The sequence below is a fragment of the Brachyistius frenatus genome, unplaced genomic scaffold (assembly GCF_029030835.1).
Source record: "Brachyistius frenatus isolate BFR_SWC_R1_liver_20210118 unplaced genomic scaffold, ASM2903083v1 Contig_195, whole genome shotgun sequence".
NCBI classification, from domain to species: Eukaryota; Metazoa; Chordata; class Actinopteri; family Embiotocidae; genus Brachyistius; species Brachyistius frenatus.
In genome coordinates, this window is record NW_027210794.1 from 137864 (window position 1) to 209952 (window position 72089).

A 72089-nucleotide genomic window follows, 5' to 3' on the forward strand; every position below is an offset into this window, starting at 1 on the left:
CTTGAGATGGTTCTACTCCTTCATTGGAGTCCAGCTGTGTTTAATTAAACTGATTGGACTTGATTAGGAAAGACACACACCTGTCTATATAAGACCTTACAGCTCACAGTGCATGTCAGAGCAAATGAGAATCATGAGGTCGAAGGAACTGTCCAAGGAGCTCAGAGACAGAATTGTGGCAAGGCACAGATCTGGCCAAGGTTACAAAATAATTTCTGCAGCACTCAAGGTTCCTAAGAGCACAGTGGCCTCCATAATCCTTAAATGGAAGAAGTTTGGGACGACCAGAACTCTTCCTAGACCTGGCCGTCCAGCCAAACTGAGCAATCGTGGGAGAAGAGCCTTGGTGAGAGAGGTAAAGAAGAACCCAAAGATCACTGTGGCTGAGCTCCAGAGATGCAGTAGGGAGATGGGAGAAAGTTCCACAAAGTCAACTATCACTGCAGCCCTCCACCAGTCGGGGCTTTATGGCAGAGTGGCCCGACGGAAGCCTCTCCTCAGTGCAAGACATATGAAAGCCCGCATAGAGTTTGCCAAAAAACACATGAAGGACTCCCAGACTATGAGAAATAAGATTCTCTGGTCTGATGAGACCAAGATTGAACTTTTTGGCGTTAATTCTAAGCGGTATGTGTGGAGAAAACCAGGCACTGCTCATCACCTGCCCAATACAATCCCAACAGTGAAACATGGTGGTGGCAGCATCATGCTATGGGGGTGTTTTTCAGCTGCAAGGACAGGACGACTGGTTGCAATTGAAGGAAAGATTAATGCGGCCAAGTACAGAGATATCCTGGAAGAAAACCTCTTCCAGACTGCTCTGAACCTCAGACTGGGCCGAAGGTTCACCTTCCAACAAGACAATGACCCTAAGCACACAGCTAAAATAACAAAGGAGTGGCTTCGGAACAACTCTGTGACCATTCTTGACTGGCCCAGCCAGAGCCCTGACCTAAACCCAATTGAGCATCTCTGGAGAGACCTGAAAATGGCTGTCCACCAACGTTCACCATCCAACCTGACGGAACTGGAGAGGATCCCCAAATCCAGGTGTGAAAAGCTTGTTGCATCATTCCCAAGAAGACTCATGGCTGTACCAGCTCAAAAGGGTGCTTCTACTCAATACTGAGCAAAGGGTCTGAATACTTATGACCATGTGATATTTCAGTTTTTCTTTTTTAATAAATTTGCACAAATTTCTACATTTCTGTTTTTTTCTGTCAAGATGGGGTGCTGAGTGTACATTAATGAGAATTAAATGAACTTTTTGATTTTAGCAAATGGCTGCAATTAAACAAAGAGTGACACATTTAAAGGGGTCTGAATACTTTCCGTACCCACTGTATATTGAGCATCTGGTTTGACCCTTTGACCGTTTGACATATGACATTCAAACGTTTCTTATGCATGAAAATTCTATCTTAAATAATGAGGATGAATAGAAGTTTGTGCCAATATTTCTTAACAACATTTCAGGTGCAATTAACATTAGATAACTGAGATGATCAGATTTTGTGAGTCTGCCAATTTGTGAGATTTGATTGATTGCACTCGGACAGTAAAGATGACTGAACCTAATGATGTCAGAAAGGAAATGCAATAACAGAAAAAAAATACATTTTGCTGTTTCATTACAAACAGCAGAAAGTTCCTTCTTTCTGCTATGCACAGAAACAGTTAACGTGTCCCTGTTTCTCAACGACTGATTTCTCTCTCTTTTGTCCGAATCATTATGGTCTCAATTTCTAACGAATGTGCTCAATGTCATTTTTAAAATTATTGCTCTGTTAATATTAATTCAATTCAATTTTAATTATGTGGTACGCAAATTGCAGCGGGTCCAGAGAAGATTTCACCAGCGGCCTGAGGTGGGCCAAGACCAGCCTCTCCAGCACCTTCATCACATGAGATGTGAGGGCAACCGGTCGGTAATCGTTGAGGTCAGATGGAGTCGTCTTCTTAGGGACAGGAACCAGGCAGGACATCTTCCACAGCACCGGGACCTCCTCCTGCTTCAGGCTCAGGTTGAAGAGGTGTTGTAGGACCTCAGCCAGCTGGACGGCGCAGGTCTTCAGGACCACGGGGCTGATGCCGTCAGGTCCTGCAGCCTTGCGCTGGTGGAGTCTCTCCAGCTGTCTCCAGCCTGGCCAGTCATCACAGAGAGGGGGTGGGGGGGTCAAGGTGTCGATGGAGGAAGAGCCCTTTGAGATTGAGGGCTCTATGCAGCTCACCAGGGGGGCCGGAGGGGGGAGGCAGCAGAGGTGTTTGGGAGGTGTGGTGTGTGGAGGAGACAGATGAGGGTAGTGAACTAAACCTGTTGAAGAAACAGTTTAGCTCATTGGACCTCTCGAGGTTCCCCCTGATTGTTCCTCTCCAGGTTCCCCCTGGTTGTTCCTCTCCAGGTTCCCCCTGGTTGTTCCTCTCCAGGTTCCCCCTGATTGTTCCTCTCCAGGTTCCCCCTGGTTGTCTCTCTCTCCCCTTGAACCCAGTAATCTCCTTCATACCGGTCCACACCTCCCTCACGTTGTTCTGCTGGAGTTTGGCCTCCAGCTTCCTCCTGTAGGAGTCCTTGCACTCCCTAAGCTTCTCCTTCAGGTGGCGCTGCACTCTCCAGAGCTCCTCCCTGTCCCCAGACCTGAAGGCTGCTTTCTTCTTATTAAGAAGCACCTTCAGGTCACTGGTGATCCACAGCTTGTTGTTGGAGAAGCAGTGTCCAGTCCGTGATGGTACGGTGGAGTATTCACAGAATTTGATGTATTCTGTGATACAGTCTGTCCTGCTGTTGTTGTCCTCCCCATGTGGTCCACACAGCACGTCCCAGTCCGTGGACTCAAAGCAGTCCTGCAGGGCGTCTTTAGCCTCCTGTGTCCACCTCCTCACAGTCCTGGTGGTTACAGGCTGCCTCTGCACCAGAGGAACATACCTGGGAGTCAGCAGGACCAGGTTGTGGTCTGATCTACCAAGGGGGGGAAGGGCAGTAGTACTGTATGCATCCATGGCATTAGCATACAGTAGGTCCAGAGTTTTATTGTTCCGTGTGGGGCAGTTCACATACTGGTGCAAAGTTGGCAGTACTTTATCCAGACTGGTTAAAGTCTCCAGTAACTAACAAAAATGCACCGGGATGCTGAGTCTGAAGTTTAGCCACCGTGGAGTAGATGGTGTCCACTGCTGCCTCTACGTTAGCTGATGGAGGAACGTACACAGCAATAACGATGGCGGACGAGAACTCCCTCGGCAAATAATAAGGGCGCATCCCCACGGCTGGAAGTTCAATGTCCGGGCTACAGAAACGTTCCTTCACACACGTGGTCGGGATTGCACCACTTCTCGTTCACATAGACTTCAATCCCTCCACCTTTCTTCTTGCCGCTCCGAACAACGTCTCCGTCCCCCCGAACGGTCCTGAAGCCGGTACGGCCGCGCTGTGGTCCGGGAGATGTGAGTGCAGCCATGTCTCGGTGAAACACATGATGCTGCACTCCCGGTACTCTCTCTGTGTCTTTACCAGCGCCGAGCTCGTCCGTCTTGTTGTCCAACGACCTCACGTTCCCCATTAAGATCTCCGGTACCGATGGTTTATATTTCCTCCTCTTCGCCTTCAGTTTAGCTCCAGCTCTGCAACCCCGACGTCTTCTCCAAAGTTCATCGGGGATCTCAGGCCTCGCTCCGGGCAGCAGCAGTAGAGGTCTACTCAGCGCGATCAGCTGATCACGAGAGTAAACAATAACAATGGCCCCAACCAGAAACGTGGAAAAATTACGGTCCATTACGGTCCGTTAACTGAACACGAGAGAAAGAAAAAAAAAAAAAAAAAAAAACAACTCCGAAGAGGAGAAAGGCTTAAAAATACTAATAATACTAATAACAAGGGGAGGGGAGCTGCTGCAACAGGCTGCCGCTAGCGCGGCGCCATCTTAGTACAGAACCAGGATCAGAGGGGGGCGGAGCATCTGTTAACAGAACCAGGATCAGAGGTGGGCGGAGCATCTGTTAACAGAACCAGGATCAGCGGTGGGCGGCCATCTCCCTCGACCGGTTGGGGTGAGAGGAGAGCAGAGAAAGAAAAGGACAGCATAGAGATAGAGAGAAGAACTGTTGGTGGAGACGACAATCACAGAGCAGAGACATGCAGCTCCATGACGGGACATCTGAAAAAGAAAGAACAGAAACTACACGAGTGAAGGAACTGAATGGAGACAACAGATAATAATAAGAAACTATGGGAGAGAAGAAGATGGTGAGGTATGAGTCAGTTAAAGAGTAGGAGGAAAGAAAAGAAGCTCAGCATGTAACGAAGTCCTCCAGCAGCCTCGGCCTATAACAGCATAACTAAGGGTTGGTTCAGGTCTACCTGAGCCAGCCCTAACTATAGGCTTCATCAAGAAGGAACGTTTTGAGTCTAATCTTAAAGCTAGAGAGGGTTTCTGCCCCTCCAACACAAACTGGGAGCTGGTTCCACAGGGGAGGAGCCTGAAAACTGAAGCTCCGCCTCCCATTCTACTTCTGGAAACTCCAGGAACCACAAGTAGACCAGCGTACTGAGAGAAGTGCTCTGCTGGGATTATATGGTTCTATAAGATCTCTAAGATATGATGGAGCCTGGTCATGTAGAGCTTTGTAAGTCATCAAGAGAATTTTAAATGCTATTCTTGATTTCACAGGAAGCCAGTGAAGAGAAGCTATTCCAACCCCGTATCAAAAAAAGTTGGGACACTGTGAAAGATGTAAATAAAAAGAGAATCCAATGATTTGCAAATCACATAAACCAATATTTAATTGCAAATAGACCAAAGGCAACATATCAAATGTTAAAACGGAGATATTTTATTGTTTTATGAACAATATTTGTTCATTTTGAATTTGATGGCAGCAACCCATCTAAAAATGTTGGGATAGGATCAACAGAAGACTGGAAAAGTTGTGTAACGCTAAATGAAATCACCTGGTGGAATATCTCAACACTAATGAGGTTACCATGGCAACAGATCGGTAACATGATTGGGTATAAAAAGATGATTTCAGAGAGGCAGAGTCTCTCAGCAGTGAAGATGGGGAGAGGTTCACCACTCTGAAAGACTGTGTTGGAAAATAGTTCAACAATCTAAGAATAATGTTCCTCAACGTAAAACTACAAAGAATTAGTGGGTTTCATCGTCTACAGTTCATAATATCATTAAAAGATTCAGAGAATCTGGAGAAATGGCCTCAGGTTGGTTTGCATGTGTTCTCAGGTGCTCAGTCAGATCTTTGAGTCTGATCCACTTCTCACTTCACCCTCTTGTCCAAACACTTCTGGCTCCAAAAATACAACATGGCGACGGCCAGTCATGTTGGGCTGCTACGTCTGTCCAGGGGAGAAAAATAACAATGAGATCACTTTTGTAGAACATACAGCTCTGTAAAAAATGCAGAGCCCACTCCAAATGTTTGTTAAATCAGCATCTCTATGTGCACGGCAGCCGTTCCATTCCAGTCTGTTGAATTCCAATAGATTCTACTTAATGAAGTACTGATGAGGTGATCACCTGATTCTACTTAATGAGGTACTGATAAGGTGATCACCTGATTCTACTTGATGAGGTAATGATCAGGTGATCACCTGATTCTACTTAATGAAGTACTGATAAGGTGATCAGATTCTCTGATTTAAGGTGATCACCTGAAAGATCTGATTTAATGAAGAAAACGAGTGCTGTGGTCATCACTATCCTCTTACAATAGGACCAGCTGGATGGCAGGAACAGTGCTACTCGAACCTTCTAATGTAATTGGAATTTTAAAAAAAAGTGATTATTGATCAAAAGAGTTCAAAAGAAAAGTTTTGAGTGAGAAAAGAAAGATTAAACTCTGGTTTTACTGGCAGAAGGATACAGTGAGCTGGAATGATCTCCTGTATCAGGAATGATCTCCTGTATCTGTCCTTGTGACAGCAGCTGGAGGAGTCTTTTGGAGAACGTCCTCCTCTGTCCCTGCAGCAGGTGGTGGAGAGGGTGGACAGGATTATCCAAGATGGACAATAGTTTGTTCAGCGTCCTCCTCTCCACCACCTTTTCCAGGCTGTCCAGTTTGTAGCCGATGATGGAGCCGGCCTTCTTAACCAGTTTGTTATGTCTGTTGGTGTCACCGGCTCCAATGCTGCTCCCCCAGCAGACCCCAGTGAAGTACAGTTCACTGGCCACAACAGATGGTAGAACATCTCCAACATCTTGCTGCACACATTGAAGGATCAAAGTTTCCTCAAGAAAAAGAGTTGACTCATCCCCTTCTTGTAGACAGCATTGATGTTGGTCTTCCAGTTCAGTCTGTTGTCATGGAGACACCAGGTACTTGTACTCCTCAACCATGTCCACCTCCTCTCCCAGAACTCTCAGCGGTTGTGGAGCCGTTGTCTTCCTCCTGAAGTCGACCACCATCTCTCTGGTCTTGGCCACGTTCAGGAGGAGGTGATTTCTTCCCGCCCACTCCACAAAGTCCTCCACTACTGCCCTGTACTCCTCCTTCCGTCCATCCCTTATACACCGACCACTGACTCCTCCTCCCATCCATCCCTTATACACCGACCACTGACTCCTCCTCCCGTCCATCCCTTATACACCGACCACTGACTCCTCCTCCCGTCCATCCCTCGACCACTGACTCCTCCTCCCGTCCATCCCTTATACACCGACCACTGACTCCTCCTCCCGTCCATCCCTTATACACCGACCACTGACTCCTCCTCCCGTCCGTCCCTTATACACCGACCACTGACTCCTCCTCCCGTCCGTCCCTTATACACCGACCACTGACTCCTCCTCCCGTCCGTCCCTTATACACCATCCACTGACTCCTCCTCCCGTCCATCCCTTATACACCGACCACTGACTCCTCCTCCCGTCCGTCCCTTATACACCGACCACTGACTCCTCCTCCCGTCCATCCCTTATACACCGACCACTGACTCCTCCTCCCGTCCGTCCCTTATACACCGACCACTGACTCCTCCTCCCGTCCGTCCCTTATACACCGACCACTGACTCCTCCTCCCGTCCATCCCTTATACACCGACCACTGACTCCTCCTCCCGTCCGTCCCTGACTCCTCCTCCCACTGACTCCTCCTCCCACTCCTCCTCCCGTCCATCCCTTATACACCGACCACTGACTCCTCCTCCCGTCCGTCCCTTATACACCGACCACTGACTCCTCCTCCCGTCCGTCCCTTATATACCGACCACTGACTCCTCCTCCCGTCCGTCCCTTATACACCGACCACTGACTCCTCCTCCCGTCCATCCCTTATACACCGACCACTGACTCCTCCTCCCGTCCACCTCTTATACACCGTCCACTGCAGAGTCATCAGAGAACTTCTGCAGATGTCTTGACTCTGAGTTGTTCTGGAAGTCAGTGGTGTAGAAAGTGAACAGGAAGGAGACAGAACAGTTCCCTGAGGAGCTCCAGTATCACTGACCACCGTATCAGACAGCACACTGCCCAGACGGACAAACTGTGGTCTGCCTGTCAGGTAGTCAGTGATCCAGGAGACGGTGGACGTGTCAAACAAAGCCGAGCTGCTTGAATCTTTGCACTAGGAGTGACATAAAGTCTCCCAACATCAAAGTGAAAGAGGTGGAGAGACGCCAAGACGCATGAAGCTGGGATTGGAAATCAAGAATCAATTATTCCACCAAATATTGATTTCTGAACTCTTCCTCAGTTAAAACATTCATATTGTGTTGTTTAAAAATTAATATGAACTTGTTTTCTTTGCATTATTCCGGATCTGAAAACATCTTTTTTGTTATTTTGACCAGTTGTCATTTTCTGCAAATAAATGCTCTAAATGATAATATTTTAATTTGAAATTTGGGAGAAATGTTGCCAGTAGTTTATAGAATAAAACAAAAAAAAATTCATTTTACTCAAACATACCAATAAATAGTGAAATCAGAGAAACGGATCATTTTGAAGTGGTCTCTTACTTTTTTTCCACAGCTGTATAACACACTGTGAAAGGGTTACAGTACTGCATATTTCTCCTCAAGAAACCACGTAAAAAGATTCGTATTACGGGTGCGAACATAAAAATCAAAGTGGTGTCCTGAGGTGGAAGTTCAGAGTTGGCAGTTTTTGATTTTTTTCCCCACTCAAAAGGTGACATGTTTCTGAGAATCCCCATCATGGATTTATTGTGCCTTGTACCTCACATGTGATACTTGACAATCACTGCTCTGAAAACGTGTGATTACAAGACGGAAATATTTTGGAATTATTTGATGTCTAACTTAATTCTCTATGTTTTTATCGTTGTGGCATTTTTTGAAGCATTTTACAATTTTACCAGTTCCCCAGTCCCTTGACCTGTCTGATGCATATCTGCTGCTTTACAAGGAAATAAAAACACAGCAAAGCAATTATATTGATCAGTTTTAAAAGGGGATTATGTTGAAAAGTTATACGAGCCAATAAAAACAGTTTTGTCATCTTACATGTTAGCCTGTGAGCTGTAGCGATGCCAGAACAGCATCTGGAGACTAAATGAGGACATGCATTTTATTTATAAAATTTCACGTCAATAACATTTGAGAGTGTTGAACCACAGAAACCTTTTTACTTGTGGTTGTATGGGATATTCAGAGCCAGACTTTAACTCACAGCTTCAGTTGTCTTCACTGTGATTATAGTGTGCAACCCATTAATGTTTGTTCAGCCCCTCTGAGGGGCGGACCAATCAGCGCGCAGTGTCAGAAGTTAAGTGTTGGAGTTTCAGCCCAAACCGATTGGTTGAAGTTGCTCTGGTAGTTTCTAAATTAACCTCAGGTCTAATCCCAGTAGGATGCAACAACTGCAAGGATTCCTTATGACTAGACCCACATATGCACACAGTGAATTTTGATCTACTAAAACCGAGCTAGAATATTCAGATTCTGTGTTTTTGTTCAGCAAACTGCTTTTTCAGGTGTCATCACAGCCACGATGATACCAGGTATTTACATGCCATGTTGCTGGATGTGGTAATCCAAACCACAGGCTTTGTAGCTTTTGACAGGCAGATTTATGGAGGACAGAAATTGCCAAAGTCAAAAATGAAGTAATAAATAATAGACTCAATAATTAATTAAAAAAATACCAAAATAATTAAAAATACAACCCTGTTTCCAAGTACTTTGGGACACTGTGAAACGTAAATTAAAAACAGAATGCAATGATTTGAAAAGCCCATAAACCCATATTTAATTAAAAAGACGGCATGTCATTGTTTCATGAAAATTATGTGATGGCAGCAACATGTCTAAAAAAGAAGGGACACTAAATGAACTAATAATTTAGAACAACACTGTTTAACTAACATGCAGCTTTGACTGTGCTCCTCTCATTACTTTGATGCCACACAATCCCAACCAGCTGGACTTCAACAACAGTCACGTCTGAAGATAGTTGTTTGGTTGGCAGGCCGACTCAAGCAAATAACAGAGAACATCGCGTGGCGAGCAGAGCATCTGCAACCATTCAGGAAGTCAGAAACCATGTGTCAGGAAGGTAACTGGAACCAGGCACAAATAGAAGGACCAGCAACATGTTCCCATCAGATCTGGATAACGACTGTTGAAACAGGCCCTGTTAGAGGCTGATGGGGGAATTGGAGGAGGTTGAGCAGGCAGGTGATGGTGCCAGGGATCTGTGGAGGAGAATAACTCACTGGGAACAACGGAAAGGCAGATGAGGTGCGACAGGTTCTGGAAAATGTCAAAACACACACGTGAAGGGAGGAGTGTGAGGCAGAAGAGGGGGAAACATGAGATGATGCAGAAATACCAAAAATGGTGGTAACTAGCTTAAAAAATAATCAGATAATGTTCAACAAGAAATAAAATAAAAACGAGACAATTGAAGAAAAAAAATTCCACTCATGTGTGTCAAGCTTATTTACATGTATTTAATTGATCACGAAATACATTTTATTTTGTGAAAAAATATGAATTAAACATACTACAACCCTGTTTCCAAAAGACTTGGGATGCTGTGTAAATGTAAATAAAATCAGAATGCAAAGATTTTGTATTGTTTTATGAAAAATATATGTTCATTTTGAATTTGATGGCAGCAACATATCTCAAAAAAGTTTGGACAGGGTCAACAAAAGACTGTAAAAGTTGTGGAACACTAATAAAAAACACCTGGCGGAACATCTCAACACTAATGAGGTTACCATGGCAACAGATCAGTGACATGATTGGGTATAAAAAGATGATTTCAGAGAGGCAGAGTCTCTCAGCAGTGAAGATGGGGAGAGGTTCATCACTCTGTGAAAGACTGTGTTGGAAAATAGTTCAACAATCTAAGAATAATGTTCCTCAACGTAAAACTACAAATAATTAGTGGATTTCATCGTCTACGGTTCATAATATCATTAAAAGATTCAGAGAATCTGGAGAAATCTCTGAACACAAGGGACGAGGCTGGAAACCAATATTGGATGGTGGTGATTAAAACAATAAACGTTTAAAATTTCAACAGTTGATATGTTGTCTTTGATCTATTTTCAATTAAATATGGGTTTATGTGATTTGAAAGTCATTGCATTTTGTTTCTGTTTACATTTTACACAGCGCCCAAACTTTCTTGGAAACAGAGTTGTAATATTTTAATCTGTTTTCAAAGTCACATTTATAACACAAACAATGTATTTTAACTAATGAGACACACATCCTGTTGGAGTCTTGTCCATACGGAGAACATCATTCAAACATTGAAGTGAACCTCAAAGATGATGACAACAACTATGTGAGGATTCCTGTCTGATCCTGGTGTGTTTCCCTCTGTTTTGTCCCCGATCGCCTCTCCTCATGTGTGCGTACTCTATCCAGGCCAGGTGACAACTCCAAGAGGATGGATTTGCTGCCGTCACACATCGGAGCATGGCTTCTAGCTCCTGGTTAAGCCTCTCTGTCTACCCATTGGTTTGGGGGTGAAAGCCGGAGGAGAGGCTAGCGGTGGCACAGAGGGTGCGGCAGAACGCCTTCCAAACTTGGGAGGAGAACTGGGGACCCCGATCAGAAACAATGTCCACCGGGATGTCGTGGAGCCTAAAAACATGTTGGACCAATAAGTCAGTGGTCTCGCGGGCAGACGGGAGCTTGGGAAGGGGAATTAAGTGAGCTGCCTTGGAAAACCGGTCCACGATGGTTAGAATGATCGTATTGTTTTCGGAGGGAGGAAATCCGGAGACGAGGTCCAAGGCCATGTGCGACCAAGGCCGGTGGAGAACAGGCAGAGGTTGTAATAGTCCGACAGGGGGTCTGTGTGAGGCCTTGTTGTGCGCGCAGGTGGTACAGGCTAGGACGTAAGCGCAGATGTTGTTGTCCAGAGATGGCCACCAGAAGGAGCACCGGAGCCAGTTAATAGTACGCCTTATCCCTGGGTGGCCGGAGAGTCGGGAGTCATGGACCCATTGTAGGACATGGGAACGAACGGAAAGGGGAACGAACAGGCGCCCAGGAGGACCACCTGGGTCTGCTGAGCCTCCCGCACTGTAGACTCTATCTCCCAGGTGAGAACCCCTAGGACACAGGGGGTGGTACTATAGTGTCTGGAGCTGGGTCTGCCTCGTCTGAGGAGAACTGACGAGAGAGGGCGTCGGGTTTGGTATTTTTATTTCCTGGGCGGTAGGTGATTGTAAAGTTGAACCGGGCAAAAAACAGGGCCCAACGGGCTTGGCGGGAATTCAGTCACCGGGCAGAATTGCTATATTCGAGATTTCAGTGGTCGGTCCACACAATGAACGGGTGGACTGCCCCCTCCAATCAATGTCTCCATTCCTCCATGGCTAGCTTGACTGATAGTAATTCCCGGTTACCCACATCATAGTTTTGCTCGGCCGGAGAAAGGCGGTGGGAGAAAAAAAGCGCACGGGCGGAGCTTAGAGTCAGTAACTGAGCGTTGAGATAACACCGCTCCTACTCCGGTGTCGGAGGCGTCTACCTCGACCACAAACTGGCAGCTCTCGTCTGGCTGGACTAGGATGGGGGCTGACGCGAATAGTTCCTTGAGGGCGTTAAACGCCCGGTCGGCCTCGGGAGACCAGGAAAAGTCCATCTTAGAGGAGGTAAGTCGGGTCAGGGGAACCACCGTCTGGCTGTAGTTCCGAATGAACCGGCGGTAGAAGTTTGCGAATCCCAAGAACTGCTGGAGCTTCTTCCGGTTTGAGGGGACCGGCCAATCGGTGACCGCTTTGACCTTCACAGGGTCCTTGCGAATCTGACCCTCTTCGATTATGAAGCCCAGAAACTGTACGGAGGTGACATGGAATTCACATTTCTCGGCCTTGATGAAGAGTTGGTTCTCCTGACGGACATGCTGGCAAAGTTCCTGTAGGTTCGTGGCGGAGTATATTAAAATGTCGTCGAGGTAGACAAACACAAACCAGTTGAGAAAATCCCTGAACACGTCGTTCACCAAAGCCTGAAAAACGGCTGGTGCATTTGTAAGTCCGAATGCCATCACTAGGTACCCGAAATGTCCCAGGGGAGTGTTAAATGCGGTTTTCCACTTGTCCCCCTCTCGTATCCGAACCAAGTGGTATGCATTGCGGAGGTCTGGCTTGGTGAAAATCGTGGCACCATGTAGGGATTCAAAAACAGAGCTGAGCAGGGTTAGCGGGTACTTGTTCTGGGTGGTGATCTGGTTCAACCCTCAGTAGTCGATGCAAGGGCGGAGACTCTTGTCCTTCTTAGCCACGAAGAAGAACCCCACTCCAACCGGGGAGGATGACGGACGGATGATACCAACAGCGAGGTAGTCGGTGATATAAGTCTCCATTGCCTCGCGTTCTGGTCGGGAAAGGTTGTATAGTCGGCTGGAGGACAGGGTGGTGCCGGGGAATAGTTCAATGGCGCAATCGTAGGGTCTGTGGGGCGGCAGGGAAAGGGCTCGCTCCTTGCTGAATGCCTCGCTGAGATCTGCATACTCCAAGGGGACCGAGGTGAGATCAGGTCTGGTTGCTGGGGTGCCGAGAGGAGAGGTCTGCAGGGGAAGGGCGGACTTAAGGCACCTCGAGAGACACGTAGGACTCCAACCGATTATCCGGTTCCCTACCCAGTCTATCTGAGGGCTGTGGTCCCGGAGCCAAGGATGGCCCAGAACCAGGGGCGCTAGAGGAGTCGGGAACACATAAAACCAGATCTCGTGTTGGTGGTTGCATGAGATGAGTAGAGGAATGGGCTGAGTCCGGTGAGCGTTGGTAGCGAGTGGGCTGCCATCCAGACCACTGACTTATTGGTCCAACATGTTTTAGGCTCCACGGCAACCCGGTGGACATTGTTTCTGATCGGGGTCCCCAGTTCTCCTCCCAAGTTTGGAAGGCGTTCTGCCGCACCCTCTGCACTACCGCTAGCCTCTCCTCGGGCTTTCACCCCCAAACCAATGGGTAGACAGAGAGGCTTAACCAGGAGCTAGAAGCCATGCTCCGATGTGTGACGGCAGCAAATCCATCCTCTTGGAGTCGTCACCTGGCCTGAATAGAGTACGCGCACAACAGCCACACCTCCACGGCAACAGGTCTTTCACCTTTCAAGGCCTCCATTGGCTACAAGCCTCCCCTTCTGCCCAGCCAAGAGGCTGAAATTCCCATCCCGTCTGTCCAGAGCAACTATTGCCGGTGCAGGAGAGTATGGAGGGAGACTCGTGCCGCCCTACTTCGGTCTTCCGAACAGAACAAATGCCTGGCTGACCGCCGTCGCATCCCCGCTCCCACCTATCTCCCCAGCCAACAGGTCTGGCTTTCCACTAAGGACATACCACTACGCACAGAATCCAAGAAACTCTCCCCCAGATACATTGGCCTGTTTCCCATCATTTCCATTATCAATCCAGTTACTGTCAAACTCAAACTCCCACAGTCTATGAGAATCCACCCTGTTTTCAATGTGTCCCTTCTCAAACCCGTACACTCCAGTCTGCTGAACCCTCTGTCCGAACCCCCACCCACCCCCCTCCCCCCGACTCATCAAAGGCAGTCCGGTATACACAGTCAACCGCCTCCTGGATACCCGCTGACGAGGTAGGGGATACCAATAACTCGTTGATTGGGAGGGGTATGGTCCAGAAGAACGCTCCCGAATTATGGATCTGGAGCTACTATGCATGTACTATCACCTTCACCCCGACAAGCCTGGCGGACTCAGACTTTTGGTGTGTTTTCCTGTTTGTTCTCACTGCCTGGGAGAAATAAATACCTGGTTCCAAAGAGACTTTGCTGTGTGTCTGCATTTGGGTCCGTTTATCTACACACCCCATAACAAACTAAAGCTAACTGGAGGGAGGAGCTAAAGAACTAGGAGTCCAATCAATGACATGGAACGACCTGAAGGGGGCGCTCACACCAGGCATGATAAGAATTAAGACTAGTTTAAAAAAAACAGGTTGTGCAGTTTTGATTAAATAATCGTTTGTGTTTGTATTTACATGTTGGTTAGATTAATATTAGATCATGTTTTATAAAGGGTTCACATACTTTTGTTTCTTTCTATAGAAACAACTGAAACTGGAGTAAAATAACCAAAATCAGGAAGAATAGCAGATCCTTTTCACACCGTCATGTAGCCTACAAGAACCAAAATTCAAGCACACAAGTAAGAAGATGTAGAGCTGAATCTGTTAGTGTACGAAGGCCCGTCCTTTACCAAGCTGTAGACACAGCCAGTCATAACTTTTTGTTTGTGCTTTATGGATTCTTTCATCCCAAAAAGTGTTAAACTCCTCACTTCGAGTGAAAGGCCTCTCTGCAGTAAGACCAGCTAACACCTGAGCTGCAGACTCATGTCAAAAATAATCTGGCCAATTAGGACTTTTGTTAATCCTCAAAAGCAGCTGGCAATTCGATCTGCACCGCCGCACTGCATGCTGCCTCGAGCAAACAATATACCCTTACAAACCTCTCAGGGAAGTTCATTGATCAATTCTTACATTTCAAGACCATTTCAGAAAAACACCTTCACATCCAAACTCAAATTTTCCCTGCTAGTTTTCACCAGCTGGACCATCGTTACGTCTGATTTACAAAAAAACAGGAAAATAAATGTGATTAATAAATAATCTTGAGGGCATGTGAAGTGTTTTTTCATTTTTCTTCAGGTGAGACATTAAAGTTCAAACATCATTTTGTGCATTACTTACAAAATAAAATATGTTCTCTGACAGCGAAATCCCCAATAGGAGAGTTAACAGTTAAATGTCTATAATTATGCCAGATTACAACCTACTTTCTCTGGTCAACAGGAAGAGGAACTGCTCATGTATCAAATACAAGATGAGCAACCGGATTAACGACTCAAAAATAAACCAAACAACCGTTTGGGCAGCAGCAGGTTGGACTCAGCATCAGTGTGCAAACCTTTAATTGGCCCCCCGACGGTGAGGTCGAGCGTTCGGCTGAGCGGCTGACCCCCTAAAACTACAAATCCTTAATTACTTTTTTCACATTAACCAGGTGCTGCTGATATACCTGAATCAGTAAACTGTTAGTCTCAGTGCGATTGGATTAGATGGAAGATTCATTGGAGGCCTAATGATCTGTTTGGTGGTTGTTAAACTGTGTTGGCACAGAGCAGCAATCCAAACATGTTCACCCTTCAACTTCAGAGGAGTTTAGAGAGGAAAATGCAACTAAAAGGAAAGTTATTTCAATTCATGTAAAGTTTTGGAAAAAATAAAAAACAGCTTGCATGGTTGAAAAGTAAAACAATACGTCCCTGTGATCATACCTCCAAGACAGTAGCTGCACTCAGTGGTTAGACTCATCATAACAAGACGTGCTGCTCGTGGGTATTAAGGGCAAATCATTAAAACAGTTCATGTATTAGTTCACTACTGTTATCACCTGATTTATAGTCAAACTTTGTTGGTTTGGACGGTGACATTTGGGCCCTCTGTGGAACTGAATGCCACAAAGAATATGTCCTCCTGCTCATCGCTTCAGCGTTTCAAAGAGCCCAAGTTTTGAGTTTGACACCAAATCTGATGTGCACACTCTGGTAATGTCAGCGGAGAAACTGCCGACACACGACGAACACAGCTCACAAAACGTGTGAAACTGAAGTGCTGATGTTAAACAAGTGATGAATACTTGGAGCTTCTCCCTGCGCATGGTGGTGCTGCACACCTTCCACCTTCACAGAGTCCTGCATGAACATGTCATTGTCTGTTTTAATCTGGTAACACACCACGAATGTTGGAGTTAAATGGCATGCATCTTATTTATTAGGCTTTCCACCACCCAGGAGAACAAATCTTAAAAATGTAATTAAAAAAAGATTATTAAAGTCTATTCAGTAAATTTGATTTATCCTGAAAACATGTTATTTAGAAGCTACATCATAAAATAAGGTCAAATTTGAAATATAATCCATCTCCACTCAGTTTAAGAATGAATAGACCCAACAACCTTGAAACCAGATATGAATTCTCAAAACATTAATAAATCAAATCTTCTGCTTTTCAAAATGAGACCCAAAAAACATTCTCAGTCTTCAAATGCAGACTTTTATCATAATCATGATATCTTGCTTCAGTGGGATTCATGTTTTCTTTCTTTCTTTATCAACTGCAAGCACTACATAAACCACAACGTGAGCACATTTTGTTCTGGATGAAATTATTTATCTTACATATCAAAAAGGTTTTTTAATCCTGAAAAAAGATGTTCACTTTTTATTGAATGTCTCAGTGTTTTCATGCTCTAAATATTCTGTGAAACTGAATACAGACAATGTTTTCCAAAAATGTGTCTATAACGCTTTACAGCTTTGTTCACCTCTTGAGAGCATTAAAGATGTTTCAGCTCCTCAGGACTATTTCATTATTAGATTTGGACATCTGTCATTTATCTGACCAGAACCTAAAGTTTCCTCAAAACCATCATGTTAGTATACATCGCGTAACACTGCAGGTCATGGACGGCTGAAACCAAGAATCACACCAACATCAAAATATACAGAGTTACTGCAACACTGACCTGAGAGGGGGGGTGTTATTAATCAAAAATTTAGACACTGATAGGGATGACACCTTGCATTTCATTACAGTCACAGGCAGATGAAGTTGTGAAATGAGCAATGAAATGAGCATCGACGGAATCACTAATAAAAAAATGGAGCTCCAAAAGTTATTAAAGTAACTTGTGTTATTTTATTAACAAAATAAACGCCTGAGATGAAATTAATGGATTATGTTTTATTTTCTGTCCCTCACTTTCTTTTTCATAGTGTTATTAAAGCCCCAGTAATAGAATAAATTGTGTCACAGCAGCGTGTTAGTCTAAAACCCACGTCAGGTTTAAAACCAGACCTTTGATGTCGTCTTTCTGTGTCTCCACATATCAGCTGCCTCTCATCCAATGAAACACTAAATGGCCCAAATCATCATAAAAAAAAGCGAAGCATGAAACCAAGTAACTGCTCAAAAAGAGAATGAATACTAATGCTGCTGCTCTTTAGGCCTTTTTAGCTCATTGTGTTGTGAAAAGAAAAGGACATTATTGACTTTACCAACATATTTAACAGTACCTATGGATAAAGGTGGTGTAGAAAGGACACAGAAGATTTACATAGAAAAAGTATCGTACCTTCATTTCACAAAGTTGGAATCGGAGGTTTCAGATTAGGTGCTCAGATTGAAGGAGGGACAGGTGGGACTTGGTCTCTGGTGTGAAGCACAATTATGCAAAGATCGACAGAGCTTTCCAAGACCTTTACCAAAAAACAAAAGTTCTGGAAGCCTGCGAGTCTGGCAAAGGATTCAAAAACATCTACGAGTGGTGTAGACTTCAAACAGCTGGCAGTCGGTCCAGGACTGGCTGCCCCACAAATCTAAGAGCATACCGTTCGATGTCTGGAAGAACCCCAAAGTTTCATCACAGGGTCTTCAGATAATTCTTCTAACTGTTGGTGTCAAAGTGTCTGCTTCTACAATTAGGAAGAGATTGCACAAATTTGACTTGCCACAAAAAAAAGCCTTCGCTGTCCAAAAAGAACAAGAGAGCAACACTACAGTTTGCCGGTGAACATATCGGCAAAGATTTCTGGGATAATTCAGGCTGGACAGATGGAAGGTGGAAATGTTTGGCCTCAGAGTTCACATCTTCAGACCAGAAGAAGAACTTCATACTGACTGTGAAACATGGTGTTTGAGGTGTTTTGGGTTCAGAGCCTGGGCATCTTTCAGTCACTAATACGCCCATCAATTCATCATCAAATAAAAAAATGATAAGGTGATTTTAAACAGTCAATACATCAAGAAAACCCACAGAAAATGTCTGCAGGTTGATATTAGAGACTTGTGCACAACTATGCAAAACTGGCTTCCGCTGCCAGGCGTGCACTTACTTTTTCCACATAAGAATATTACATGTATTTATATTTTTGTTGAATAAATGATTGAAAAATCTACCCAACCTCCACCTTCATTCAGAGGATCACATTTACTTGTTCAAATATGTTGAAACTTATCTTGTTGATGACTGCAGCTTCCATGTGCTCCCTGGCAGCAGTGCATGATAATGTTTAAGTACAATTAAGGTCCTCCAGCCTTACGTGATGATAATATGTCTGCTCTGTGTGCTCTTCTACTTTTTTCCAGCCCTAGTGGCCAAAGATCCCTCGATCCAGTCTCCGGATTCTGACGATATTTCTCAGGAGACTCCCGGAGTAAGTACAGGAAATACCGCTTCTTGCAAGTTTGGATTACTTTCATTGATGAAAGTCCACAAAGTCGTAGTGTTTCACAGACAGATTTGCAAAATAAGACCATTATGTAATTATGGTTCTCAGACACCAGCGCTACGTGAGAGGGGGGGGTTCCCAATTCAAACAGTGGTCATTCAGTAAACAAGTCCGATTGGTAATCCGATTATCTCTCTGCAATCGAGCCACGCTCTAATGAAAGCTCTGTAATAACACCACACTGAAGCTCTTGAAGGCCGAGCTAGAAGTGTGCAGCTCGTAGGTTCGTCCTCCGGTCTGGTGAGAAGAAGCTCAGAGCTGAAAACCAGCAACCATCCAACTGGTTTGTTCTGAAGGCGATGAATGAACCTCTGACAGCAGTGAGTGTTACACATCCTGTAATTAGAGCTTCTCCTCACACACAAACACAGGAAGTCCAGATGTGTTTTGAAACAGCACGAGCATGTCAGGCATAAATATGATTATGTTTATTTAATGGTATGAAGCGTTGACATAAATACAAATACATTTTTAGATTGAATTGAAGAAAGGACAGCTGGATATAAAACTTTATTACCACATTCATCCCTAAATCCTCCCTAATACTACGAGTGCTTCGTAAAAACTCTGAATAATTATTGTATAATTATTCTTTAGCATAATTAAGTATATCTCTCTCTCTCTCTGTCCCTCTCTCTCTCTGTCTCTCTCTCTCTATTTCTCTCTCTCTCTCTCTCTCTCTCTCTCTCTCTCTCTCTCTCTCTCTTCCATCAACAAATATAATGTCTCCTTAAAATCATGTTCCTGACAAAGCATCCATAAAGTTTGTGGAGGAGTCGGCGTGGAGGAGTCTGCGTGGAGGAGTCGGCGTGGAGGAGTCTGCGTGGAGGAGTCTGCGTGGAGGAGTTTGTGTGGAGGAGTCGGCGTGGAGGAGTCTGCGTGGAGGAGTTTGCGTGGAGGAGTCTGTGTGGAGGAGTTTGTGTGGAGGAGTTGGCGTCCAAGTATCCATTTAAAGCAACTGGTGACAGCGAGCTCTCAGACAAACTTCATAAATGTCCCTTTTTCATTTTACTGTGTTCGATGGATGCAGCTGGAGACATAACAGATTGATAAATCCTGGAGTCAGGAAATGGAAAGTTGCTCTGGTCCTTTTAATTGTCAAAGTCCAAATAAGTTCAAATTTGTTAAAGTTCCTCAATGGTTTGATTTCAAAACAAGCCGATAACCAAGGAAGTTCTTTGAAAATATGAAACCACTGTATTCATGATTTTATAGTGTGTTTATAGTGTTAAAAGTTGTGGGAAAGAAGACTCAGACATCACTACTCTCACCACAAGTTACAAATATCCCATAATAATCACAGGGGACATCAACTGGAAAAACCAAAAAAAGGTGGTCGCTCTAGAATGAGTATTTCACAATCATAACAGAAAGTAAATCACATTTTAAAAGGGCACAAAACAGCTTTATATCATTACAGTGACTTACACAGGTTTCTTATTCAAGTCAGGACGTGTTTCATTCATATCATGACAGAAATCAGCACAGAGGCATCTGATCGATGACATTATTGATAAGAAACTACAGGACGAACATACTTTATGAAACCATCTATGGCGAAGACTCAGCTGTCCGTCTCATAAAAGAAACTGAGCGACTGCAGGACCGGAGGTTTGTACAACTTTTATTTCCTCTGTTTCTGGTTGTTGGTCACGAAACAACCTACCGAATATTTCCTTTGAAAATATTCACAAGCAAAGATCCTGTGACACACTGACTCATTCAGTTACTGAGTCACTCATTCACGATGGCACACACACACACACACACACACACACACACACACACACACACACACACACACACACACACACACACACACACACACACACACACACACACACACACGCGCGCATGCACACAAGGGGAAAGGGTTCAGTTACATATTTCAAAGTTGTTATTAATTATAATGTTCTTAATGATCACATTATAGCTGTGCACTTTCAGCTTATTAAGACTCAACTTTTCAACTCCATTTATTTAACATTTAACAATTCAAATGCAGAACTTTGTGCTAAAAACATGTGTTTTATGTTATTGTAATGACTGAAGGTTCTCTGTAGGGAAAGAGGAGCAAAGCAAGGACTTTGTTATGTGGAAGGAAGAGAGAAATAAAGGTTTAAGGAGCATAACAAGCATTAATAAACGTGAAAAAACTGCATGAATAAATGTCAAAGCAAACATATATCCATCAGTATATTTTTCATTCAGAAATGAACTCCTACATTTTCTGTACGATTGAAACCAGAGCTTCCAGCTTTAGCTGCAGATCTAAACCGCCACTCAGCGGGAAGTGAACCGAGTATTGAGCAACAGCTGAGCGGGCTCTGAACCTGTTTTCATGTGATGTGTTTCCACTGGCAGCAGTAGTGTCGGAGTGAACCTGTCCATACCGCAGCTCGTCAGAGGGCGGCTCTTCCGCTGCTTTTTACGCATCATTATAAAGGCTGGACTCCCTCCCTCCGCGCGCCGTCCCGCTCCTCGCCCGAGCCCTCTCCGTCTGGATCTACGCTGTGGATCGATGGGCTTCATGCCGCGCGCCGCCCGCCTACAGGTTGCACAGATCGAGAGGTCCACTTCACGTTTTCTGCCCTTCCTCTTCTTCTTCGTGGAGCTTTTATTCTCCTCTGCTTGGATACTGCGGATTTAGGCATTGGATATGTGCATACAGGATGATGACAACCCCTTTCCTCCCCGTAGAAGTAAAATAAAATAGGCTTTCGCACACACTGGATTTACTCCTGTCATTCCATATGAAGAAGTCAAAAGTAAGTGACTCTTTCTGTGCGTTGTGTATTGATTGTGTTACTTGAGGACATAAAGTGAGTTGTGGCGTGACGCGGGGCAGCTGGAGGCGGAGGAACCGGAAAACCGCTCAGATTCCGCACCATGTCCACTTCTTATCACTCTCTAATGTTGCCTCTCTGTCTTATTGTAAAGATAGTGTTTGGTAATCATTAACCGGTTATCTGCGCCGGCAGGATCAAAGCTGCCCGGCAGCTCAACATGTGGCTTCATGTGGTGGAAATGGGGCAAACCTGCTTTCCTCCTTCAAACCGCGCCGACCTGAACACCACCTGTGCACCGTTTGAGCAGATTGTTCCACATCCACATCCTCCTTCCTCCTCTGCAGGAGCAGCTCCTCCGAAACCTCCCCGATCAATAAGTTGAACGGCGTCAGTCGGTCCCTCCAGCGGGCTGCTCCTTGCGTAACTGGCACTTCTTTAGGCAACGCGGTTGCATTTGTTTTTACAAATGTGTTGCAGGGTGATACATTCCTGTTACAAGCTCCCCACATGTAGAATCAAGTTAATTACTTTACGCACACATTCACATGAATTGAGCTCCAATTAGAGTCAAATCACAAACAGCTGATCCGGTTCGAGTTTATTGATATATTATTCTCCTCTCCAAGCTGACACATCATCAGTGAATGAACGGGGTGATCAGGAACAGCGTCTGTCTGTGTTGGTCTGTTTCTGAGAGCTCTCCGACCCTCTCATCCTCCGGGCTCAGCCCCTCAGGCTCCTCACCGCTTGCAGGCTGCGTTCAGAGGCCTGCAGGGCCGTTTAGGCTCCATGTCTTTAAGCCCCGACACCTTATTCTGCGGCCTCTGACACCGATGACCGAAAAGAAAAAGTGTAAATGGAACACTAAAAGCTTATTTTAAGGTCTGCTTGACTATTTCTGGCAAATCAACGAACAAAATATAATTTTTCCTTTAAACTATAATTTTCATAACCGTGGTGCAGGCATGCATGAAGGGCTTGATTTATCAGAAGACATCCCTTCAAGGCAAACAACTGCTACTACATAGAAACAGAAAGAGGTTTTTTTTTTTTTTTTATGTCTGTTTAGTGAAAACATGTTTGTTCCCTGGAACCCCGAGTACATCTCAATTTAAAGAAGTCTGAACAGACAGCATATTTAATGCGCGTGTTGAAGTTGTCCTGCTTATTTCAGGCTTTTGACAGATTTCTGCCTCAATCTGCTCGACAATTTAAACCAATTTTAATGACTAAATCAGATTAAAAGGACATGAAACGTGGAAATGAAAAAAAAACAGGGTGTGCACGTGTGTCAGAGAGGGAATCAGGGAATAGAAGTCTTTGAAATTTCCTGGAGGAAAGGCGGGCATCTCTGCCACTTAATCACATTCAGAGCAGAGTTTCCTTTATGGCTTTTTAATGATGTTGTACAGTAAGTTGTGCTGTGAGCCTGGCTGCGACACCAGACAACTTTCACCTTCTATTTATGGACTGATGTTACCACAGATTTGAGGTGCTTTTTCTCTGTCACATCATCACAAGTAAAACAAAAAAATTACAAAAAAGTCCAAAGTCTTAGGTTCTTCCCTGAAATTTGTTGTAAAATTGAAAACATTTGTATTTTTCCTTAATGATGCACCGCTCCTCGTTTATCATTCTCATATTCCCAGAGAGCCTTAGAGAGAAAGAGAAGCTCTACTCATAAACTATTTGGCATTTGTGCTAAAGTTTTACCATTAAATGGCTTAGATTGCCTGTATTGGAGGGATTGTTCAGCACACTGTGGCAGCTAAGTCGAAGCATTATGAGGCGAGTTGTGTTGCACGCGGTGTGTGCGGGAGAACAGCGTGTCGACACCTTCACAGAACATTTGGCACCAGTAGGGAGCGCCAGTTTTCTGGTGGCCGTCACCGTTGCTTCGGGCTGTGGGAGGCTTACGGAGACGGCGTGGTTGCCCCCCGCGGCCCTCCAAACACAGAAAGGAACTTCGATTTATTTACTGTTAATGCAGCAGCAGTGATTGCCGATAAGTGAAGTGACATCCGAGACTCTTCTGCTCCCCGGAGTCAGATCTCGGTGAAGATCTGTGACTCGCTGGTTGTGTTCCACGTTTCCATCCGGGGGAGGCGACACACGGCAGGCAAAGGTTCCTGGCACCGGGATGATTTAGACGCAGAGCTGAGCTGCAACACGGCCTGTAAATCCACCGGCCGACTGCTCACATAATCCACCCGCAGTTTGTGTCTGCTTTATTGTTGCAGCACGCTGAGGACCTGCACGCAACATCAGAAGTGAGCCAGATCATCTGTTATTGATGTCAAGGAAGTATTCTTTTTATGTTGAAGATGTGAAAGCAGGAAAATAAATGACAGTGTGCTCTGCCTCACTTGATGTATTACGTCACATGTTCCATGGAAGCACACAGGAGGCGGGCGTCGTGACAAAGAGGGTGTTAATGTGTCAGAGTTACACTCTCCAATAATCACAGCTGAATTCATTAGTTAATAATGGGATTATATTAACAGCAGGGAAGGAAACGGGTGTCAGTTCCCCCACAACAGTGAGGATGATGATGATGATGATGACGATGATGCTGTTGAAGTGTAACGTAGGACATCAAAAACACATTAAAACTTGGTTCCGCCTCCCCTGATTAATAATCGGTGAATTTCAGCTCCCGGAGGTGATTTCTGACACATTACTGGAGCTGAGTGTGAAGTCCTGAAACTTCCTCTGGTTCCTGACGTTCTCCTGTTGTCAGCAGATCACATTACTGACGAATGATCCTTTGTCAGCGCTGTATATCAAATGGAGCCCATGAATCATGTTTTAATCACAGCTCACGGTTGGCTGCACATCTTTGTTTTACAAGGATCCATCACTGACGCATTATTGGATGCCAGCGTTCAGGCGATGTGGAAGGTTTAGGATGTCTTTCAATCCCACTTTGTACGTTACGAGGTGATAGTGAGTCCAGCTCTCAGAGTTTCAACAGTTCAGTCTGTTTTTATGAATTATGAGAGATCTTTAGGAGGAATAACAATTTATATTGAAAAAAAATGACAGTTTGAGTCATAAATCTTTTTGATAATTTCAGTGAGAGGGGAATTCTCGGAGTGATGTCTGGTGAGATCGGACGGGACACCCTGAGACCAGACGTCACATTAAACACAGGAACACAATTTAACAACAGTGACAGCTGGGAGCAAAAACCATCGTTTAACAGGAAGAAAACCTCGGACAGATGGTTTGGTGAGGGGAGACTGATGACTGAGGAGGTCTGAAAGGCAGAATCCATGATGCTTAAAGGACAGCGAGGAGGAACGAGTCGACTCAAAATCACGTGCAGGAAGATTTTTGGTCAAATATGACAAGATTATGAATGAATGATTTGACAGAAATATTTCCACCTGCAGGAGAATGGAGATGAAACATGAGAGGACAGGTCTTCCTCACTGAACTGACACATACGCTTCATTAGTCGTCTGTTTTTAAAACTGATAATTGTTTTTGTCGTGGACTCACCATATTTTAATCACTTGGTATATCAGACTGGAGTTTATGTTAATAGCTTGTTTTGACCTTTTTTTAGGAAGACCGGAGGAGCACAAAAATCAGTTTGTGATGTCATTAGCTGCATTAAAGACTCATTAAACTGTCAAAACTCAGTCAGTACGTCTGGCTTGTTTGACACATAAAATGACTACAGTTTGGTTGATAGTTAATGAAGATGGTTACATACAGATATTCTAACTCCTCTGAATCGTGTATCACCAAACATAACATACCGGTGTTAGCATCAACATCTGTTGACACACCAGTCGACAGGAAATGCTGCCGCCAAACGCTTTCTCCCCGTCAGTGGATGTCGATGTCGCTCGGCAAAAGCTTCAGCTCTCGTTGTGTTTATATTCTCGTCTTCGAGGGTCTTCGTCTTCTTATGTTGGATTTAGCTCGCTGGTTGACACGCTGCCTTCTTTTTCTGTTGAAGTTGATTTTTGAATGTTTTAAACTAAATTTCATGCACAATGAACCTATTTGTTGCAACATTACATGAAATAGATTTCTCTGCATTGCAATAAAAACCCATACACTTTATTCTAAGTTTAAGTTTTAAACTTAGAATAAAGTTTTATGGGTTTGAACAATTGTATTTTTTGGTTCCTGGAAACCAGCTGATTGTTATGTTGTTCTCATCGTTCTGATGGTTGACCCACCTGACCACAGGTCGTGTGGAGTTGAATCGGTTCATAGATGTTCAGGCTCACATGTTATTGGTGAAACTGAAATTAACTTGGTTTAGTTGTGGGATTTATCTTCAAGCCTTCTGGGAGGAATTGTAATACATAACTCGGAGTACATAACAACCAGTTTTCATGCAAGAACACTGTAAAAGTCCAGAATCATTCAAAATTGACATCTCGGTCAAATCCACTAAAGTTACACCAACTGAATTTTTATAGAAAATAATACAAATAGGTGTAAAAGAGTCAACGGTAACATCGTTGTGGAAAAGCAGACGTGCTTGACTTCTCTCAGCTCGTTTGCACCATCGAGGTCCAAACAGGATGAACTCATTACTCCTCAGAAAACGGAGCCACACACGATCAGAGGCACCAAAAGTGCACTTCTCCATAGCATTGGGCCCGCCTGACTGGGCTACGAAAGACACCATTTTTTGCAAATGTTTGAAAGAGTCACATGATGGAGAAACAGATGCAGAAACCACTTCAGTAGGCTGTCTCGTGATGCAGTATTGTTTCTTTTAATTAGAAAATATTTCATGATTTAATCCAAACTGTCGTCCGGTACGAAGAGTTGTAATTTGTCCTATAGCTCTGCAGCAGTGGTCTTAATGGTCTTTTTGCTCATCTGGAAAAGGACAGCCTTGTAAAGTAAGCAGAATCCAACAGCTTCAGTTAGAGGACATTCTTCTGTCAGAGCCAGGCCTCGTGTCTGAGTCTTTCATGTCTTATTTCTGCAGCAACAGTTGTTCGGTGTGCAGAGACGGGCCGTCGGTAGAACCTTCACCTGCCTTACAGGTTGTCTGTCTTTGGGTGTGATTTACTAGAATACTGCCAGCTGCAGTTGATTGTAGAAGCGCTGTCATGATATTCTCATGAAGCCAAGCAGGAGACAGAAAACACACTTTGAAATCGGTTTATAGAAGTGAGATCCATGCTGAGGTCTGTCGGTTAGAGCTTCCCGCAGGCTGTCTGAGACTGACGTGGATCAGTCCAACGTTTGGGTTCTGGCTCGCCTCTGTAAGAAAAGGTGCAACGACTTGGTGGCATGTGAATGTGAACATTAGCGGGGAAGCATGGATTCTCTACGCGACCAGAACTCAGCTGATGGGTCTGTTCTGTATGTTGGCAGGAAGTCTGAACCAGAAGATGCAGTGATTTGTTCGTCAGAGGAAATTAGCAGCACTTAACACGGCGACGCCCCTTTTTTCTCCCTCCTCTGAAGTCCAAACATACGTCTGGATCGCTGCCTGTTCACTGTGTGCTAAAGTTTATTAAACGTTTACAGATTCATGTGTGAATGAAGTGGCCTCGCATTATTTACAAGTCTCAATCAGTTTTGGAAGTTTCATTTAACTTGATCATAACTGTAAATACAGAATTAGGAAGAGATTTCTGCGTCCAAATTTTTCGGACAGCATTTCTGATTTAAAAGCAGAACAGAACATTTATCAAGGAGAAAAAAAGAAGCTGGTTCCGGCTTCACAAACATGGTTTTATGGTTTTATTTCATTGCAAATGAAACACTGGTGAGTTTTGGTCTTTTTGGGCATTTTAAACTCATTCCTCACTCCTTTTATAGCTCACACTAAAATCAGTTTGTTGTAAAGGATGATTAAGATGACTCACCGACACAAGGTCTGTGATTCTGGATTCGAATATCGACTTGTTTCCTGCAGTTGCTTTGGAGGACAGAAAGCATGAATACTTACAAAATACTTTCTGCGTCTATATTTAGTTTGTTTCCCTTCTTTTCTGTTTCTCTGCGTTAAATTTCCTCAACTCACTAATGTTAGAAGTGTGGTGAGTCCTGAGTGTTAATTTTGTATATGCTCCTTCTCTGTCCTCAAAATATGGAAATACTCTTCTGTGGTTTCTGCTTTTGGCCGGGGGGGGGGGGGGGGGGGGGGGAGAGAGAGAGAGAGAGAGAGAGAGAGAGAGAGAGAGAGAGAGAGAGAGAGAGAGAGGGGGGGGGGGGGGGGGGGGGGGGGGGGGGGGGGGGGGGGGGGGGGGGGGGGGGGGGGGGGGGGGGGGGGGGGGGGGGGGGGGGAGAGAGAGAGAGAGAGAGAGAGAAGAGACATCAGAGCGTAGTGTGAACCAGCTCTGGCCTCTTTAAAATCACTTCCTCTCTTTTCCACACACTCATAGGATCTACTTTGTGGAAGATTTACGAAATGACAAACCACATTTTCTGGTGTCACTTCATTGCTTGGCTTTTGGTTGGAAAAACTTCAACTGGATAAAGTCTGAAATTCATGACCATCGAGCAAAGTCAAACACATCTTGACTCCATAAGTTTCATGTACAAGGTTTCACAACATCTTCCAAAGTCTCCTCGGGTCGCTGAAGATTTAACCTTCACGTGTTTAATCTTGAAAGTTACTATAAATGTTATTCAAACTCTCCTGCTGTCATTTTGGCCCAGAAATTAAAATACGGAATATAATGTGAAGCTGATATCTGAGGATCCTGAGGCTAATGTCCCCCCCGAGGCTTCATTATCTTTCCTTCAAACAGGATTTTGAGTGTTGGTTTGCTGTTTTATCTGCTGTATAAAAGGAGAGTTTCCCTTCTTTGCCGCCTGCTGTCACAGAATAATGGAAGACGCATCATCTGGTGAAGATGAAGACATCGGAAGGGAATTGTGACATGATTTGTAGACTGGTCCGTCTTTTCTGGGGAGGAACATTTGATTAAAGTAGCACACTCGTCATTCTGTGGTTGTGTGTGTGTGTGTGTGTGTGTGTGTGTGTGTGTGTGTGTGTGTGTGTGTGTGTGTGTGTGTGTGTGTGTGTGTGTGTGTGTGTGTGTGTGTGTGTGTGTGTGTGTGTGTGTGTGTGATGAGGCTTGGCTTGTTGCCTTACACTCACAGAATTACCAGAAGCTTAAGGTCCTTTGCGCTTGAAAGACCTCTGGATATTCATACGAGTGTGAAGTCATCGTATGTGAATCCGTCTGACTCAGAGCCGTTGCTGCAGGACGGTGAGACGGGTCGACTTTGTCCCGTGTTTATGAATGTGTCAGCTTGGAAATTACATTTTCCACATGATCAGTTTGTCCTCCGGTTGTTGGGATGCCAAACATCAAGGAAGAAATCTTTCTGATGGTAGAACCTGTGTTAGTCATTGGCGCCGTTGGAGAAATCATCGTCACAGAAGTCATCTTCACAGAAGTCATCTTCACAGAAGTCATCGAGGGTTCGGTTGAATCTACGTCACTCTCACCTCGATGTGCAGAAAATCTAAACTTAGACTTTGTGGTCTCTTTCGAATGTTGTTAGTTTTGGAGTTACTGGTCTTAGAAACACAAAAAACTCAGTCAGTAACAGATCCACAATTGTAAGGCCACATGAACAAGCTTCGGCTTCATGAATAAGACACTTTGAAACATCATTTAAAAACATGATAGTTTCCTGGTCTGCATTGATAGGCCTGTTCTAAAAACTCTGACCTACAACACCAAATCTGATGCAGCAGAAATGAAACGCTGCATCTATTTGAATCAGAGTAGTTCCGGGCAGCCTCTTCATCGATTGAACCACGGACAAATTGAATTTAAAAGTTCAAAACATCACATCCAGAAATGTGTTTTTCTTGCTTTTAACAGTGGGAAAAAGAAAGAACCAAGAACATTTTCTCATGCTGAATTTTAAAGGAAGAACAACCCGCTGTAAGCGGAAAAGATTTGTTTTAAATGGATCAAAGAACTGAGTTCAAATATTGTCTTCACAGTTTAATGAAATATTCTTCTGGGACCACTTTGCTGTAACAGAATCAGGCTGCAGATCAGAAGCACCGACGCTGCGCGTGTGACTTGATGGAAGATGAATTTAATCTGAATAATTGGTCCACAGTGAGCTGGTTAGCGTCAGACTACCGGCCGTTACTGTCGTACGTATCACAACATGAAAACTTGATTGTTTCACAGTTCATTATCTCCCTTTAAAGTGAAGTTTGACTGATTCAGGAGGAACTTCCCAACACTGAGGGTGACAACTTGAGAAGGTAAAAACTTGGCAGGATGTCCGTGAGGGAATCTGATAAAAAAGCACAAGTTGCACAACTCAACTGTCTCCCTTGTCATCCAGGCCAAATTCCCCTCTGGCAGTTAGCGCATATTAACGAAAGCCGCTGTTTGTTGACATTGTACGCAGCTACATAAAGGCGCTGCAAGAGGTCATGAAACAGCTTCGACTCTCCAAGAAAAACAACACGGAGCACACAGTCATGAAACGCATTTCATCTTCATCCTCCCTCTTTTCAAATCCGCCTTCAGTAGCAGGATCAGATTTCCTGTTGGACAATGTGTGACAACGTGATTAGTTCAAGTCAACATGTCCTCTGCAGAAGCAGACATTTATTTGGGTAAATTATGGCTGGGTTCACTCCGGGGTTGTATGTGATCGAACAGATCTGGAGCAGGATACGTGAAGGGATCCAACTCTGAGAGTACCAAAGGAGTTACTGTCCAACAGAAAGGTCGACTCGGGTCAGAAATCTTCAATCACATGTTGGAGAAAGTCTCCGAGACTTCATTATCAAACAGGAAGTTTCTGGCATAAGATGTGAGCGGACACTGACACCGTCTCCTCTCTGTAGCCCATCGTCTCCTTAGCTACGATATTATTTTTGTTTACACCATTAAAAGCTTTCTTTTTTTTTTGCCGCTCACTTGATAATTTTTGGTTAAAAGGACGCCACATTCGGGACACACTGATCTTTGAAAGCCATTGTTTAACACAGTGGGGGAGCTCTAGTTTCCACCGAGGCCCATGTTAAAATCTGGTCTCATTAGATTGTTTGTTTACTGTTTTTCTATGGAACATATAGTTAGTGACCAAACCAACAAAACAAACTGCTCATTAACGAGAAGTTTCTCTGAAAGTGTGTCGTTAGCTGGAGCTCCGTGTGGCCTGTTGTTTTAACAGTGTATTTTATCTCAGCCCACATGCTCTTTGTGTCTGTCGGTAATGAGTTTCTTAAGACCTTTTCTGGAGACCGTCTATCCGTGTGAGGTCATTTATTAAATTTCCCATCAAACTCACTCTTCACATCACATCTGAGATAGATCTGCAGTCAGGAAGGCATTCATTTATGTTCCCCGAAGGTATTTCGCCTTTTGCTTGTCAGGATGCACCCGTCGAGGGTTCGGCCTGATCCACATTAAATATTGTTTCTTCATCAATTTAAAATAGTAAAATGTTTACAGTTGCGTTTGTTAGTTTTAGTACCACAGCACTCCCTGTAGCATGTTGTCTCATCCCAATGAATTTCTTGTAGTGATATAACTGTTTTATAGTATTAAGTGGATTGATTGGCTACCAGCCTGATGCAAAAAAACAAAACAGTTTCTATGTCAATGTCATCATAAAATTTCTGCTCTGAATTTCATTCATTCTGTTGCTGATGCATCACTGAGGTGGATCTGACCGATCTGATTGGAAACCTGACGATACTACGTCCCGCTCACCGATAGCTGTAACCTGACTGCACCACAGACCTGTCAATCAAACAGACACGCCCCCAAAAACAGGTCTTCTTGAATCTTCTTTTCTAATGAATGAGGGATTATTTTCAGATGGACCTCCAGAAAACTAATAAGAAGGAGTGACTTTAGCTAACAACACCGAGAGAACTGATGGACACATTTTATTCACTTTGGATTTGATGAGAGAAGTTGAATGGGAGTCTATGGAGCCGGAGGCTTTTTGGAGCCGACCTCTAGTGGCACTCGCTGGTATTGCAGCTGAAGACACTTCTGGATCGGAACCATTTTACAGACCTGAAGCTACGAACTCTTTTATATCCAGTCTGTGTTCATGGTCATTAGTTTGTTTAAAGAAAGCACTGTTATTATATTAGTAATCATACCCACAGCTAGTTACCTGTATTGGAACAAAGAGGTAGAATAAAATCTGTTCAGTTCAGTTGGTTTTCATCCTGATCCGTTCGTCGTGCTGTTATTGTCTGAGAGGGAAGTAACTGCCATTTCAAAGTTAAGTCAGTCAATCTGAAAGATTCTGAGACACCCCTTATTTAGTGTTGTGTTTTTCTAATTTGCAATAATCACCAGGTTCATCCAGAGATGAAACCCACATGATGCTGCGTCGGTCGGTGCCATGAACCGTCCCAGACCTGTCAGACAAGGCCTCCGTGTGCTCTTATATGACAGTGTAATTGTCTGGCTCCCCTCCATTGCCTTGAGGTTTATTTTGTTAGCGTTAACGGCTATAAGTGCACCTCAGCAGCCAGCAGCGGGAAACAGGATGTTTGTAGATGCTAATTTGATTTTCCACCTAAGTAAGTGAGCTCCGGTTGCTTTCTAGTTCTAGAAATTCTAGTTCTGTTCAAGATGAATGGAATTGTGTTCCTGCTGATGTTTGACTCCTTTCTAGCTCAATACCTCAAGATGTTTAGATAATAAATAAAACGTGTCTATAGGCTTATCTTCATGGTTTTCAAGCCTCTTTTCTGTGCAGTTTATTCATTGAGATGTAAAATCCTAACATGTGAGACTGAGGTACTCCCTGATGAGCCCAGTACTTTCTCCGCTTAGCCTTCGTCATCTGCCCCGTTTTAATCTGTATTATGAAACATGGGAACTAATGTCTCGTGGCAAAATTTAAAACAAGTGATGTGGGTGAAAGATTAGGATAAAGCATCCATCTCTGTGACAGAACAGGCTGCATGTTGCTATGATGGATTCATGTCATGCAAAGTCCTCTGTGCTCCGCTTTTATGAGATTATGTGGATAAGAGGGCCACGAGGCCTGCGGTTTGGAGAGTCTGCTCAAGCTAATGATGCCTCGGTGGAAAATGAGATGGTGGGTAATCATCCTCAGCAGCAGCTCCACTATGGAGAACAGGCGCACTGCAGAGAGCCGTAATGCACCTGACAATCAGGGACGAGGGGGCTTCAGGGTGGAGGGTCTGACTGATCAACCCTTCTGGTCTGACATCAGCTGCTTCTGCTGTTAGAAGAATAAAAGAGGATCATTTACTTTATTTCTGACACCGTGAGTTTAGGAGATAATTTGATTCTCTCAGTGCAGCTGTGACTTTCTTCATCATGTCGTCAGCAGGAAAAACATTGTGATGAGTTGAAGTCGGAGCGTGTTCCTCACTGAAGACGTGTTGTTTATTGATATGTTTGGCCCGAGCTGGATGTTGGGAGTCTGAGAAAGTTATCAACCAAGACGTGTTTGTTTTTGCACGGCTGTTATTTAACCAAAAAAATGTTCACATCTGATTCTCTGTTGAAATAAGACAGCTCACGATAAGACAATGTTGGATCACAGTTTGCTGTGACTGCATCACTACATTAATAGTTTTTATTGGAAACATTTAGTAAAATGTGTGTACTCTTCATATCCTGCGAAGAAGTTATTTTCATGTGGTTTAATATATCCATCAGCTTTGTTCTCAGCCTTTTCTCGGGTTCAAGATTAAGCAGTGACACAACCGAATGCAATAATGCATACCAACATTTATAGAGTGTCCATGTTGTTGCAGCTCCGTGAGGTTCCCTTTACTTATTTAATCCCACACATGGTGGCGACGAATGTTTTCTTTGAAACGTTGTTTTTTCCATCGTATGTTAACGAGGAACACTCCAACATAACAGCTGATGATCAGAGGGATGCTCGAGGCAAACATCATCTTTTGCATGAAGCGGACACTTTCTTGATAAAATGACTTCACCTGCAAGAAGCCTGTAATTTTGTCACGTGGGAATAGTGGTGCGATAAATTAGGTTGAAGACCAGAAAAACGTTGGATTTTAAAGTGTCTGGCACTGATGTTCAGTCCGTCAGTCCGCTCCTGTGTCATACGGGATTACTGCAAACAGACAAGTGTTCCAGATGACGATTAAAATGGAATACAACAATACTGAGATTTGTGCTGGAATGCTCCAGATTAGTTATATTGGATCACCAGTTACACAAAATATAGAATATAAGAAAAAAAGATGAGGATGTATGTGTGAAATTTAAAGTGAAGCATGTACAATATGCAGCAGTATCACATCCAGTATGTAGCAGCCTTGGTTCAATATCAGCACTAATGGTTGATGCATACAGTGTTTATGTTAGCAGTGCAGTAAATAATGGACGTTAGTAACCCAAATGGATTTAATTTATTTGTTTTTATTGTTTTTCATGAGCCCACATTGTAATTGAAAGATGGTAGAAAGTAATGCAGCTTTGTTCTCTTTGAAAGGTCAACAGATGAAGCAGAATGATACAATAAACAACTCACTGTGCTTTTTCATTGTTTTCTTTCGTCACATATTGAAATAATCAAAATGACAAACAAGCACTGAAACACGTCCGATCACAGACCGAACTTTAATCTCCACGACCACTTTCAGTCTGATGTGAATTATCACTAGTGTGATAAATAACTTATCAGCAGCATGCCTCATGAGCTGACATGGTGATTTGACAGTCTGAAAAAAAGTGTTTACCATGGCAGGGGAAAGTTTGACAAAGTCCACCAGCAGCCGTCTAGACAGATCCACACCGGCAGGGCCAAAGAGGCGCTGAGCCAGCAGACTATTTCAGAGTCCTTTGTGTGAAATCCTTGGCGAACTATTCACTTCAGAGTTTTGGCCTTTATTCCATCTGTCAGCCTCTCAGAACCACATGAATGCTTTTCCCTCCATCCTGCAGGACGGACAGGAGCGAAGAAACAACTAATGACACTTAGTGGTAATCCAGATCTGGGAAACCTGCCATTCAACTTTTTTCTTTTCTTTTTTTTTTTTTTTACTATAATGTTTAGCCATCATCAATTACATAATCTGATCCAGTCGATAAAAGTAAAATGATGCATATTGTCATGTTTTAATCCTTAAATGAAACAACAACATTAAACTGCTCTTTTTAAATGCACACTAAGGGTTGATCATACTATTTCCTGTTATCAGTTTGGGGTCATGTTTTCAGTATCACATGATTAACTATAAGATCCTTGGAGAGAATAAACCTGCACCAATGCTGCAGAAAAGTCATCGCTTGCTGTTTCTGAAATCTGTAAGAACTTTTTGGCAGAGAGAGGTCCGGTGAGGTTTGAACTTCTGCGGCTCGTCTGGAGGTTTTCAGCCGATGTTTCTGAGCGGTGAACCTGTCTCATCAAGACCTGCTGTGAATACTGCCGTGTTTACTGCCACAAAAAGGCTGCTGTGATGACCGTTGGTTTTAAAGAGGCAATAACAACATATAATGGTAAATGGCAACCAGGAACCCCCCCCCCCCCCTCCTCCCACCAGCCCGCCGACCACAGCTGCTCCACTTGGAGCATAAAAAGTGCAGATGTGCAGAACGTTTTAACCCTTTACTGGCTTTACCGCACATATCGATGTGACAGAGATGAAACAGTCAGGCCCGGTGTTTTGTCGCAACCTGAACAGGAATTTTAATAGATGGATGGTCCTGTTCCCTTCTTCAACATGCAAACCAGCATTTCCCCCCCAAAGGCTGAAATGAGGATTTTAACGTCCTGATCCGAGACACAAACGTTGGAACCAGTAACCACATGTCCTCCTGTCTGTCCTCAAAGCTGGTGTGTGGCGGTGACGAGGCGAGCCGGCCACACATCCGCTCAGGAGGAACACCAACAGGCCAACGCACCTCGGTCGGTGTCGGTGTGGAACACCAACGTACATCTAAGGAAGAAATATCAAAACTCATTTCTCAATGTTTTAAAATAAAACTTTTAGCAAATTAGTTCTCGAGAATTCAAAGGAAATAGTGTGTTTTTTATGTGCTTCAGCTCTTTTTTGAAAAGTAAACAAGTGCTGGATTGGTTTTAGATGTTGTCGGACAAACATGACGTTTTCTTGTAAAACTCCTTCTGCGTAGTTGTATCTGGGCATCTCTGACTTTATTCCCTCTTATCATTTCATGACACGGAGAGGTCGAGGCCTAAACTCATGATTTATAACGACGTCCCACACATTTGTGTTTTGCTAATCTCCCAGAAAACGCTCTCTTATCGACCCTGTCTGCCATTCAAAGACGATTGGTTCTGGTGAAGCTGACTGGAATTGAATTACATCCCATCTGCCCTTTACATGCAGCTTTTCCTTCAGCCTTTCCTGCTGCTGATGGATCATTGTTCCACTCTCTTCCTGTTGTGGCTCAGTTCAAATCGAAGACAGAAACAGGAGGAACGTGGGTGGCAGAGTCTGTCCTGAAGACTTTAAATCTTCTGTCATGATCAGGAAGTTTTAGTGGACACATTTGTTTAATTACACAATTATAGTATAACCCTGATTAAAGTTAAACAATGCACCTACACTTTATGAAGCTTTTATTCACTAAAATCACAATGTCAATGTCAATAGACGCTCATTCAGATGTGTTCGGTTGAACGTTAGAAGTTTAAGCACTTCGAGATAAACAGGTGGTGACGTGCATTTTTTATTAAACCATGACAAAGAGTCAAACTTTAAAAAATGGGAAAATATGAAAGGAAATGCGACTTTTCTGAGTTTCATCCAGTTATTTTCATAGAGATGAATGGAAACACGTGTGATGAATATGCTCAAATATTGCGTAGAAACTTTGACAGGATACTGATCTGAGTGTCCAAACTGTGGATGGTTTAAGTTTCAGTGTGTAACGGTGGAGCAGGAAGCAGGAAGCGCGCTCCTCAGACCTTCACTTAAATAAACTCTAGAACAAAGTGCTGTTGTGTTGGTTGAAGTGCTGACGATTAGACGTGGCTCAGCTCACCGTGATCTCTTTATCCCGCTCACTGTGAAACCTCTTTGGTTGTATTGACCAAAGAACAGGTTTACATTCAGGGTATTGAATAGTTTTGGGCTCGGCTCTAATCTCCATTAAAAAAGGCTACAAGAATGGCAACTATCAGCTCACAAACCTGCAAATCAATGTGGGAACTTCCGTTTACATCCAGTGTCCTTACTCAAAGGCGTTGTGTGTTTCCCTGAGTGCTTTTCCTTCCTCCTATGAAAGCCAATTCTATCTTTAAATTGTTTACGTCCATATTTGTTTGCTAGCAGTCTTTTGTTGTTGAATTTTACCCTCATTCATGCTCATCAGTCAGCAGAATAGTCTGCAAGAATCTCATCGTCCAAACCTACAAACGCAACAAGAACCCAACATAAAGCTTTGCTCCGCGGCGCTCCTAGTGGTCAAAACCACCACAGGAGGCCTTTAAAGATTCATTCAGGTGTAAAAAGATACTCAGTCGCTGTCTGAGATTATATCTACCGAGGGAGCTTGGCTCTTATTGACCACTTTAAGAAATATGAAAGAAGAGCTGTGGGGTTGGTATCTGTTACCACGACTAAAGATGGGCTCCAATTCAGCACGATTTTGACAAGGTTTAATCATTCCTAATAAAATTCCAGCATCAGGCCGAAATATGAACGAAAAAACAGTCCTTGTAGTGCAACGATTAAAAAACAGCAACGACAACACACATCAAAGTCGAGCAGGTCTGAATTTTTTCGCCTTGACGTGGTGGTTTGCTTCCTTGACGTCGACCAATAGGATGCATTTCTAAACATGACGAAGAGGAAGTGGGATGTTGTCGTGTTGCTGTCAGGTAGAACAGTTGAACAGTGGGATGGTTTGTTGAGCTGTTTCCTCGAGATAAATGTTTCTTCACACCAAAAAGTAGTTGGTCCAAAGTGTGTAAGATTACTGAACTCTGCCCGTGTTGACATCCACATCATGATTGTATAATGATTACATCTGACGCTGACGCTCAGCATCTCTGGATGATTTACCTGCATGTCACAACAACATCAACTCCTCCAACATGTTTCTCAAAGGCTCACTGCAGTAAAAGTTGCCAGCGTCACGCCGGCACCTGGATCTCTTGTGATCTAAGAACGGCTGCTCGGACCAATTCAAAGAGAATGAAAGCTGCTCTTGTGTCACTTTCTAGCAGCTTCTGTCATCGGTATGAAAGAGGACTCTGTAGTTGAAGAATAATGTTGACTGGTTGAACACTAACCCGTGGAGTCCTCGGGTCTGTCATGTCGAGTGTGCATCACTGTTTTCTTTTGTTCTCTGCACGCTTTTTGTTCACCCCTCGGAGGGTTTCACAAGTGACGTACGATTTTGTTGACATCCTAATTTCGATATTTTTCCTTGATTGTTGTGCCAAATAGTTTCTCTTTTCCGTTTTGTGTTTATTGTGGTTATTTCCTACAATGTTGTGCTGTAGCCTGCAAAGTTAACACTGTGTTTTAAGTGTGAAATATACATTCATCCGCTCACATTCCTTCTCCTATTAGGAGGGTAGAGGTTTGGAAGACTGCACTGGGTGTTTTATTGTGAAAATTGGCCCTTCGTGCCCGGTGGATCTTCTTTATAATTTAATCTGTGGCTGAACACTCTAGAAGTCTGAAAAGTGCTCATCACTGCTCCAGACTTCTTACTAAAATTGTTTGCGCTTTTTGAGAGAAGATTTAAAAGTCATGGCAGCAAAAACAAAAGTGTAAATAATAAAACCATAACAGAATTTAATTTATGATTTAGCATGACTTGATGAAACACATGCAGAGCCATTCCTAATATTATTAGTATAATTCTGATTACATCAAAATGTCTGCTGCAAAAAAGGCATATTGTCTCCTAACTGGTACTTTTAAAACTTCCATTGGTTCCTGTCGGCATTACAGATGCCTGATGGTTCGTTCTTTGAACAGAGACTTTCCTTTTTTCTGTGACATCAACAGAAGTTTTGAAAAACCTCCATTTAACTCCAGTAATTTGTTGCATGGATTAAGGATTCTGCATAAATTACTTATAAGCACAGATTTCATTCTTCAGTACTGTGTGATGCTGCATCCTTGTGAAAACACTTGTGAAATACTGTGGGTGCTCAACACAACATTGTTATTGGCAGCTACACCTTTAAACTGCTGTAAAACCACTTCACATCACAGCAGCTTATTGTTTCTCACTGTCTTCTAGAACAGAAACGGCCGTTTTGTGAAAATAATAACAGACTGTAAATGAGTTTAATGGCTCGGCGAGGTTGTAGCTGGGAGGTGTGATAACTCCACTGAGTCTAGAGGCTTTATTTTAACCATCTATGCGCACGGCCTGAAGCACAAGTTGCATTGAGGGTGTGTCCAACCCTACTTTACCAGCAGAAAATCTGAGCTCTAAGTGAGGCGCGTGGTTTCCATTGTTGGAACTAATTCTCTTAATTAATCACAGGTGTGTTTGGGGCTGAACAGGAAAAAAATGTAAACCAGAGTCATCGTACCTTCCCTTCCAAAGATCGATTGTATCTTCGTGGATCGTTATATAAATGGTAGATTTGTTGTTTAGAAAGAAAATTTCTTTGCAGCTGAAACAGATCTGTTCGTGTTCAGATTAATGTAAAATAATAATCATTGATATCTTTTTATTTCTAATGTTTTGTATCATCATATCACTTTGTTAATAATGCACCCTTAGAATAACACTGAAATACTGAACCACTGGCTTCAGACCAGGTTTTTGTTGGTTAATTGTGGAATCGCTTCCTGCTGCCTCGAGATAATAACGCACCTGAACACTCTTCAGTTTAAGACCAACACACTGGGGGGCGCTCAGACAGGTGCAGGTATATTTACTATTTAACCAACATGGATGCTGGACAGATAAAATGACACCTGCGTTGGTCTGAAAGTAGCAAAAGATGCTGGTGTTACATTTGGTGCTGCTTTCTGCCGGCTGTGAGAAGCCGTAGATCTCTTTATTTTTATTCACGTGGTTTACTGTGACATTGTTGTGTGCACATGAACTCTCATGGAGTATCTCCAAACCACAAAGAGGTTTTTACGTAGTGCATGTGACTAATTGTCAAACTGTGTTTGTCTCTTTTGACCTGCAGAGTTGGATACACGTCTGTGTCCATTTCCTGCTGTTCATCACGCTTGGGGTACATTCAGATACACTTGACGTCAACCCAGTGACCGATGACATCTTTAAACTCTCTATTTTGGTAAGAACGACACTGGAATTTAATTTATATTTAAACATTTTAAAGCTAAAGCTCCATGCAAGGTTTCCACTAAACAATGAGAACCTATTATACGTTGTCTATCTAATACACGAGAAAATTGTACGTTAAAAAAAAAGGAATTGTAAATTTCATTTAAAAATCATAGCTATGTCTTTGGTTTATGAGATACTGTCATTCATTTTGCATATTTGCATCATTTAATGTGAGGCATGGTCACCAGTCTGGACTGTCTGACGTAAAGCTCTGCTTTGTCACTATACTCATATTCAATGACGGCCACTGTGGAAGTACCTGCTTTTCATTTTAACAATATAAATATGTACGCAAGTCAAAATATGACATAGCTAACAACAACATGTTGTCAGCATATAGAGAGAAAAAGAAGCCAAATGATAAACTCAAATAAAACAGCATGAATTTACAGGTACTGCAGGACTGGATCTTTGTCTGTTTGCTACTTTGAATTGATATTGACATATTGATTTGAATATGATTTGTGTGCAGCTTAAAGTTGTTGCATTGGTTTCCTTTTACAGAGACAAAATATTCCTAAAGATTACAAAATTCCTGTACACTACATTCCAAAACAACAGGTAAGACATCATTCTGCCTGATAACAGTAAATAATAAAATGTTTTTTTTTTTTTTTCCATCCAATGACCAAATTTATGGGTAAATTGGAACTTTAACATTTTTAAACCTTAATTCTTACTGACAAAAATCTCACATTTTTACACAGTCATTCTCTCGAGGAAAAAAACATTTTTCAAAACATCATACCAAACTTTTTCAATTTCAAATACTCACTCTACCATAACTTTATTGTACCTGAAGACTGTTAAATGTGAAAGCCCCATCTGGGTAATTAGACTTTTCAGGATATTTTCTTCTTGACATTTTGGTAGAAATGATTACAGTAAGCTGTATGCAACATACAGCGCGTGAATTTCACTCCATGTCTCTGCTCTTTTTTCCTCTAGGGTGGGATGTGTTGGTTACAATTAAATGTCTTCTATTTGGAGGCAAGTTTACAAGATTTAGCACAAAAGTTTGGGAATATTTCATCCAATAGAAACGACATTCGGATATTCATCCTAATACTCCAAGACCTGCGACTCAAAATGGGTTCTGTGGTAAGTTCACAACTTAGACCAAATTATTAACAGACAGAAAACAGAAAATGAAAACATTCATTATAATGAATGAAATAAAATAAACTAATATGGTCCATTGTTGCTGCTGAGTTCAGTATATGTTTGGAGATTTTCAGTTTTGCAGCCTTGATTTTTATATTTTCACCTGAAATAAATAAAAAGTCATAATTTACTGCAGCAAAAGGGAATTAAATTATGTTTGGGCCACAAAAACAACATTGAGAGTTGTCTCCATAGAGGCTGATGTTGCAGCCATGCGACTGACTTACCTTCATAATTGCACAGTATGGATCCAAAAGAGGTGGCATTAGGGGGTTTACCACCAAAAGCAGTTTAATAACTTCAGCTGTATGTGAACTGTTTCCATCTTTCCAGGAGCCCATCATGTACGACTTTGAGTGTCACTACAGGGAAGAGAGGTGGCAGACAGAGCAATACTTCGACTTCGTCAAAGACTTCCTAACAGCTGCACAGAATAAAGAAGATTCAGATGACTGTGATCCTCCTCCCTGTCCCACCACACCGTACACAGTACCGTCGCAAGAATATTCACAAGGTGAACAATTGTTTTGCTTCATTTCTACCATTTAGCTGTTGGTTGTAAGAAAAACAAAACTCTCAGCTGTTCGCCTCCGCCAACCGGTCAAGCTATAGTTTACATTCATATATGTCCAGACTCATTTAATACATGTCGTGAAGACTTCGAAGTAATCCTTTTATGTGTCTCATGCTTCGCCAATAAAGCTGATTGATAGTAGACGAAATAATGAAGCTACAAGTTCTGAAACGCAGATGCTTCACACTCATGTTCAACCCGACACACAGAAGATCTACACAATCAGCCGGGTTTCAAAGGGGACACCCAACATCGGGCACAATCAGCCCTTCTGTTCCTGAGTCACGGCGCTGGACAACAGCCAGAAAAGTGTTTTCACAGAACATTATGATGTCACAGCGAAGTGGATCTTTTGACCTTCTCTATATAAAATGTCATCACTTCACCATTTTATCCTAATTTTGTGGTAATTAGCGTACGAAGTTTTGAATGACGGCCACAGACGTGATTTGTGCGAGCGCAGTCAAACTTTGAACTTTGGCCACTAAAATCGAATTGGGTCATTGTTGAGTTGAAGTGGATGTTTGTGCCACATTTGTAGAAATTCCTCCAAGACGTGTATGAGACGTACTAGACGAGGAACATGATGCCTCACAGCAGGCATTAAAAACTACCATGAATCTGTTTATTGACAACAGTTTTGATAATCAGTAATTATGACAGAATATTAAACACGTCTGAGAGGACAAATGGGTGAAATTATGATTTTTAAATCCAAGAGGTCAAAGGTCAACTTTACTATATACAGGGAGGCTGTAGCTCAGTCGGTAGAGTGGGTTGCATACTAATCGGAAGGTTGGTGGTTCAATTCCAGCTCCTCCTGTCCACATACCTAAGTGTCCTTGAGCTAGACACTGAACCCTAAAAAAAAATGCTCCCAATGGTGTACCATTGGTGTGTTGTAAGTCGCTTTGGATAAAAGCGTCAGCTAAATGAAATGTAATAACTTTGCCATCATAATGTTCTGCGTTAAATGGCCATTATCAGTACGATAACTCACATCTGGTCAGATACTGAAGTGGTGGCTCTAAAGTTGGGTGGGCCACCTGGAAACTGACTGTAGAGATATTTTGTTGAATTTGTAGCTCCCTTGTGGCAACATTTATAGTTTACTGATATTTATTGACCCAGTATGTGAACACATGAGGATCCCCTCACTACACGTTGTGTACGATAAGACTGGACAGACATGGATGAACACAGCTGATTGGGGCAAACATCTGGTAATTATAGTTCATGTTCTGTATCGATGTGAACTGTTTGTCTTTGGTCAGACAATGAAAGCCATGAACCACTTTGAGCGGTGGGAATTTCAAATATTTTAAAGAATATATAAGTGGTCCATTTATTCTTTCATTGATTGATTCTGGTGAAAAGCTGTTGGTTGACTGCAGCGCGTTTGATTAACGACAGACTCTTTCAGAATCAGCAGATTTCTTTCCATGACTTCAAAAAAATCTGAGCTGCTTAGCAAGCCTGACTCAGCATATTGCTGTGTATGTGAGTTTTTCCACATTTACTTTTAAACGTCTCACCTCTGATTCATGTTTGCTTATCATTGGTTGAAACAAACAAATGCTAAACTGGATTGAAGCTCGTTTTCTTTGATGAAACATTTATGATGCTTTCTAAAAAAAAATTCCTGAAAGACTTTTAGTGATGAATAAATAATAATCTGACTGCTGAAACATTCACCAGCTGGTTCTAATAAACAGGTCAGAAAAGATGATTATATTATTCCTAATGAAGATCAGTTTGGAGAGAATCTGGCCCATCATCCTGTCAGGAAAGATACGACTGTTGGAAAAGCTGCTGACCAGGCATTCCTTGTATGATTTGTAATATGTAATTCTGATAAACCTTTTTTCCACTCAAACAGCAGCATTATTAGTCACTATTTCTTCAGAAACAAATATTTCCATTGAACGTTTATTACTGTTATTTACTGTTCAGAGGCACTCTTGAATAGAAAAGTTTCAAACAGTTTTTCTGGTTGTTGGAAGCAACATTTTCAGAGCTGCATTGGTGCACTAGATGTACAATTTGAAATGTGGAAACCTCAGCGGATGAAACGAAATTATCTGAAGTGCTCGATGGGAAACTTTTTTATGATCCAGGTTTTCCGGCTGAGTTTTATTGTCTGAAACATTAGCAGCAGCCGACATTGTAGGTCACATGTTGTGAAGCCGGTCTACAACTTCTAAGCGGGAATGTTCCCGCCACAAGCTGCTGTTGCTTGTTAAAAGTACCGCCAGCGTCTTTGGACCATTGTGAAGCGGCTCTATTTAGGACAGATCTCCTGTGGCCGTTCGGAGAAGCTTTTAATCCAGCAACCATTATTTCTTCACAAGAACTTTGTGAGATAAAAACTGAAAAACGGTCTCGGCGCTGAGACGGCCCTTTGAGACCCGGCTGAGTCAGCAGACTGAGGGAAGATGTCCCCAGGCAGCGCCGGTGAAAAGGAAGAAAAGGGCCGAAACCCGATTGTATACGTGTTGATTACAGAGCAATCTTCCAATCTTCCCAAGCGCTTGGCTTTTCTCTGCCGGAGTGGTCGGATCAGCTCTTTGTGTGTGTGTGTGTGTGTGTGTGTGTGGGGGGGGGGGGGTGTTGAGGTGACTTTTTAGCACCTGACAATGAAACGTTTTCATCATCAGGCGGTGACGCTCTTCTCGTCCTGTTTTCATCCTTCCGCTCGTTCTTTTCCTCGAAACTGCGACCAATTTGTTTGTTGATTTGTTTGTTTGTTTTCCTCAGGGTCACCAACTCCCAGCAGTAAAGAGCCAGAGTGTTCGACTGGCTGCACAGCACGTAAGTCTGAAGGTCCCAGTGTCTCAGGGTCCAGTTGGGTTCCAGAACCGGCCACTGTTAGTGACAGTGTTTGTCCACATTCCTCAGTGAGCTGCTGTCACTAATTAATGGAGCTCTGCAGGGAAAATTCCACTTCACGTCTTATGTCCCAGGATGCATCTTATCTGCTGTCCTGCAGGCTTTTATCTGCACTCCTTCCAGAAAGCCCTGCAGAGTTTAGTGCCATCGCAAGATGTTGGTGTGTTTACGTTTGGGTGTGGAGAGAAAGAATGCAAGAGAAGAGTGTCCAATAAAGTGTGATGAAATAAAAAGATTGTATTGTTAACAGGTTGTAGAAACACAGCAGTGAGCAAAGAGTCCTTCACCTCGGTTTAATACGGGTCAGGTATTGGCATGGTAACATGATACAACTTTAAAGTGGCTCTGATGTTGTGTGTTCACTCTCAGTCTGTTTCCAGACAGTTCAAATATTTGCATTTGCTTTTGTGCGTCTTAAAAACAGTCTGATTGGAATCTTTGAAGCTTGTTTTAAAAGTCAAATTATTATTTTATTGTTGTTTATTCAACATGACAACCTCTGATGTCAGTAATTGTAATAAGGCAGTATTTTGGTAATTTTACTGTTTTCTGATGGTCTTTACTTTCTGCTGCCATCATCAAAAACAGAAATATTTACTAAAATGATTGATAAAGTTTCTTTCAAAAGCAACACGAGGTTAAAACCATTAGCGTCTTGGTGTTTTAGAGTGTTGAATTATATTTCTGAGTCGTATCTGTTATTGACGAGCGGTTGGATGAAGTCTCTTGTCTGTTTTTCGGCCCCAGATAAAGAACCAAGACTCCTGCCTGAGGTGGTGGAGCAAAGCCTTCTCTCCCTACTCTTCATTCCACTGCTAGCCCTCATATTCCTGCTGGTGTGGAAGGTGAGCCGACCTTTGACCCCTGACCCTGAGCCCTATAAAACTCCCCGAGCTGCTCCGGTGACACGGCTTCTTTTGTTAGTGGCTGATTTTATTATCGGGAGATAACGCTGTGCTCCCTTTAACTATAGCAGCCGGCGCGACCTTTCACCTTTCAGCAGAGGTTGCACAAACCATGTTAATGTGTGTTGTTGCTGATGTGTGTTGTTGTTGTTGTTGATGTGTGTTGTTGTTGATATGTATTGTTGTTGATGTGTATTGTTGCTGATGTGTGTTGTTGTTGATGTGTGTTGTTGTTAATGTGTTGTTGTTGATGTGTGGTGTTGATGTGTGTTGTTGTTAATGTGTTGTTGATGTGTGGTGTTGCTGATGTGTGTTGTTGTTGTTGTTGTTGATGTGTGTTGTTGTTGATATGTATTGTTGTTGATGTGTATTGTTGTTGATGTGTATTGTTGCTGATGTATATTGTTGTTGATGTGTGTTGTTGTTAATGTGTTGTTGTTGATGTGTGTTGTTGATGTGTGGTGTTGCTGATGGGTGTTGTTGATGTGTGTTGCTGTTAATGTGTTGTTGACGTGTGTTGTTGATGTGTGTTGTTGCTGATATGTGTCGTTGTTGTTTATGTGTGTTGTTGTTGATGTGTATTGTTGCCAATGTGTGTTGTTGTTGATGTGTGTTGTTGATGTGCATTGTTGCTGATGTGTGTGTTGTTGATGTGTGTTGTTGATGTGTGTTGTTGATGTGTATTGTTGCTGATGTGTGTAGTTGCTCATTGGTGTTGTTGATGTGTATTGTTGCTGATGTGTGAAGTTGCTGATGTGTGTTGCTGATATGTGTGTTGTTGATGTGTGTTGTTGCTGATGTGTGTAGTTGCCGATGTGTGTTGCTGATGTGTGTTGGTCAGGTGTGTTGTTGTTGATGTGTGTTGTTGACGTGTGTTGTTGTCGATGCGTGTTGTTGCTGATGTGTGTTGTTGTTGATGTGTGTTGTTGCTGATGTGTGTTGTTGATGTGTGTTGCTGATGTGTGTAGTTGCCGATGTGTGTTGCTGATGTGTGTTGGTGAGGTATGTTGTTGTTGATGTGTGTTGTTGACATGTGTTGTTGTTGATGCGTGTTGTTGTTGATGTGTGTTGTTGTTGATGCGCTTTGTTGTTGATGTGTGTTGTTGCTGATGTGTGTAGTTGCCGATGTGTGTTGCTGATGTGTGTTGGTGAGGTGTGTTGTTGTTGATGTGTGTTGTTGATGTGTGTTTTTGTCGATGCGTGTTGTTGCTGATGTGTGTTGTTGTTGATGTGTGTTGTTGCTCATGGGTGTTGTTGATGTGTATTGTTGCTGATGTGTGTTGTTGCTCATGGGTGTTGTTGATGTGTATTGTTGCTGATGTGTATTGTTGCTGATGTGTGAAGTTGCTGATGTGTTTTGCTGATATGTGTGTTGTTGATGTGTGTTGTTGCTGATGTGTGTAGTTGCCGATGTGTGTTGCTGATGTGTGTTGGTGAGGTGTGTTGTTGACGTGTGTTGTTGTTGATGCGTGTTGTTGCTGATGTGTGTTGTTGTTGATGTGTGTTGTTGCTGATGTGTGTAGTTGCCGATGTGTGTTGCTGATGTGTGTTGGTGAGGTGTGTTGTTGTTGATGCGTGTTGTTGCTGATGTGTGTTGTTGTTGATGTGTGTTGCTGATGTGTGTTGTTGTTGTTGTTGATGTGTGTTGTTGTTGATGCGTGTTGTTGATATGTATTGTTGCTGATGTGTGTAGTTGACAATGTGTGTTGTTGTTGAGGTGTGTTGTTGTTGATGTGTGTTGCTGAAGTGTGTTGTTGACGTGTGTTGTTGTTGATGCGTGTTGTTGCTGATGTGTGTTGTTGTTGATGTGTATTGTTGCTGATGTGTGTAGTTGACAATGTGTGTTGTTGCTGATGTGTGTTGTTGTTGATGTGTGTTGTTGAGATGTGTTGTTGTTGATGTATGTTGCTGTTGATGTGTGTTGTTACTGATGTGTGTTGTTGATGTGCGTTGTTACTGATGTGTTTTGCTGATGTGTGTTGTTGCTGATGTGTGTTGTTGTTGAGGTGTGTTGTTGCTGATGTGTTTTGCTGATGTGTATTGTTGTTGATGTGTGTTGTTGCCGATGTGTGTTGTTACTGATGTGTGTTGTTGCCGACGTGTGTTGCTGATGTATGTTGCTGTTGATGTGTGTTGTTACTGATGTGTGTTGTTGATGTGTGTTGTTACTGATGTGTTTTGCTGATGTGTATTGTTGTTGATGTGTGTTGTTGCTGATGTGTTTTCCTGATGTGTATTGTTGTTGATGTGTGTTGTTGCTGATGTGTGTTGTTGTTGAGGTGTGTTGTTGCTGATTTGTATTGTTGTTGATGTGTGTTGTTGTTGACGACGTGTGTTGTTGATGTGTGTTGTTGCTGATGTGTTTTTGTTGATGTATGTTGTTGTTGATGTGTTGTTGCTGATGTGTGTTGTTGATGTGTGTTGTCGATGTGTTTTGTTTACAACGTTTGTTATTAATGTCAACACGTTGATGTGTTGTTAATGTGTGTTGTTGTTGATGCGTGTTGTTGCTGATGTGTGTAGTTGCCGATGTGTGTTGTTGCTGATGTGTGTTGTTGTTGATGTGTTTTTGTTGATGTGTTGTTGCCGATGTGCTGTTGCTGATGTGTTGTTGTTGATATATGTTGTTGATTTGTGTTGTTGATGATGTGTGTTGTTGTTGATGTGTGTTTGTAGCACGTCTGAGCTACCGTGGGGGTTCCTTTGAGACAGATGACGCGCTCAGTCAGATGTTCAGGTGTAAAATGCCTTTATTTGCCCGGCCCATACACCAATGTCTCTTTACACCCGCTTTCTCTCGCCTCCTTCTCCCTGCTCCCTTTATTAGGGGCGAGCTCATCAGTCCACCTCCAGCTCAGCTGTGCTCATTACACCTTCCCGGCACCGTTCCCTGAACCACTCCTCCCACTCTCTACCCCCTGCAGCTGAGCTAACCACGCCCCACCACCACAGTGTTGTTGCCGACATCTGTTGTTGATGTGTGTTGTTGCTGATGTGTATTTTTGTTGATGTGTGTTGTTGCTGATGTGTGTTGTTGTTGAGGTGTGTTGTTGCTGAGGTGTGTTGTTGCCGACGTGTGTTGTTGATGTGTGTTGTTGATGTGTGTTGTTGATGTGTGTTGTTGCTGATGTGTTTTTGTTGATGTATGTTGTTGTTGATGTGTTGTTGCTGATGTGTGTTGTTGATGTGTGTTGTTGATGTGTTTTGTTTACGACGTTTGTTATTAATGTCAACACGTTGATGTGTTGTTAATGTGTGTTGTTGTTGATGCGTGTTGTTGCTGATGTGTGTAGTTGCCGATGTGTGTTGTTGCTGATGTGTGTTGCTGATGTGTTTTTGATGTGCGTTTTTGCTGATGTGTGTTGTTGCTGATGTGTGCTGTTGCTGATGTGTTGTTGTTGATACATGTTGTTGATTTGTGTTGTTGATGATGTATGTTGTTGTTGATGTATGTTGTTTTTGTTGTGTTGTTGATGTTTGTTGTTGTTGTTGATTTGTTGTTGCTGATGTGTGTTGCTGGTTTTTGTTGTGTGTTGTTAATGATGTGCTTTGTTGTTAATGTGTGTTGTTGCGGATGTGTGTTGTTGACGTGTGTTTTTGCTGATGTGCTCTGTTGTTGATGTGTGTTGTTTTTTATGTGTTGTTGATGTTTGTTGTTGTTGACGTGTGTTGCTGATTTTTGTTTTTGTTGTGTTGTTGTGTGTTGTTGCTGATGTGCTTTGTTGTTAATGTGTTGTTGCGGATGTGTGTTGTTGCCGATGTGTGTTGTTGTTGATGTGTGATGTAGCCGATGTGTGTTGTTGCTGATGTGTGTTGTTGTTGATGTGTATTGCCGATTTGTGTTTTTGATGTGTTATTGATGATGACATGTGTTGTTGTTGATGTGTGTTGTTGATATGTGTTGTTGATGTGCATTTTTGCTGATGTGTTGTTGCTGATGTGTGTTGTTGTTGATGTGTTGTTGCTAATGTGTTGTTGCTGATTTGTAGTGTTGTTGATGTGTGTTTTTGTTGATGTGTGTTGTTGCCGATGTATGCTGTTGCTGATGTGTTGTTGTTGATATATGTTGTTGATTTGTGTTGTTGATGATGTATGTTGTTGTTGATGTGTGTTGTTTTTGATGTGTTGTTGATGTTTGTTGTTGTTGTTGATTTGTTTTTGCTGATGTGTGTTGCTGGTTTTTGTTGTGTGTTGTTCCTGATGTGCTTTGTTGTTGATGTGTGTTGTTGCGGATGTGTGTTGTTGACGTGTGTTTTTGCTGATGTGCTTTGTTGTTGATGTGTGTTGTTTTTAATGTGTTGTTGATGTTTGTTGTTGTTGATGTGTGTTGTTGATTTTTGTTTTTGTTGTGTTGTTGTGTGTTGTTGCTGATGTGCTTTGTTGCTAATGTATTGCTGCGGATGTGTGTCATTGACGTGTGTTGTGACTGATATGTGTTGTTGTTGATGTGTTGTTGATGTGTGATGTAGCCGATGTGTGTTGTTGCTGATGTGTGTTGTTGTTGATATGTATTGCCAATTTGTGTTTTTGATGTGTTGTTGTTGATGTGTGTTGTTGATGTGTTGTTGATGTGTGTTGTTGATGTGTTGTTGATGTGTTGTTGATGTGTTGTTGATGTTGTTGATGTGTGTTGTTGATGTGTGTTGTTGTGTGTTTTTCATGTGTTGTTGATGTGTGTTGTTGATGTGTGTTGTGTTATTGATGTGTGTTGTTCACATGTTGTTCATGTGTTTTGTTGTTGATGTGTTTTTGATGTGTTGTTCATGTGTGTTGTTGATGTGTGTTGCTGATGTGTGTTGCTGATGTGTGTTTCTGACGTGTGTTGTTGTTGTGTGTTTTTCATGTGTTGTTGTTGTATGTTGTTGATGTGTTGTTGATGTGTGTTGCTGATGTGCATTGTTGTTGTGTGTTGTCGATGTGTGTTGTCGATATGTGTTGTTAATGTGTGTTGTTGTTGTGTGTTATTGATGTGTGTTATTGATGTGTGTTGTTGCTGATGTGTGTTGTTGACGTGTGTTGTTAATGTGTGTGTTGTTGTTGATGTGTGTTATTGATGTGTGTTGTTGATGTGTGTTGTTGATGTGTGTTGTTGTTGGTGTGTGTTGTTGATGTGTGTTGTTGTTAATGTGTTGTTGATGTGTGTTTTTGTTGGTGTGTTGTTGATGTGGGTTGTTGACGTGTGTTGTTGTTGATGTGTGTTGTTGTTAAATGTGTGTTTTTGTTGATGTGTGTTAGTGATGTGTGTTGTTGTTGATGTGTGTTGTTGATGTGTGTTGTTGTTGATGTGTGTTATTGATGCATATTGTGTTTGATGTGTGTTGTTGTTGATGTGCGTTGTTGCTGATGTGTGTTGTTGCTGATGTGTGTTGCTGATGTGTGTTGTTGATGTGTGTTGTTGATGTGTGTTTGTTGTTGATGTGTGTTTGTTGTTGATGTGTGGTGTTGTTGATGCGTGTTTGTTGTTGATGTGTGTTTGTTGTTGAAATGTGTTTGTTGTTGACGTGTGTTGTTGTTGATGTGTGTTTGTTGTTGATGTGTGTTTGTTGTTGATGTGTGTTGTTGTTGATGTGTGTTTGTTGTTGATGTGTGTTGTTGTTGAAATGTGTTTGTTGTTGATGTGTGTTGTTGTTGATGTGTGTTTGTTGTTGATGTGTGTTGTTGTTGATGTGTGTTTGTTGTTGATGTGTGGTGTTGTTGTTGATGTGTGTTTGTTGTTGATGTGTGGTGTTGTTGTTGATGTGTGTTTGTTGTTGATGTGTGTTTTTTGTTGATGTGAGCTGTTTCCCGCCCCGCTACAGGTCCGATCCCGGAGGAGCGGAGAGGATGTTTCCCAGAATCCTGCAGAAGGACTCTTCACAGGAACCGAAGGGACAGCACCTCCTCTAGATGCTGAAATAACAGAAAAGTAGGCTATTGTTGACTTTATATTTCTTCAGGAAGCGTTTCCCCTTCACGTAACTCAGCTTTTCACACTGCAAACGGATCAGATGGTCACCACATCAAATCAAAATATCTCTTACTTATTTACTTATTTTAGTTATTTTTTCAAAACTTAAATCTTTACTGAGAAAAAAAGTAAAAAGGAAGCATCATTATTTTTTACAGCTGATTCAATAGTAATGCGGCCCTCCTCGCAGGACCTCCAGTTTGAACTTGGACCTCGCCGGACTCCCCTGCACACCAACACCAGAACCTCCTCGTCTGCGCTGCTTGACTCCCATCATGTGAAAACCTTTTCTGCTGCCGCTGAGTCTCATATTTTTCTTTTTATCCGATTTCAGAAACAAGCTGAACGTGATAGAAACAGTGTAAAGCTTCGAGCCATCGATGTTCTCCAGCGTAATTGGTGAGACTTTTTCATTTGACATTTAATAACAGGAACAAACAGCAGAGGATTTGAGTTTGAGGTCTGGCCTCTGAAACGTCTGCTCTGTGTCCCAGGGCTCGACTCGTTCCTCCTGTTGGTGTCCGAAGGTGAAAGACAAACATGAAGCTGAGTTCCATGGTGAGGTTGCCGTGGTGACCGGCCTGTGTTTCACTGCTCTCCAGATTCATGATGGCACATTAACTTTTGACTCTTCTGGTTCCATCCCACCTGATACTGTATGGATAAGCTTGCCTTTCTTATAAGATTGCATTAACCCATGCTTTTGGAAAAGACTGAGATTTTTAGCTGATAAAACCCCTCCCCCTCCAACACACACAGTCCTCTGGCTCCCTCTCACCATGAACCCGCTCCACCGTCGACTCTCTGGGGAAAATGTTTGCCTCTGTCTGAACGCATCGCTTCAGTCTGCCAGTTCATCTTCAGAGAACGAAGCAGAGGGACTGATGCCGGTGATCTTGTCTATGAACTGAGGCATGAATTACTACCTCCAGTGACCCTCATGTTAACCTCAACAGCTTCCTCTCAGTCCAGGGTTTCCCAAAGAAAACTCATGTTCAGCGTTGTGGTTCCACGGTGTGGTCACGTCGTCGGGTTCGGGTGTGTACCCGCCGGGGTGCAGGATGTATTTATTTATTTGGTGGCAGCACTCAGCCGCTGCTCTTCATACAACTCAAATGTTTCAAGCAATCACCTAAGAGCACCTTTACTAATGGGTCACATGTAAAGAATGATCTGTATATTAACACGTCATGAACCCAGAAACGTTCCTGAACATGTTCTGGTTTATACGACTCGGGCGATTTAAAATGTGAGTGACTTTCGTGGAGAAAAAAATACATATATATATATAAATATGCTGCTTGGACTAACTTACATTTAAACTATTGAAATCCGCTAATGAGTATCAGGGAGGACTTCTGTGGATCCAGATTTATTTATTTTTTTTCAATTTAAAGGTGAATTATTCAGATCATAGGTGTCAGGCACATACACCATAATACAATGAGCCTCCCATAGAAAACGGTAGTTCAACAATGCCTTTATTTTTTACTTATCTCACCTTTAGTTTAGAAACTAAAATCACTAAAGGAGACAAAGTTTGTAAAAAGAAACTGAAATGATATGATAGAATAAACAAATACCATATAATATGAATTTTTATATGAAAATATATGTTTTTGACTGTTTATTCAATGACCAAATGTACTCACAAAGAAAACCCATCCAGCTCAGACTTCTCACTCTCATGGTTGAATCTGTTCTTACTGACTTTGCCTTTGTCCAGTATTAGCGTTTTAAAAACCTGTGACAGACAATCTGATAAAGATAGTTGATGCATTTATCACGATTCAAATGCTGAAGGATTTCACCGATGTTCATGGAAGTGACAGGCGACGCACCTTAGTTACCTTCAAAACCCACACAGCTCGCCACATGGGAATGCCACGCGAACCTAAATATCAGTTTTGCCTTAAAGTTGCACCATCATCTCCTTCACGTACTGAACTGCACACAGTGGTGTGACTTGTTAAAAGCATGGTGAGTTTTAGAGTTGTTTCCTCCCCACAGTACGAAGATCCACGTAAAACTTTCCTCGTAGCTGCTGGAGCGCACCGTTCGCCCTGTTAACGTTACTGCATTACATCGTTAATACAATTTTCCTGTCTCTGTTTCAATTTAAGAGCTCTTCAGAAATCCTTTAATTCTTAAGGCTCTTATTGTGACAGAAATCAGACAATAACATTTTGGATAAGTAATCCAGAGCAGCGGTTGGAAGCAGCATGATTATACGGTTGATTTTATTACATTTAAAATGTGGAAATTGACATTATTGACTATTATAGGCTAAGTAAACCTGCCACCGTAGGAAGAGCAGTTACAAAACTTTAGAAACAAGCCACAACATGCCAATGCACACGCCCAAGTGTGCAGTGATGTGTGTGGTGCGCTCCGGTACTTAAACAAATAGCACTACACCCCTGCTTTTAGTCACTTTGAAACTGTTGACAGCTTGTTCAGTCTGTGTGTGTAGCTTTAGTAATTGCTGAAGCCCTCAGGCCCATCCTGATATTAAATTCATGGGCCCCTCCCTGCACTCCTTCACTTGATGCACTCGGAGATCTGACAGTTTGGAAGCGGAGGCAGATCCTGTCTCAGCGATAACACATCTCATCATAGCAGGAAAGCAACAGGGTTGAAAATATTGAAAAAGGCAGTTGACTCCCGTGAAGCCTTGCCCAAAGCAATCAATAATGGTTTCTAGGTATGACGACGATTATTGATATTATTATATATTATTACAAGGACAATCAATAAAGAGGTAGGAGTGTGAATAGGGCATGCTGGCTGTGACCTTTCCCATCAGGCAACTAGCTGACAATGACAGAAGTGGCAGGACACAAACATCTGTTTCTGTATGTAGTTTGAGTATTCCTATCATATTTGTGGTCTTACATTGTACGATGTCCATTCTTGGTTTTGTGCCTTGTTTTATTAGCATGATTGACTCGTGTGTAAAGCTTGTCTATGTGTCTGTGTGGTAGCAGAAGGCGGGGAGATCGTTACAGGTCAGATTAGAATGATCTCGCTACGGTAACCCGACAGTTAGGACTCCCAGTCGCTCTCCTTTTCTAAATGACAGTTGTGTTGGCTTAACCTGTGCTGTTGTGATTTGGAATTCCATTTTCTGATAAAGCAGTGCTTTGGAATGTGAAAACAAACTGCAGTGGTTGTGACATTTCTGTCCACATGTTACATTTTAGCCTTTGTAATCCTTAGGAAACAGTTCACCTGATGAATGCTCGTTTCCTGAGTATTTGGGACTACAAGTTGGGAATTTTTCTTATAGGAGACAAGAATATATTGTGCAAAAATGAATCTGTGTATGAAAAAGAAAATCGTATACCACATTGGTGTTCATATAGTTCAGATCAACAGTACCTTTCAGCATCAATAGCTGGAATTATTTGGTGTGGTAAAGTATTGTTTGTTGTGTTGAACTGCAAGATAACTTTATTCATTTAAAAATGCATTTTTGAAGAAAACTATTCATGGTGACACGTGCCATATTCTCTATGGCAGTTTAGAGATGAGTCTGCGTTAGAAAAAGTATTCCACATTGGTGTACATGTAGTCCACAGTTACAAGACTTAGCACGGATATCAGAAATCTGTTATTTCAAAGCCATTAGCCAATTATTTCTATTCAAAGATGCATTTTTGAACAATATGGGAGTATAATATATATGGCAGTTTAGACCTAAGACTTTCTCTTAAATCATCTGTAGGTTGTGCTTCTCTACATGAAGACTATTAAATGCAGTGCCCAGTATTCTGACAGAGACACAGGCTAGTATAGCCACAAACAATCTAAAAACAAAAGGTATACCATGTCAAAAGTTGCTTTATATACATAGTCTTTGAATATATGAGCTGAAACAGGTCTAAGCTGTGAACAAAAACAAAAACATAAAATGGTCTCCCATTTTCCTGTCTATGTGAGAGCCAGAAACAGTCGGTATGTCTGATGCATCGAAGCCAGAAACCAAACAATTTTATGCATTAGTCGAGAGAATGATTGCCCTTAAATACTGTTCCTATGTGGGTTGTTGTACGGTCTGAGAGCGAGCGGAGCTGCATCCTGAACAGTGCTTTCGGGCACGAGTGATCCAATCCATCCCACTTCAATGGGGGAATCAAATGGCTCTAGGCAGGAAATAAGTCTGGGTGCCAAAAAGCAAATGCAAATATTGCCTGGTTGGTATTCTGGGTGAAAACTCTACTGTATTCTGTATTTTTGTATAAATGTAAACAAACATATATGAAATATGAATAAAGTCACATATCCAACTGTTAGTTATTGACCTGTTTGTTGTTGTTGAAGAATTTTAATCATCTTACTTTATCTTCTGTAAATAATTTTTTCAACCTGGCCCTGAAGTCAAACATAAAAACATTTCACAAAACAAAAACATGTCACCAAAAAAAAAACATTTCACAAAACACAGAAAGTTGAGAAAACATCAAAGCATCAAACAAAATGTAAAAACATTTCAGAAAATTTCCACTTGCAGCATCCTGACATTGACCCTTCCCATAAACATTTGTCTTTTGAGAAATGTTTTTGACCTTCATGGCCACCGTAACCTGGGCCTATCAGCAGGGAATCAGACTGAGGGCATGCTAACGCTGCCTCAGGTAAAATAGCTTAGCAGCTTAGCTGTGGACATGTTGGGGGGTGTAATAAACTCCATGCCTTTGGGAAAGAAATCTAAAGGTTTCAAACTGCATGTCTGTATTCCATAGCCATTCAAAGGTAAAAACACTTCAACTAGTTGCGGCCTGATTAAAAAAAATGAACAGCCGTGTCTAATATGTTTGACACATTTAGTACTAAATCAAATTGTTCGCTTCTGGCTTTCCAAATAACATTATTATAGACATTTACGGATCACATGAATCACAGAGTTTTAGATGTCATTCCAAAGAGAAACAGATATGTGTCCAAGGAAAGCTTGTGCTCTCCCAGGGTGTGCTTTTTAAATTCATTTTAACATTTTATTGCTTGTTGGAGTTGAATAATGTTCTTAATTTGTCAGATTTTATTAACCAAGTTGTACTGAGCTCCAAAGACAACTTGAGAAAAAGCTCTCCAGAGTTGTGTTATGTGTCCAGGGGATGAGATTAAAAGGTAAAAGAAAAACAAGAAGATAAATCATTCTTCCTTGGAAGGTTTCAGCTGTCACCAGAAGAGTATAACAATAAAATGAAACTTTTTGTAGTTTGTTCATGACCATATTTCATTAAACCAATCACACCAGTCGGAGGCCTTCAGCCTTCTGTCTACAGCCACAAAAACAATTGTGCCAATAGCTCAAGATTTTCCACAACCTTGAATATTTTATTACTTTTATGCAACATTTAGCACATTCGCCATACATGAAAAAAAGAAAAAAGCTTTCCCTGCTTTTTATGAACTGAATGTTCTTCTCTATTAAAAAAACAAAAACAATAGTTAGACATCTTTGATGATAAAAGAGCTAAAGCAGAGACCTTTCTCTAGCATTGTAAAAATAAAAAAATACATTTCTGTTTGCCAAAATGTCTCAGCAGATATGACAAAAATCACAACTTAAATATACAAATCTATATCTGAAATATGCAAAGAAATGATTGACAATAACAGGTACCAATAATCAAATCATGCACAACCCCATTTCCAAAAAAGTTGGGACGCTGTGTAAAATGTAAATAAAAACAGAATGCAATCACATGAACCCATATTAAATTGAAAATAGAGCAAAGGCCTTCTTTCTGCTATGCACGGAAACACAGTTAATGTGTCCCTGTTTCTCAAACCATGTCACTGATTTCTCTCTCAGCAAAACATGTTTTTGTCCGAACCATTATGGCCTCAATTTCTAACAAATGTGCTCAATGTAATTTTTTTAAATTATTGCTCTGTTAATATTACAACCCCGTATCCAAAGAAGTTGGGACGCTGTGAAAGATGTAAATAAAACCCAAATCCAATGATTTGCAAATCACATAAACCAATATTTAATTGCAAATAGACCAAAGGCAACATATCAAATGTTGAAACGGAGAAATTGTATTGTTTTAAGAAAAAAATCTGCTCATTTTGAATTTGATGGCAGGACAGGTCTAAAAATGTTGGGCTAGGATCAACAGAAGACTGGAAAAGTTGTGTAACACTAAATGAAATCACCTGGTGGAATATCTCAACACTAATGAGGTTACCATGGCAACAGATCAGTAACATGATTGGGTATAAAAAGATGATTTCAGAGAGGCAGAGTCTCTCAGCAGTGAAGATGGGGAGAGGTTCACCACTCTGTGAAAGACTGTGTTGGAAAATAGTTCAACAATCTAAGAATAATGTTCCTCAAAGTAAAACTACAAAGAATTAGTGGATTTCATCGTCTACGGTTCATAATATCATTAAAAGATTCAGAGAATCTGGAGAAATCTCTGAACACAAGGGACAAGGCTGGAAACCAATATTGGATGGTGGTGATCTTCGGGCCTTCAGGCAGCACTGCATTAAAAACACACTATTCTGGAGTGGAAATCACTGCATGGGCTCAGGAACACTTGTGAAAACCATCGTCTGTGAACACAGTTCATTGCTGCATCCACAAATGATGTTAAAACTCTCCAAAGAAGAAACCAGATAGAAACATGATCCAGAAACACCGCCGCCTTCTCTGGATCGAGATCATTGAAGATGGACTGAGGTGAAGTGGACAACTGTCCTGAGGTCTCACAAATTAAAATGCTAAATTGGCAGTTCACAACAGTCTTGCCATGTGATCACAGTCAGCTGAGTTGGTTTCTTAAGATCCCATTCATGAAATATTTAATAATGTTTGCCCTAAAAGCCAAACGGGACTCCAATTTAACCATATTGTTTAACCATGGTATTCATCAATGGTTCAAGTGAATGCAGAAACCAAGTGAAAATGCTGGAGGGCAGGTTTAGGGAGAAGAAGCCAGACAATCATTTGAGGTAAGGAGTGAGTTGGAACCAAACCTGCACCCTTGCCACTGCATAAATGCTTTTTATATCATAGCACACTATTTTGATGTATTTTTTGTAGAGAAAATGTCTTAAATTATAAATTTGCAAAGTGGTGGCTTTAATATATTTTATGACAGTTTGAAGAAGTCCATCACTTTTTATCAGATAAATACTCTGATATACTGACTCCTGCTTGTTATACTTAGTAGTTCCGGTTTTCAGTTACTTTGTGGTCGCCAAGGAGAAACAATACATCATGCAGACCTATAGAATTTTTTTACTTTGCTATCAGGAAACAACAGGAAGGCTTTGAAAACTCCATTGTTTACAGACCGGTTACAATAAATGTCCGATTGTCTTGCTGTGAATAGGCAAACTGAAGCATGACTTTCAGAGCTGCATGAGATGTGACATAAATCAAATATGTGGACAACATGTGGCTCAGCTGATTGTCAGGGTCACACAGGTCTCCTCCATCGTGCCCTGCCAGTTTCTCACTTTACAAATAACTGGCTCTAAGGACACTCCCATGATCAAGAGTGATCCAAATGCACTTTAAATAATTACATGCTGGCAGCAATTGTACCTGGACGACCTCAAGTTCGTTTTTTTCCGGGTGCTGTATGAGGAAGCTGATCACAGATTCTGAGTTTAGAACTGTGACAAAACAGAACAAGGAAGCACGGCTAAAAAAAAAAAAAGAAAACGTTGGCCCTGAGTGATGTAAGATAAAGTAGATTATTTCAGCAAGATATGGAAGATTTAAAAAAAGGCAGCTTGTGATATGGGTGGCGCCACGTAGCATGTTCTGGGTTCCAACAGTCCAAACACATGCAGGTTGATTGGTGAAACTAATTACGCTGAAGGTTTGAGTGTGAGCGTGGAAGACCGTCTGTCTTTCTGTGGTCGCCCTGGGATGGACCTGCGACCGGGTTGTGGGGTTTGTATGAAGCATAACATATACACAGTTCATAGCTGACCGAGGGCATCACTTCTAGGCAGGAAATGACATAAGTCCCCGGACGGCCACGGTGAAAGTAGTTCTCCCATTTTGGTAAACATGTCCCGGAGTACTCTCTCCTCACAGGATTTTATAACCTCCCTGGTTTCTACCTCACAGCCAGGAGCTTCCGCTTTCCCATCTTGCCCTGAGACGACTCCCAGCTGCAAAAACAGATGAAAGACGAGTATTTAGCAACTGGGCCTTTTTTGTTTTCGTGACTGTAAGCCAGCTGAACTTGGACCACAGTCTGTTGTCTCTGTGCGAGTGCACTTGATGGATCAGTCCCTTGTGCACCCATGAATGTGACTTGGATACATGTTCAAAAAGGGGTTTGTTTTTTATTTTTTGACAAATTTGTTTTCAGTTGTCAGGCGAAGATAAATGTGACTCAATGTTTTCTCCTGCAGTCCTGGTTTAGATAACAGCTCTGAAAAATAATTGAGAGCAAACGACTCTATCTGACCAACAGGAGTTCAAGTGGAGTCAGTTTGGAATGGGATTTAGCTGTGGGTCTTATCCAGAAATAACAATGCGTGCAACTGTGTAGTGGTAGCAACAGCTTGAAAGCTTTCACTGCCAACATCATGAGCCAACAGATAGTAAACACATTGAGACATCACCCATGTACAATGCGGAGGTGTTTTATGAATAAAAGGATTTGGGTCAGTATTATTCCCAAAAACTTGGGACACTGTGTGAAATGTAAATAAAAAATAAAATGCAATGATTTGCAAATCTCATAAACCCATATTTAATTAAAAATAGACCAAAGACAACATATCAAATGTTAAAATGGAGAAATTGTATTGTTTTATAAAAAATATCTGCTTATTTTGAACTTGATTGCAGCAACGCGTCTAAAAAGTTGTGACAGGGCCAACAAAAGATGTTTAAAAACATTTTAAAAAATCACCTGGTGAAACATGTCACAACTAATGAGGTTACCATGGCAACAGATCAGTAACATGATTGGGTATAAAAAGATGATTTCAGAGAGACAGAGTCTCTCAGCAGTGAAGATGGGGAGAGGTTCATCACTCTGAAAGACTGTGTTGAAAAATAGTTCAACAATCTAAGAATAATGTTCCTCAACGTGAATTTTGGGAATTTGGTTTTCATGTCGATTTAATGGCCTGCAGTGTAGAAACATTTCTGGCTAATTATGTGCAGACAAATTGCTACTTAAAATGAATTTGTTTGTGTGAATGTCAGTTTAACCAAATATTTAAACAAGGCGGGATCAGACACACGTTGAAAATGAACTCAATGTTTTTCAACTACTCAAGTTTACAGTTTAAAATGCCCAATTTCAGAAACATGTTTTATTTTGATATTGTGAGCAGTGTAGAACAATAGAACTACAACTAGGTCAAGTTATCTACTGTAGACACAGTATAATTAGCTCCTAGTAATCTTCCTTTGTAGGGTCACCAAAAAGACCAAATTAAAGTGTGGAAACTGTGGAAACAGTGCTGGGCATGCCGGTCAGCTACCATCACCTGTTGTTTAAAATAAAACCAGGTTCTTTACCATCAATTAAACTTAGGATACTTTAAATTTAAAAATGACATACTCCTGCATGAGTTGTCATACGTATAAAAGCTGTCACGTAACTGCAACACTTCTTTCAACAAAATCAGCAACGTGTCAAAATGTGTCGATTTAAGTCCTGGTCAGTTGTGTTGGTGCATATTTTTCTTACATTTGAGTATGAAGGCATGCTCCCCTGTGTTGGTACATACATTAATAGCATAACAAAACATTATCTGCGCTCCTGAATACATCACAAAGCTCTTTATCGTCATAAACTGTCTTTTTTGTGCGTGTCCTTCCCACTCTGTGAGTGTGTGTGTGGGAATCAGCACAGGACCCTAGTCACAGGTCAGGGGCTCTAAGGTTACTAATAGCCCACACCAATAGACTTGTGATCCACATCTTGCCCTTTATGGCGCTCTTCCCTGCGGCCAGAGCAGAATGCCTTCCCCCCCAGGTGGGGAGTGCAGGCCTGGCCAGCCCCGTCCCGAGAGGACGTAACAGGAGGCTTATCGGAGTGCCGGGCTGTGCTGTAATACTCCTGTGAAAGGTCTTTCAGGCCGCCTCCCAATATTGATTTTTCTGGGCAGGACGGAAATTGAGAAGGCCCCCCTCAGAAGCAGTGGAGCTGGGGAGGAGGAGGAGGAGGAGGAGGAGGAGGAGGAGGAGGAGGAGGAGGAGGAGGAAGAGGATGAGACAGGTAGAGATACAAGGTTGGGGGGCTGATAGTGGGTCACAGAGAAGAGCTGCTTCTGCTTGCACACGCAGTTGTCTCCTCACGCCTAATTAGGTTAAAAAAGAAGCACCTGGTTAACTTGGTAACATCAGATAGGTTCTGATAATGGACTTCACAACATGATTTATAACATCTGTACACATTACTCATAAGAAGCCGCTGCTAGCGGTCCGATCTCCTACATATGTTTGAATTTTTCTCCACGCAGGGCAGCAACACTGCTGTGCTCTGAACTCTGGGGCTGCTCACGCCGACCGCCGGGTGTCCAACGACTGCAGCTTATTGCTGCCATTTATAAACCAGACAGACAAAATATTTCTCAACCACCTCGGTCGATCTACATTATCTCAGGCAAGTGGTCTTAACAAGGAAGAAGATAAACAACAAGATGAAAGAAGGAAAGATTTATAAAAAGATGAAAGAGGGAGAATTAACCCTGTTTATACGGAAACAAATCATACATGAAAAAAAGGAAGAGAGCACAATACATTGACAGCGGCTACATCAGGTTTCTACAACAGGAAGTGACAAAGAAAAGTTAGTTGTCTTTTGAAACCTGTTTTAAAAAACACTGATTGCCAGATGATAGTAAATTTGCAGTTTGAGTTACAGTTTGAACTTAAAGTAAGAGCATCTAACATGATGATTGGAGACCATGAATGACAATACAGCATTTTTTCACAATTTCCATCAATTCACAAGATTGTGTCGAGTCAAACATCATCTTCCTAAACCGACTGAGAGCAGGAGGGAGACATCCTCAACCAGGAAACAAAAAGTAGGCCAACAGGTGAATCAAGGTGTGCTCACTTCCTGTTTCATTTTAGTGATATTTATCTGTGATGTACTAAAACACGGTTTAGCTGAAGCTAATAATGATGAAGTGAAATGAGCAGGAAGAGTTTTAATCAGTAATGACTTGCATGTTTCTTTTGTAAGAGAGTTTGTGTTATTTGGTCTTTGTACACAGTATCCCATTAATTCCAAAGATTATCATGAAAACATTATTTGTCTTCTCACGAACACCAGGAAATGTGCACAAAGAAGAATATGCCAGTTTCTGCATTCGGTAAGTCCCTTTTTGTGTCTGATTTTTCTTTGCCGACAAGGTTTGCTGCCATTTAACAGCAAGATTTGAACCAGACAGGAACTGAATGGAGGCTGGTCAAAAAATAAACAGGCACGCGTCACAAAAATGTTAATCGATAGATTAGTGCAACGTGTAGATTCTGCATGTCATGTTTTGTGATAAATAGAAGTGTGATGTACATTATGATGATGCTTTTGACTGTTTGTCATTTCCTGCATGTTAATAGTTTGTAGCTGTGGTGGCGGGGTGTGGTTAGCTCAGCTGCAGGGGGTGGAGGGTGGGAGGAGTGGTTCAGGGAACGGTGCCGGGAAGATTTAATGAGCACAGCTGAGCTGGAGGTGGACTGATGAGCTCGCCCCTATAAAGGGAGCAGGGAGAAAGAGGAAGAGGAAAAGCGGCTGCACGAGGACATCGGTGTATGGACAGGGCAAATAAAAGCATTTTACACCTGAACGTACGACTGAGCGTGTCATCTGTGTCCAGGAGAGACCCCGGTAGCACCAACATTGCTACAGTGGTGCCCAACGTGAGGCCATGGACACAGATGAACAGCAGAGCAGAATGCCGACGCAGCCGATCGTGGCGTTAGGGCAGATGCTGGGCGGGATCGCGGCGATGTAGCGCGATCAGGCGGAGGCGAGCCGCCAGCTCCTGGGCGCGTTGCAGGCCCAAGCCGAGCGACAGACCCCCGCCTGGGAACAGCGGCGGCCCACCAGCGCCAGGACCGGCGTCCTTCACCGGGGTGGCCATGCACAAGATGACGCCGGCAGATTAAGTACAGGCCTTTATGGACATGTTCGAGTTGATGGCGGAGGCGTGTGCCTGGCTGGCGGCAGAGTGGGTGGTGCGACTCCTGCCTCTCCTGACAGGGGAGGCACAGACAGCGTCTATGGGGCTGCCTCCCAGGTCCAGATGACAGTACACGGATGTGAAAAGAGTCATTATGGACTGGCTGGGCCTGTCCCCGGAGGACCACAGGAGGAACTTCCGGGAGGCTAGGCTGGGGCCCGGGGACCGGCCATTCGCCTTCGCTCAGCGACTGAGGGACTCGGCAACCAGATGGCTGCAGCTGGAGAGCGCAGGAGGAGCGCCAGCGATGGTGGACAAGATCGTGGGGAAGCAGTTCACGGAGGGATTGCCAGCCAGGACAGCGGCATGGGTCCGCTGCCACCGTCCGGCAACGCTAGAGGCCGCCATCACCCTTGCCGAGGACCAGCTTGCGGTTTATCCCAGCGGGCAGGCAGGGGGATGGTAGTCGGCCGCCAGCTGCAGCCCGACCGATTCCTGCGCCGCGGAGGAGGATCCAGCAACCGGGGGTTGGCTCGGCTCGGGCCGTGCCAGCTCCGCAGGCACTAACACCCCCCAGGTTCTCTGATCCCATGGGTCCGGCCGGCCCCGGCACCTTTCCCAACCTGCAGGGGGTTCCTCAACCACCAGGGCAGGAGTGTTGGAGGTGTGGGCAGCCCGGACACTGCCAGAGGGAATGTTCGTTAATGGAGGCGGGAAAGACGGTTCGGGTTGCCGGCCCTCCAACATCCTCCCCCGGTTCAGGAGCGACGTATCGCGTTCCGGTAAGGATCCAGGGGGGTACACATCAGGCGATGGTGGATTCGGGCTGCATGCAGTCGCTGATCCACCAGAGCCTGGTTCGGCCCGGGGCATTGGTGGAGGCATCGTGGGTGAGGATTAAGTGTGTGCATGGGGATGTTCACGATTATCCGGTGGTGGCTGTAAAAATTAGATATGGGGGGAAAAAACATAAAGTGAATGCTGCGGTTAGCTCCCGCCTTACGCACCCCCTAATCTTGGGGACAGATTGGCCCGGGTTTCATATATTAATGGGGCAGTGGACTGGGGTGCGTTCATGACCGGCAGGGACATGCGGGATGTGTGCTGTGCTCAGTGGTAACGCGAGGTTATCCGACACTGCAGACGGGGAGGGGGAACCAGCGGAGACTCCCGTGGAGACTCCACCGGTTCCCGAATTACACTCCATGGAGGCTTTTCCACTGGAGCAGTCTCGGGACGATACTCTACGCTTCGCCTTTGACCAAGTGATAAGAATTGATGGTCAGCTGGTGCACCCTGACGCAGCGCCGTCATATCTGCACTTTTCATTGATTAGGGACAGACTGTATAGAGTGAGTCGTGACACTCAAACACGTCAAGAAAACACCCAGTTGTTGGTGCTGAAAAGCCGTCGGGAAATGATTTTCCAGCGGCTCACTATAACCCGATGGCTGGCCACATGGGATATGATAAAACTCTGGACCGGATAATGGCCCGGTTTTACTGGCTGGGCATCCGGGGGGATGTGCGCGTTGGTGTGCATCTTGCCCGGAGTGTCAGCTGGTAAACCAGCCGGTCATTCCAAGGGTGCCTTTGCATCCTCTACCCTTGATGGAGGTCCCATTTGACCGTATTGGCATGGACCTCATCGGGCCATTTCACTGGAGCACACAGGGCTATCGCTTTGTGTTAGTCCTAGTGGATTACGCAACACAATATCCTGAGGCAGTGCCGTTGCGCAGCATTTCGGCAAAGAGTGTTGTGCAGGCTCTGTTTCAGGTCATCTCCCGAGTCGGAATCCCGAAAGAGATTCTGACTGACCAGGGAACCCAGTTCATGTCACGAACACTGAGAGAACTTTATGGATTACTGGGCATTAAGTCTATTTGGACCAGTGTTTATCACCCACAGACTGATGGGCTGGTGGATAAGACTTTAAAGTCCATGATTCGTAAATGTATACATGACGATGAACGTAATTGTGATAAATGGCTTGATCCTCTGTTGTTTGCAGTGCGGGAGGTCCCTCAGGGCTCGACGGAATTTTCTCCCTTTGAACTGCTGTTTGGCAGGAAACCACGAGGGGTGCTCGACCTGCTTAAGGAAAACTGGGAGGAAGGTCCGAGCCCCGGGAAAAACGAAATTCAATACGTCCTGGACCTGCGAGCAAAACTATGAGGTGGTGAGGTCTGACAGGGGCGGAGCTACACAGCTCTACCACCTCAACCTCTTAAAAGCATGGAGAGAGGCGGAGTCTGTTTCTCTGGTGTCCACGGTATCTGAGAGAGGAGTTGGGGCCAGAGGTTCCAAAGTCCACCAATCCTGCCTCGCTCCCTTATGACGCCCATCTCTCCGGGACCCAGAGAACAGACGTTGCCAAGTTGCAGAAGCAGTTTTCTGATGTGTTCTCCCTCCTGCCAGGACGCATGAACCTCATAGTGCACAACATTGAGACGTCTCCGGGCGTGATGGTGCAGTCGCGACCCTACAAGCTACCTGAACACAAGAGAAATATTGTTCAGAGAGAATTGGCTGCTATGCTGGAGATGGGAGTAATAGAGATGGCCCCATTGTTCTTGTTGTCAAGAAGGATGGATCTATACGGTTCTGTGTGGACTATTGCATGGGTGAATGATGTGTCACGATTTGATGCGTACCCAATGCCCCGGGTCGACGAACTCCTGGACCAGCTGGGCACTGCACGTTTCTTCACGACACTGGATTTAACCAAGGGCTACTGGCAGATTCCTCTCTCGTCAGAGTCCAAGGAGAAAACGGCCTTCTCCACTCCGTTTGGATTGTACCAATTCACCACGCTTCCCTTTGGGTTGTTCGGTGCCCCGGCCACTTTCCAACGCCTCATGGACCGGGTGCTGCGTCCGCACGCTGCATATGCTGCCGCCTACCTGGATGATGTCATCATCCACAGCACCACCTGGGCGGAGCATGTGCAGCGGGTGGGCGCAGTGCTGGAGTCCCTGAGGCAGGCTGGGCTCACCACCAACCCAGGGAAGTGTGCAGTTGGACGGAGGGAGGTACGGTATCTGGGGTACCACTTGGGCGGCGGGCAGGTGCGCCCTCAGGTGGACAAGACGGCAGCTATCGCGGCCTGTCCGCAGCCCAAGACAAAAAAAGAGGTGAGGCGGTTTTTGGGGCTGGCGGGGTATTAGGTTAGGTTAGGTTAGGTTAGGTTAGGTTAGGTTAGGTAGTTACTTTATTAATCCCCGAGGGGAATTTTTTTTGCGACAGCAGCATACAGAAGCAATAAGATAATAATAGAATAATAGAAAAGCAATAAAATAGCAGTAAAAAATATAAAATATAAAATGCACAGTATATGCAGTATATACAGTACAGTATATATCTATATATATTATATACAAACAAACCAAGACACACAGTCAACAGTGTTATTGCTGTGTGATGGATTTTGCCAGAGGTGAGTTATTGTACAGACTAATTGCGGTCGGCAGGAATGATCTCCTGTATCTGGAATGATCTCCTGTATCAGGAATGATCTCTTGTATCAGGAATGATCTCCTGTATCTGGAATGATCTCCTGTATCAGGAATGATCTCCTGTATCTGGAATGATCTCCTGTATCAGGAATGATCTCCTGAATCTAGAATGATCTCCTGTATCTGGAATGATCTCCTGTCTCAGGAATGATCTCCTGTATCTGGAATGATCTCCTGTATCAGGAATGATCTCCTGGATCTGGAATGATCTCCTGTATCAGGAATGATCTCCTGTATCAGGAATGATCTCTTGTATCAGGAATGATCTCCTGTATCTGGAATGATCTCCTGTATCAGGAATGATCTCCTGTATCTAGAATGATCTCCTGTATCTGGAATGATCTCCTGTCTCAGGAATGATCTCCTGTATCTGGAATGATCTCCTGTATCTGTCCTTGTGATAGCAGCTGGAGGAGTCTTTTGGAGAACGTCCTCCTCTGTCCCTGCAGCAGGTGGAGAGGGTGGTCAGGATTATCCAATATGGATAATAGTTTGTTCAGCGTCCTCCTCTCCACCACCTTTTCCAGACTGTCCAGTTTGTAGCCGATGATGGAGCCGGCCTTCTTAACCAGTTTGTTAAGTCTGTTGGTGTCTCCGGCTCCAATGCTGCTCCCCCAGCAGACCACAGTGAAGTACAAAGCACTGGCCACAACAGATGGTAGAACATCTCCAACATCTTGCTGCACACATTGAGGTATCAAAGTTTCCTCAAGAAAAAGAGTCGACTCATCCCCTTCTTGTAGACAGCGTTGATGTTGGTCTTCCAGTTCAGTCTGTTGTCATGGAGACACCAGGTACTTGTACTCCTCAACCATGTCCACCTCCTCTCCCAGAACTCTCAGCGGTTGTGGAGCCGTCGTCTTCCTCCTGAAGTCGACCACCATCTCTCTGGTCTTGGCCACGTTCAGGAGCAGGTGATTTCTTCCCGCCCACTCCACAAAGTCCTCCACTACTGCCCTGTACTCCTCCTCCCGTCCATCCCTTATACATCCCACCACTGCAGAGTCATCAGAGAACTTCTGCAGATGTCTTGACTCTGAGTTGTTCTGGAAGTCAGTGGTGTAGAAGGTGAACAGGAAGGAGACAGAACAGTTCCCTGAGGAGCTCCAGTACCACTGACCACCGTATCAGACAGCACACTGCCCAGACGGACAAACTGTGGTCTGCCTGTCAGGTAGTCAGTGATCCAGGAGACGGTGGACATGTCCACCCCCACCACCCGCAGCTTCTCACTCAGCAGCAGTGGTTGGATGGTGTTGAATGCACTGGAGAAATCAAAGAAAGTGATTCTCACAGAGTCACCGGTTCCATCCAGGTGAGACTGAGCTCGTTGCAGCAGGTAGATGATGGCGTCGTCCACTCCCACATGAGGCTGGTACGCAAATTGCAGAGGGTCCAGAGAAGATTTCACCAGCGGCCTGAGGTGGGCCAAGACCAGCCTCTCCAGCACCTTCATCACATGAGATGTGAGGGCAACCGGTCAGTAGTCGTTGAGGCCAGATGGAGTCGTCTTCTTAGGGACAGGAACCAGGCAGGACATCTTCCACAGCACCGGGACCTCCTCCTGCTTCAGGCTCAGGTATTACAGACGGTTCATCCCGGATTTCGCGGAACTGACCAGCCCCTTCACCGACCTGACCTGGAAAGGTGCCTCAGATCCGGTTCAGTGGACGGAGCAGTGCCAGCGGGCAGTTGAGAAGGTAAAACAGGCTCTCTGTGGGGAACCACTCCTCCACACCCCTAACTTCTCTCTCCCCTTTACTCTGCAGACTGATGCGTCGAACAGAGGAGTGGGGGCTGTTTTGTCCCAGCAGGTGCGGGGGGTGGACCGCCCTGTTGTGTACATCAGCTGGAAGTTATCGGAGAGGGAGGCCAGGTACAGCACAGTGGAGAAGGAGTGCCTGGCCATCCGGTGGGCGGTCGACTCCCTGCGGTACTACCTGCTGGGACGCTCATCCACCCTCTGTTCGGACCACGCTCCGCTCCAGCGGCTCCACCGCATGAAGGATACCAACGCTCGGATCACTCGGTGGTATCTGGCGTTACAGTCTTTCTACTTCGAGGTGATCCATAGGCCGGGGGCGCAGATGACTGTAGCCGACTTTCTCTCCCGCTCTCTGGGGGAATAGGGGGAGTAGGTTCGACCGGATGGCTCCCCGGCCTAAGTCAGGCAGTGGGGGTATGTGGTGGTTGGGTGTGGTTAGCTCAGCTGCAGGGAGAGTGGGAGGAGTGGTTCAGGGAATGGTGCCGGGCAGGTGTAATGAGCACAGCTGAGCCAAATAGGGACTGATGAGCTCTCCTCTATAAAGGGAGCAGGGAGAAGGAGGAAGAGGAGAAGCGGTTGCACGGAGACATTGTTGTATGGACCGGGCAAATAAGGGCATTTTACACCCGAACGTACGACTGAGCGTGTCATCTGTGTCCAGGAGAGACCCCGGTAGCACCAACCTTGCTACAGACCCCTTCTCAATTGAAACTGTGACCAGTTCAGCTCTGGTGTTTAGAAACAGTTGATGTTGTGTGTTTCTGGTGTTCATTTAGTGTGTTTTCATGGTTTCTGTTCCGTTACACTGATGTTTGTGATATTATACACCACTTTAGTCTTCCTCTCCGATGCTGTTCCAGATGTTCTACTCTCACCATTCTGAGTGCAAAAGTGCAATATAGAAACATACAGTACACGACAAGTACCAGGATGATGCATTCAAAACGGCCCAAAAGAAGCTGTCGGAAGATTATGTGTCTGATGCTGTGTTCCAGATTAAATACTTCCCTCAGTACACTAACAGATAGTACTCTTAAATGTTTTGACAGAGTAGTGTTGTTTCAAACTGACAGGAAATGACCTCATCATGTGACCACATCAGCCTCCAAAACATCTGCAGCTTCAATTATTTTACCCAGAAGTCAACGTGTTTTTGTGTCCTCTGTTTAACACTCAATAAACACACTGATTATTCTGTCCAGCAGCAGCAGACAAGAAACACGTTGTGTTCAGGAACAGCTGCAGCTTCATCACACGCTTTTAATTTGAAAATCCTTTATGTCGGTGGCCCCGCCCCTTCCTCTACAGAGCCAAGATGGCGACCGCTTAGGGTGAAAAGTGTTTCACACTTCTTCTTTGGAGCGTTCTGAGTGATTCATCCTGGTACTGGTAGTGTTCTGATGGTTCTGTACTGACAGAGAGAACACACTGATGTACTCAGAGTAGAGAGAGTTAGTACACAAGTACAACATCTGGAACACAAGTACAACATCTGGAACACAAGTACAACATCTGGAACACAAGTACAACATCTGGAACACAAGTAGAACATCTGGAATATAAGAACAACATCTGGAACACAAGTACAACATCTGGAACACAAGTACAACATCTGGAACACAAGAACAACATCTGGAACACAAGTAGAACATCTGGAACATAAGAACAACATCTGGAACACAAGTAGAACATCTGGAACATAAGAACAACATCTGGAACACAAGTACAACATCTGGAACACAAGAACAACATCTGGAACACAAGTACAACATCTGGAACACAAGAACAACATCTGGAACACAAGTACAACATCTGGAACACAAGAAAAACATCTGGAACACTAGTACAACATCTGGAACACAAGAACAACATTTGGAACACAGACCAGGTGTTGGATAGTTTGTGATGACCTGTTACGACTCATCACAGACTCTGTGTTCCAGCAGACTCTATAGAATACTTTAGATAATACAGAGTATATATACTGTATACTGTAGAATACTTTTGATACTTTAGAGTACATATACTGTATACTATAGAATACTTTAGATACTACAAAGTACATATACTTTATAGTATAGAATAATTTTGATACTACAACACATATACAGTATATTGTATACTATAGAATACTTTAGATACTACAGCACATATACAGTATACTCTATACTACAGAATACTTTAGATAATACAGCACATATACAGTATACTGTATACTATAGAATACTACAGAGTATATACAGTATACTGTATACTAATGAATATTTCACTTTTCACCAGTTTTTATGACAAAGATTGTAATATTTGATTGAAAGTTCAGTAAAATTGAATAAGTGGACTTTGAGTTGAGACTATTTTGTTCCGCTTCCTGATTCAAAGATTAAGAATGAACTTCCCTCTCCAGCATCCTACTTACTGCATCCTGTCTTCCATCTATTAATGCCTTAAAAGGGTCATTATATGATATTATCATTTTTAAGTGGAGTTGTTCTGTATGCATATTGTCTTGTATTATTTTAAGCACATTACATTTGAAAACCGTTTAAATTAATTGTTCAACTTTTTACAGAAAGAGTTTTGTGGATCACCATCTGCAACATCCTTGAAGAAGATACCAGAGTCACCATTGACAAATACAAAAGTGAACCTAAAACATCCTGACTGGTATATTTACTGTTTGTAAATGCAGTGAAAGCACTGATGAGCAGAGAGAGTGAGCGATAAGCCCAAACAGTGTGGACACAGACAGACGGTGATAAAAGGAGATGGATCACCTGTGTGGGAGGAGGGATGGAGTCAGACAAGGGGGCCTTGAGAGCTCTTGTTCGGTGTCACCTCGGTGCGGAGCGAGAGTGCGCAGCATCTCCAGCCCCCGTCATCTGATCTGAGGTCAGCGCTCCACACAGTGTGACTCAGTGGCTCCTGAATGCTGCTTTCAGGCCTGTTCAGCTCCACTCGAGGATGAATCACTTAACTTCAGCCTTTTACTTCTGGAGAGGATCCCGTTTCTATGCCGCCGCGTTTCCGCTCCGAAGGGAACATTGGTCAGCACCTCGCCCCCACACGAGAGCAGCCGTAGGTTTGATCACACCATCTGGTGAGCTGTTATTTTAGTCAGAGTCGGCTAGATGAAGCACACAGCAGCTTCCATGCTGCTGGACAACATGCTGTCCAGACGTCCTGCAGCTTACGAGCATCTTCAGGTCAAAGTTATCTGAAAGTCATTCTGTTAGTTTCAAACATCATGAACATCCCAAATGAAAAAACACCTGTCTGTACGTTTGTGAGAGTAATTAAATATACTGCCGACACCAAATGTCTCTCTGGAAGCTCTTTATTTGGAAATGCATCGTCAAAAGAAGTTGCATGGGTGTTGGCATATTATGGAGACTTGA

General features: G+C 43.3%; 1 protein-coding gene across 2 annotated transcripts; it reads left to right on the plus strand.

Annotated features, from left to right (window-relative positions):
• The first annotated feature begins 21134 nt into the window (after positions 1 to 21134).
• kitlga (kit ligand a) lies at positions 21135 to 53487 on the plus strand. 2 transcript variants are annotated; one of them, XM_069718644.1, is made up of 10 exons: positions 21136 to 21528; positions 39637 to 39747; positions 40305 to 40361; positions 40749 to 40901; positions 41298 to 41478; positions 44296 to 44349; positions 45175 to 45272; positions 51131 to 51237; positions 51614 to 51678; positions 51774 to 53487. In XM_069718644.1, the coding sequence occupies exons 1-9, from the start codon at positions 21514 to 21516 to the stop codon at positions 51642 to 51644; spliced, it is 807 nt and encodes a 268-aa protein (XP_069574745.1). In that variant the 5' UTR covers positions 21136 to 21513; the 3' UTR covers positions 51645 to 51678; positions 51774 to 53487. The 2 variants fall into 2 exon arrangements, with proteins under 2 accessions (XP_069574746.1, XP_069574745.1); XM_069718645.1 differs by lacking the exon at positions 51774 to 53487 and having other exon boundaries at positions 21135 to 21528; positions 51131 to 51242; positions 51618 to 51679.
• Positions 53488 to 72089: the final 18602 nt, after the last annotated feature.

Bases quoted from the DNA above. Each gene is read 5' to 3' on its own strand.
- kitlga (XM_069718644.1), top strand. The intron at 40,362-40,748 runs GTAAGACATCAT...TTTTTCCTCTAG, and splicing joins ACTACATTCCAAAACAACAG to GGTGGGATGTGTTGGTTACA. The intron at 44,350-45,174 runs GTAAGTCTGAAG...TTTCGGCCCCAG, and splicing joins TTCGACTGGCTGCACAGCAC to ATAAAGAACCAAGACTCCTG.